Below are 67,999 nucleotides of genomic sequence, written 5' to 3' on the forward strand. Positions count from 1 at the left end.
ACATGAGCAACACATCTCGAAGAACACCAGTTACGGGAAAGGTCACTGTCTTTTCCGCTTCGAGTGCTTGCTCATGTCCTGTCCATATTAGGTGACTCCCAAGCAGTACCCCTGGAGGCTGGTAGGAGTTCATGGACATGCAGATTGCCGCACAGCTCTGCCAAACCCAGCGTCATCCCTGGCCTGCTGAGTGATGGCATAATGAGTGGTAAATGTGTGGACAGAACCCCCACCGGGTCATAACACGTCCTTATGCACAAGATGATCCAATTGGAAATCCTCTGCGAGGACACTGGAAGTCCCTTCATCCCGTCTGCTGTAGCGATGAAGAGCTAAGTTGATTTAACAAAAGGCTTGGTACGTTCTAAGTAGAAAGCCAAGGCCCTCCAGACGTCCAGGGTGTGAAGACACCTCTCTTCAGTGGTCTTGTGTGGTTTGAGATGTCCTGGTTCATATGGAAGGTGGAGACCACCTTCGGCAGGAAGGCCGGGTGGGGCCGCAGCTGAACCTTGTCTTTGTAGAAGATCATGATGGTGGTTCTGAGGTCAAGGCTTTAATTTCCAAGACCCGTCTCTCCGATGTCACCACCAGCAGGAATGCGATCTTCCATGTTAGGTGGGGAAAGGAGCAGGAATCCAGCCAGTGGTGAGCTGGAGCAGGTTCCCACAGGTTCCCAAGAACCGGTTGCTAAAATTAGACCTCCATGGAGAACCGGTTGTTAAAGGGCCAGAGGGTGGGCAAAGAACTCTGGTTCGCGGGCCGGACCATCCTGTTGCTCCCAGGATTCCCAGCTGGGGAGGCTGAGGCTCCCCCGGCCCTTCCCCCCAGCTGCAGTGTGGCCAGCCGCTGGCACCAGCTGGACGGCTCAGCTGAGCTCCGGAGTCGTCCTGCTGCTTTGAGCTGCCGGCAAGGTAAGGGGGGAGGGGGCTGCAAGCTCTAGCGTTGCCGGGGCGGCAAGTGGGGCAATTTGCCCCAGGCCCTGCAGGGGCCCCTGGCCCCACAAGTATGTCTCCCCCCCGCCCCGGCTCCTCCCCCGCTCCCCCCCTTAAATCAGAACTTTTTATAGGGAACCGGTTAAGATTTTGGCAGCTCATCACTGAATCCAGCAGCTCAAAGGGCAGGCCGGTGAGCCTAGGGAGGACCAAGTTAAAATCCCACTGCGGGACAGGAGCCCGTACCTGTGGGAAGAGTCTCATGAGCCCTCTCAAGAATCCAACCATCATGTCATGTCCTTGGATCGGCGGGTGAAAACCGGCGATGGCTGCGAGACGCATTCTAACGGAAGAGTGTGCCAGGCCCTGGTTCCTCAAATGGAGCGGGTAGTCCAGCCTGTATGGAGGAATGCGAGGGAGAGATGCCTGTGCCAAGCAACTCAGATGCCTCCTGACCAGCTTCCTGGCACTGCATTATTTCTGGCCACCCGACGAGTATGAATGACACGTCCCCCTCCATCTCCCAACTCCAATCGCTGCAATGGCTTCACCTCCCTCCAGATCAGGTGGTCCTGGGGAGCTGGGCCTTTAAGGGGTTCAGGTGCCATTTCCCCATCGGCTCCCTTGATCACACGACAGAGCAGGTGACGGAAAGCCGGGCTGCTGGGGATATAAGAGGCAGCAGGATGTGCAGGAGCTAGCAAAGGGTCAGTGCCAAGGTGACCGAAGGCCCTGGGGAGCCAGAGGAGACACCTGCCCAGCAGCAGGCACTGTGCGGGGGGGGGGGGGCCTGGTGGAGCAGGGTGGGCTTGGGGTTAGGGCAGGGCTTCTGCCCATGTTATGGAGCACCAGGGCTGGGGTCCCTCCCACAATGCCATCTGCAGAGGGGATGGCTGCACCAGCGCAGGGAGCTGTGATGGGCATCTTGGCTTTTGTGCGACTCCCTTTTTGCCCCGGACTGTGGGGGCCAATCACCAGCAAGTCCCAACTCCTCTGTCCAGCCAGAGGAGAAATGGAGGCAGCCGGTGCACCCTGCTCCCAGCCCAGGTACGCTACTATTCTGTGCTCATGGGAGGCCAGGCATTGCCCCAGGGCTGCATCTCACCCCAGCTCGGGCCTCCTCGCCCTGCCAGTGCAGCGTGAGCAATTGGAGGGGAGGCAAGAGTTGCAAAGCAGGCACTGAATGGAACCTCCCCTCAGGCTACCTGTGCACCTTTTGTTTGCCTGAGTCAGATAATTAACTTCATTAAGAGGGCTCAATTGACCCAGCTGAGTGTTAGCAGACGGAACAGATCCAGGGCACCCTGCCAGGAGGAAGGCCGATTTCGCTTCTCAAGGACTTGAATGAGCTCCCAACTTTCCCAGCAGTCAGGGCGAGACGGTCCGGCCAGCAGTGCGAGATACAGCAGAGCTGGCAGCATCTGGCTGGCTGGATAGACAGTGTGGGAGAGGGAAGGGGACACAGGGGTGGATCTAGCTGTTCTCCGCTTTGCTAGTGACAAGGGGTTGTTTGACTTCCTTCACTGGGATGTCCCTTCCCCTCCAAGCCAGCCGGACCCCGCCTCCCACTCATCAGTATGGGAAGGGCAAGGTGATGGCTGATGAAAACCTCTCCCCCAAGTTGGAAACCTCTGGCCTAAAGGACCTGGGATCATGAGCTTTGCACAGTCCAAGGCTCTGTGACTCGACTCCAAACCGAGGGTGGCTTAATCTTCATCTCCACTCAGGCCACAGCACCTGGGCTAGGTTCCCCACCAGTGGCGCCTCTTCCTGCTTATGGCTTTGACGTTAGGAATGCCGGTCTTTACTGGAAAACTCTACAGGCACCTGGGGATCCAGCGGGTCTCTTACATCACAAGCACCAAGCAAAGGATTCTTAGCCCGGCTGGTTAAGAAAACGGTGTTAGCCCTTAGGTAACTCAAAGGCCCAACGTACTGTTGGGAGAAAAGGCCTTTCTGTTAAAGACCCAACCATCTGGCTTTGATTGCTCCCAATGCCCACTTCAAAGAGGCTTCAGGAAATAGATGGGGAGGATGAGGCTTGATATGTGTAAACAAACACACACACCCTAATTTAGGAGGGCGAAAAGAAAGCTTTTAGGCCTCTTCTTTAAGAGAAAAGCAGCAGAGAGATTTGCAGGCAGGGTTGCCAGGCGTCCAGTTTTCGTCCGGAACACCCAATAGAAAAGGGACCCTGGTGGGGCTCCGATCGGGACCGCTGAGCAGGCTGTCCAGTCGGCGGCACAGCGGGGACCTGGGGCTAAGGCAGGCGTCCTACCTGCCCTAGCTCAGTGCAGGTCCCGGAAGCAGCCACCAGGTCCTTGCGGCCCCTAGGCTCATGGGTGGCCAGGGCAGCTCCATGCCCTGCCCCTGCTTGCTGGCTCCGCAGCTCCCATTGGCTGGGAACCACGACCAATGGGAGCTGTGGGGCGGTGCCTGCGGACGTGAGAGCAGCGTGTGGAGCCTTCCTGGCTGCCCACGTGTCTAGGGTGGAGGTTCTCAAACTGGGGGTTGGGACCCCCTCATGGGGTCCCAAGGTTATTACATGGGGGGTCGCGAGCTGTCAGCCTCCACCCCAAACCCCACTTTGCCTCCAGCATTTATCACGGTGTTAAATATATAAAAAGGTGTCTAATTGATGGTGGGGGGTCGCACTCAGAGGCTTGCTATGGGAAAGGGGTCACCAGTACATAAGTTTAAGAACCAGTGGACTAGGAGCTGCAGGGACCTGGGAGCCACAGTAAGCGCCACCAGGACCCTGCACCCCAAACTCCCTCCTGCACCTCAACCCCCTGCCCCAACTGAGTCCCCTCCCACACCCAAACTCCCTCCCAGAACCCTTACCACTCACCCCCCCAGAGCCCTCTCCTGCACCCCAAACACCTCATCCCTGGCCCCACCCCAGAGCCCGCAATCCCAGCCAGAGCCCTCACCTCCCCCCACACCCCAACCCCCTACCCCAGCCAGAGCCCTTACCGCCTCCCCATCCCAAACGCCTCATCCCAGGCCCCACCCCAGAGCCCTCACCCCCACCCCACCCCAGCCTGGAGTCCTCTCCCGCACCCTGAACCCCTCATTTCTGGCCCCACCCCAGAGCCTGCAGCCCCAGCCAGAGCCCATACCACCCCCCCATCCCAAATGCCTCATCCCTGGCCCCACCCCGGAGCCTGCACCCCCAGCCAGAGCCCTCACCCCCTCCTGCCCCAGCCCGGTGAAAGTGAGTGCAGGTGGGGGAGAGCGAGCGACGGAAGGAGGGGGGATGGAGCGAGCAGGGGGTGGGGCCTCAGAGAAGGGGCGGGGCAGAGGTGGGGCCTCAGAGAAGGGGCGGGGCAGGACTGGGGCGTTCGGTTTTGTGAGATTAGAAAGTTGGCAGCCCTGTTTGCAGCTCGCTGTGCCACCTGCCTCGCTGGCCCTCACCCCTCGTCAGGGTGCAGAGCCGCTGCCAGGTTTGGGCAGGAGCCGGCGCCCTGCTGGAATTGGCAGCGGGAAGCATGTGAACCCTCGGGTACATTTCAACCTCAACGCCCAGCCCTCGGCTGCCTCCCCCTCCCTCTCCCACTTCCTGTTTTGACTCTGCAGCCTTTTGGTTTGCTTGGTGCCCAGCGCTGGCTGCTCGGTGTAACACGTTCACCAGCCAGCAACACCTGTCAGGAGCAGCTCCAACCCCCCTGCTCTCACTAACCAGTGACCCCCCAGGCGCGTCCCAGCGGGTCGCCTAACCCCATGCTTGGCACCCTGCCCTGGGCGTCCGAAGAAAGGAGGGCTCCTAACAGCTGGCCTGCGGGAAGGGAGTCGCCTCCCTGGCAGAAGTGTAAGGGCCAGCGTCTGATTGGGAGCAATTAGCAGGAGAGTAATTTACTGTCTGCTGGGATTCTTCAGAGCAGCTGCTGCTGCTGACTCAGGGCGGAGCCCTCCCGCACCCCCAGTTCCTGGACAGGCTGGGGCCTGGCCTCAGCGGATCCGGACACCAGCTGTACCAGCCAGTGCAGGGACACGTCCGCTCTCAGCAGCTCCACATCAGCCCATGTTTTATAAGGAAACTGGAGAGTCACATTTGCTGCCTGTGGGGAACGGGCCACGTGGGACGGGCAGGTCCCAGTGGGATGGAGTTATGGCCGGGGTGCAGGCGGGGAAGGCTCTGACCCACACATGAGCCAGCCTCTGAATCAAGGCTGGCCCTTCCCTGCTGGGAAGCAAAGCCTTCAGCCCCTGCCGCCCCGTGGCCATGGTCCCCCCAGGTCTGACTGGGGAGCATGGACTGTGACCCACCCCCGGCTCTATCACTGGGCTTTGGCCCTGCACCTATGTGTCCGTGAGAGGCGCTGTGTGAGCTGCGGCTAGAGCAGGAAGATGCTTCGCTCCACCAAACGCAGGGGGATCTTAGGCAGCAATGCGCTCACCCTTCCCCACTGGTCCCCAAGACCCCGCCCTGCGCCCCTCCCTATGGCCTGGTCTGCTCTGGTTCATGCAGGTCCATGCCTGCTGGCCCATCACACAAGCCACCTGCTATAGATATCTGTATCTGGTGACCCCCAGCAATAACAGACATCTACCAGCGGTGGGGCTCCCTCCCCGCCACCAGCAGCCAGCCCTGCTCTCTGCATGCTGTTCCCCTCGGTCCCTGGATCCACAGACACGGAGGATGGGTTTCCTGTCCCATGTGGCTGGGTCAGATCTGGGTTTCCTGGCCTGCAGAAGGTAGGCTTGCAAAAGGTCCTCAGGGAGAGGTCTCCATTCTGCTGAGCCACCTCAGCCGTGTGGCTTCTTCTAAAACTCACCACGGGAGTTCAGCAGACCCCAGCGTGGAGACGTACCCAGCCCGTAGCACAGAATGCTGAAGCCAGCTGCCAGCAGAGGGTTATAAAAACCCTTCCTGGGCAAGGCAGCAGGGCTTCGCAGAGCATTTAAGTCCTCTCAGGGGGAAGGTGTGGCAATCAAGGCTAGCCACAGCCAGGAGAGGGAAAGCTTATTCATGGCGAGTTGGCCTCACTTGGCATGTGCAGGAAATCCAGCAGCAGAGTCACTTGGACAGCAAGATGGTAGAAAGTGCTTGTGGGTGGGCTTCACAAATCATTGGGAGTTAGGTGCCTAAATACCTTTGTCAATTGCACCCTGTCTGTCTATAGCACCTTCCACCCAAGGATCTCCAAAGCACTTCACAAACATCTCTCTAACATGCTGCCCGAGCACTGTTCTCACTGTGTGGGAACCTGCTCCTAATGCTTCCTTGAAGCCAATCAACAAAGCAAGGGATTTCTTCCCCTTCGTTGCAGCCACGAAGAAATGTCTGCAACCACGTGTCATCCTCAATGTCTCCTGCCAACAGGTACAGGAGAATCTCCGGGTTACGAACACCTCAGGAATGGAGGTTGTTCGTAACTCTGAACAAGACATGATGGTGGTTCTTTCAAAAGTTTACAGCTGAACACTGACGGAACACAGCTTTGAAACTTTACTATGCAGAAGAAAAATGCTGCTTTCCCTTTATTTTTAGTAGTGTACGTTTAACACAGCACTGTACTGTGTTTACCTCTTTTTTTTGTCTCTGCTGCTGCCTGACTGTGTACTTGCCGTTCCAAATGAGGTGTGTGGTCGACTGGTCAGTTCGTAGCTCTGGTGTTCATAACTCTGAGGTTCTACTGTATTTGAATTTAGCCATATAGCATGGCCCGGTCTCAGTCCCTTCAGGAAAGGAGAGATCGAAACAGCCTGGATGAAATCCTGGCCCTCTTGAAGTCATGGGCAAAGCTCCCACTGACTTTAGTGGAGCCAAGAGTTCACACTGTCGGTGGTTGGTTCTGCGGTCCCGTCAGCCCTTTGCTGTGTTCTCACGGCCAATGATGCAAGCTGGCAGCAGGCAGAGCACCACTCAATTCAACAGCAAGAGACCACAATGAGCAAAGGCGGTGGGTGGGGAAACTAACTTGGCCTGGCTTCACCTTTGTCGTGCAGGAGCCTGGTAACCAGAGAACTACAAATCTCTCTCTCGAGCCATCATTGTCTTGTGAGCAGGAGCTGGCCGTGGGAACTGACCAGGACACGCCTGTGCACAGTTATGGCTTCTGCAGGACTGGCTACACAGAGGCTCGTTACTGCAAATGACACTCACCGCAGTTAATCCAAGATGCACCCACAGCCCTGACTTTGCTTGTCTGGCCCTCCCCCTGTCCTCTAGCAGCTCTGCCAATGCACCTGGATCCTGAGCTGCTGCATGCTGTGCTATGCCAGTCCCGGGCCGCCCACAGAGACAGCTCCTCAACGCTGACCCGCACCCGGGAAGAGAAGGGGAGGGCTTCAGTTCTACAGCTGGATCCTGAGCTGACGCACCAGCTGACCGCACCAATGAACTAGACTGGGAGCAGAGCGCATGCTGGGCGGCTCTGCTGTGTTGATTAGGGCTGGGTGAAGATGACCCCCCAGGGAAAGTCCATCCCCAACCCTTCCATCTCTGTCCTCAGGCCGTGTTTGAATCCAGTTGTCCAGCACCTAAAGGCCAAGGAAATTCCCATTACACCGCAGTTAGCTCCGATCTCTGGCCCGCTGAGGCGCTGCCCAGCTCTCCAGAGCTTTTCTTAAAGGCTGTGCTGTCTCTAAGCAGCCCAGTCTGCCCTTTCAGTCGCGTCTCCCCCTGCACTGTTTGTGTGCTGAAGAGGAAGCCAAAACCAGTGGGTTTTGATCAAGGTGCCGCTCATCGTGGGTCCCTCCGATAGTATAAATAGACCCTGTGGTGACAGGTGCTTCGGAAATGCAGCTAGAAGGCGAGATTAAAATCAAAGTGTGACGCTGGGGAAGAGAGCAACGCTGGCAAATGACCCGAAGGGACATACCGGCCAGTGCTGGCCTGTTCGTCCATGCACTGGGGGATGTTCTACACTTCATCCGTCTCTCTACACCTCAGGGCCAAAGGCACTTGAGAGCTGCGATGGGGCTGGTGACGCACCTGCCATCAGGGCCTTGCGGAGCTCGGCTGCTAGCCTCCCACAGGCACAAACTATTCCTGCTCTTGCAGCCCCAGCTCCTTCAGCAGAAAGCGAAGGCTGCAGCACTCAGAGGCCCTGCTCAGGAGGCCTTTGGTCGCAGGCAGCGTGGGGTAGCACTGAGCCAGCCTTTCGCAGCCATTGGTGCTCTTGGGGGATCTAAGACCCCGCCAAGCAACTTAAAACAATGCAGCAGCATCCCTCTAACTGGGGTATGTGTGTGACAGATCAGTTATCCAAGCGTCCCTCACTCACAGCCCTTGGTAAAGAACCAGCAGGTGTCTCGCTCCAGTGGCTCACACCACCCATGTCAAATGCATTCTGACTAGGGCTGTCAAGCGATTAAAAAAATTAATCGCGATTAATCGCACTGTTAAACAGTGATAGAATATCATTTATTTAAATATTTTTGGATGTTTTCTACATTTTCAAATATATTGATTTCAATTACAACACAGAATACAAAGAGTACAGTGCTCACTTTCTATTTTTTATTACAAATATTTGCACTGTACAAAAAAAGAAATAGTATATTTCAATTCACCTCATACAAGTATTGTAGTGCAATCTTTTTATCATGAAAGTTGAACTTACAAATATAGAATTATGTACCAAAAAATGGCATTTGAAAAATAAAACAATGTAAAACCTTAGAACCTACAAGTCCACTCAATCAGCCAGATGCTCAGACAAACAAGTTTGGTTACAATTTGCAGGAGATAATGCTGCCCACGTCTTATTTACAATGACACCTGAAAGTGAGAACAGGCATTCACATGACACTCTTCTAGCTGGCATCGCAAGATATTTATGTGCCAGATGCGCTAAAGATTCATACGTCCCTTCATGCTTCAATCACCATTCTAGAATATATGCGTCCATGCTAATGACGGGTTCTGCTCGATAGCAATACAAAGCAGTGCGGACCGATGCATGTTCATTTTCATCATCTGAGTCAGATGCCACCAGCAGAAGATTGATTTTCTTTTTTGGTGGTTCGGGTTCTGTAGTTTCCGCATCGAAGTGTTGCTCTTTTAAGACATCTGAAAGCATTCTCCTCACCTCGTCCCTCTCAGATTTTGGGAGGCACTTCGGATTCTTAAACCTTGAGTTGAGTGCTTTATCTATCCTTAGAAATCTCACATTGGTACCATCTGCGTTTTGTCAAATCTGCTGTGAAAGTGTTCTTAAAACAAACATATGCTGGGTCATCATCTGAGACTGCTATAACATGAAATATGTGGCAGAATAAGGGTAAAACAGAGAAGGAGACATACAATTCTCCCCCCAAGGAGTTTAGTCACAAATTTAATTAACACATTGTTTTTTTTAACAAGCATCATCAGCATGGAAACATGTGCTCTGGAATAGTGGCCAAAGCATGAAGGGGCATATGAATGTTTAGCATATCTGGCACGTAAATACCTTGCAACACCGGCTACAAAAGTGCCATGCGAATGCCTGTTCTCGCTTTCAGGTGATACTGTAAATAAGCAGACAGCAGTATTTCCCATAAATGTAAACAAACTTGTTTGTCTTAGCAATTGGCTGAACAAGAAGTAGGACTGAGTGGACTTGTAGGCTCTAAAGTTCTACATTGTTTTGTTTTTGAGTGCAGTTATGTAACCAAAAAAATCTATATTTGTAAGTTACACTTTCACGATAAAGAGACTGTACTACAGTACTTGTATGAGGTGAATTGAAAAATACTATTTCTTTTGCTACACCCAAACCACAGTCAAACGCCAGGGGGTGCCAGCCAGATACAGCTGCTGGTGATCATTCCATTGCAGCGCAAGTCACGCTGTGCTCTAGAGATCATGTGGCCTTTTCTTGGTGGATTACAGCATACTGGTATTTGACACACAAAACCCCTGTCTGCTCTGAGGCTTGGAGAGGTTCGCCACCTCCTTCCCACACAGTTCAGTCAAGCGCAAGCCTCATGCCTAGGTTTGTATGGCTCAGGAAAGGGCCATTGAATCCTACTTGCTGCCAGACCTCACACTAGACGTGCTGAAAGGCTCGACTCTTGGCTGGGATTTTTGCAGCTGGGTGAGAGGAGGAGTTTGGTTGGACGCTTTTTTTTTTTTATTGGTCACTGAAAAATATTTGTTAAAAAAACCCAACACCTTGCGGTAAGTGCTCCCAGAAGGCTCACTAGTGAGCACTGTTTACGCAGAATACACAAATGGGGGGTTGCCCTCACTGATCCTTGTTGTACAGAGTACCAGGAAAGAAAGCGCCGTTGTGAGCTATTTTCCATCGTACCACAAGAGGGCAGCAGTAACACACACAGCACAAAAACAGCTGGCTTTCAGTCGGTGCAAAGACACTGGGTTAATTGTCATTTTAATGCCAAGGCCAGACTGAAGGCAGAAGCATCATGGTGTGTGCAATTAAACGAGAATGCATCAGAACGCGGGGAGTGCCAACGCCTGCATTCTCCAGAGAAACCTGGCTCGCAGCCGGCAGGACACCGCTGACCTTGCTGTAGGTGAGGGTGCAGCCATTCCACACTCGACTGGAAAGGTATGAAGAAGATTCCAGGCTGAAGCCTTTTTGAGCTCTGAAAGGGAGGCCCTGGGTGATAATGTGATAGAGCCTCCCCCTAGCCTGGCATGACGTCCAACTCTCTGACCAGGAGGAGTTTAAGACCAGGCTCATGCTTAGTGGCCATTTGGACAGCCCTCCTCATCACATCAACCCTCCAGCACGACTGGCCTGCTTGTGAGCAGTCGCCGACTGCTTTGATTCCAAAGCTGAAGAGCTTACATTGCTCCCATAAGGCAGGGATCTAGCTTCTGTCCGAAGCCAGCATCAAAATTCCTAATGACGCCAGTGGGACCTTTCACTTTAACATGGCCGTGCCCAGCCTAAACCAGGAAGACAGTTTTGCAGTATGAGTCGAAGCTCAAACTCAACCTTTAGTGGACAGAGAGTAGGCGATCTGCTTCCCCGAGAAGTGCTGCCCATGAAACATGGGTAGGCTTGAGGTAGCATGGTATGCAGAAGGCTTGGACCACCACCGCCTGTTGGTAGCTAAAGCACAGGTTTCAATCGGGGGGCTCACAACCTTCCCCTTCCCACGTTGCTAAGTAGGAGGGGTCCTGGCTAGATGGACAGGGGGAAGAGGATGAGAACCCCTGTGCTAGAAGCTTGTCTCCAGGGCTGTCAATAAAGCATCCTTCATCAGCATTACACTCACCTAGAAACTGTACCATGCAGACCGGTGCAAGTGAATTACATTACTCTGGCACCCCGAGTCACCGGCTGAGATTGGGGCCCCATTGTGTGGGGTGCCATCTACCTGCCTAGTCCCTGCCCCAAAGAGCTTCATCGGGATGCGCGGGATAACAGTAGCGTCATCACTGCCTCAGGCAGGCAACAGAGTCACTTGGTTAAGATGGAGAAGCATACATCCTAGGCAAGCTACTCCCAGGCGACTGCACCACACAGCACGCTGTAATGGCGGCAGTGCAGGCATAGAGGGCGCCATGCTTGGCCAGCAGCCCTGTGCTGCTGGAGGCTTGTCTAATCAGCCTCTACTTCACACCTAACGAAACGCACCTGTTACAGAGAAACGAAGTCAAACCGTCAGGCCTACCTCCCCACCCCCTTGTCTTGCTGCATTTCCAGTGCAGGCGTCGCAGAAACCTCAACCACAGGGACAGCTCACATGCAAGAGCATGCTAGCACCTGATGCCAGTCGGATGCTATTTAAAAGCTGCCATCATAGCAACAGGTTGGAACAGGTGCAATTCTCCACGGAGGTAATCACACATAAAGACTGTTTCAATAGGAGCAAGCATAGGCTCAAGAGTGTGAAAACGAATATCCCTGGTATTACAGGCCCCACAAACTGAGAGGTTTTTTTAAAAATCATGTGCATTCCTATTTGATTAATCTGAAAAATGCTCCCTGCTACTAGGTTGTAGCTTGTCTTGTTGACAAGAAGCTGCCTCTGCAGCGTGTCACTGGCTAACTCTGCCTGAACTCCCAGCTGGAGGCAGAGTGGTAAACATCACAATATAGCTCCATGTAAACACTGAAGTGGGCTAAACCTGTTTACAAGGAGGACAGTTGTAAGCAGCAGTGTGCTGTAATTTTACCTGGCATATGCGGGGTATTTGGGGCTTGAAAAGCAGTTTGAAAATGGAAGGCCGTGCTATAAAGCTGGGTAATTTACATGCGACTTACCTAGCGCCTTCAGACCCTGCTGGCTTTGGGGCACGTGTGCCTGAACTCCGACCCTGCACCAGGCTGCGAGCCTGCTTGGCACAGGGTTTACATTTCATTGGTTAAAGTGACTCTCCTTCCAATCTGCAAACTGCTACCAAATGGAGATTCCCACTCCCACCCATGCACATATTCCCAACTCTCCTCTCCCAATCCCCCACTGCATGATTCTCGGGGCTTGTCTACACGGTGATTTCGTGTACAGCAAGCCAAAGTGTGAATCTACAGCACAGAAGCATGTGGGCCATGTGAACCCAACTCTCTCACACTGGGAGTTTCATAGTGTGCTTTGACATACGAGTGTTCCAAACAGTCGTGGTCCCCGCCTCAGGGACGGCCGAGTGGGGGCATGCTGCCAGCAATGCTCTGCCCCATATGTCCAGCAGGCTCAGACACATTTGGAGGAAGCTGCTGCTGGGGATAATGCACTTTCTTCTCTCAGATTAACAATCCAGGAGCTAAAATGATGCATTTCTCTTATTCCCTATCATTTTCTTATGAATCAGTCCCCATTCACAGGATGGTTTGACCTCATAATCCTCCTAGTTAAGTTCATCAATATCCACTAATCATAAAACTGCCAGTGATGTCTGAGAGCAGAATCTGAAGGCAGAGTCTGTACAAGATTTAAGTTTACTAAGGGAATGAACATGGCTAATTATAAGAAATGTAACAGGAGCTGTGAGTGAGGGTATGTTTGGAAAAGACCTTTGCAGCAGAAGCGCCCTGTGGGGCAGTAGATAGGCCCACACTAAGGAGGAAGGAAGGCCCCAGAGAGGCTCAGTGTGTGGGGCAAGCCCTGCCCCTGTCAATCATGTATGGTAGAGAAGAGGCCTTTAAAAAGAAGGAAATGGCCGCAGTCAGCTGTGGGGAAGATCACCCCGAGTAGGAAATGGATGGAGTGATTCCTTAGGCCACAGGTGGAGCTCCCAGCCAGAAGATCTCCACCCAGACTCTACAGGGAATGCAGCAATTCCCCAGGGTAAGCCCCACAGAGAGAGCCCCATTCAGCCACCCAGCCAGGACTCCTTGAAAACTGCTACACAGACAGCCCTGAAGTATGAAAGTACTGTTGGCCTTTTTCCGTTTCAGTTGGCTCTGGGAAGTTATTCTTGGTGTGCTGGGACATTTAACTTCCTTTTGATCCCCATCAGAAGAGACTTAAGAAGGTCCACAAAGGGCAGGGTCCCCCTTGCAAGAAATAAGAAAGTGAGGCCTGTGTGTAAGCCACCTAGTGGAAGTAACTGACTGTGGCCAGGGTCTCCTGTAGCCTGGGAGAAAAGCTTAAGGCCTCTCTCTTACACACCCCCATATACCATCAAAGTTGGGCGCACATTAGCACTTGATGTTAGCCACTGGAGCCCAAACAGAGCCCCCAGTACAGCATTTCAGTCTCTAGTAAACTCAAGAAAGAGGCATCTTTAGTGATCATCGCTAATGCCGCTCTTCCTGGAGTTTGTGAACTTGGTGGACTATGTTAGGTGCTAGTCTATTCCTATTCAGTACAACCCCCATTTTCCAGATGGTTTTGGACACACCCAATGGAGTTTGGATAAACTAACGTCTGTGCATTGCTGCCCAGGGAAATAGTAAGCTTAAGTTAACCTCTGGTTGAATGAACAGGGACAATCGTAGTGTGGAGTGGGGAATCGGAAGGAAGACCTGGTCATCAGCTATAGTTTTCACCTTATTTGGAGGAAGCCTTGAGGAGAAAAGAGTCCAGCAAGAACTTACTATGGAAGTGCTGACAAGACCTTTGTTCTGCTGCCGTTGGCTTACTGACAGTGGGCTTGCAAGCTGCAGTCTGGCACTTGCTCACATTTTTTAAATAAGGGGGGAAAAACACAGCTGAAAGTGTTTCCATTCTTTGGACGGTACGAATGTTTTAATTCAGAAATTTGCTTTAATTACATTATGTAATATCAGACTATTTTACAAGTTTAGGGTATGAGAATGTATAGACCATTACACAGAAATCCAGAGAGAGCATAAAAAGTAAACATGGGAAAGGAAAAGGTTAACTTAATCCAAAACAAAGTGCTGAGAGAAGGTGCAAGTGGAAACGAGTGATTACGTACCAAGATCCAGAGAAGTACAAAGGATGAAACTAACATAATTTACAGTGTTGGTTCTGCACAACCATTTTTTGCCCATTTTTACAGAGTCTTTATTCCCCCCCATCACTGAGCTGATGGTTGCGTCTCTCAGGGTTGGGTTTGGTCGGAGGGGAAAACCAAATAACTGATGGGCAAACGTCACAACCCCCGGTGAGCTGGTCCCCAGGCTCACACCTACAGGAAGTGTCTTCCACTGGATAGGCAAGGGGTTCTGCACCAAGAACTGTACGGAGGAAAACTAAAAACAGCCCCAAAAGCCCCCTTATCTCAAACGTAGAAAAGTCTCACTCTGGAAGTGCTTACAAGGAGGTCATCATCGAAGAACTTGGTTTCTATAATAACGTTACCACTGTGGAGGGAAATTAAAAGGAAAGGAAGGAGATATTAGACAAAAGCAATTACAGAATACTGCTGTGAACCGTGCTCTCGCTGGCTTGAGCAAACCCCCGTCCCCACAATACCTGCTGCCTTTTATTTAAGAATATTTATTGTAAGAATGGAATAATGCAAAGGGAAGCCGCACTGTGACCCGATGACATCAGCAACGGACTAGAATGGAGGGCTGCTCTTTACAAAGTGCTATCAGCCTTATTTTCCCCAGTCAATGAGAGACTTGCCCACTGCATTCCTACAGGGAGCTGCTCCCCCATGTAAAGATGAACAGTTTCTGTTCACTGGGTTGAATGTCACACTGGCTGTGTCACAGGGCAGAGCAGGGGAGGGGATGTATACGATACCCATGAATGGTTAACTTCTGCACGATGTTTTCGAAGCCATGGGTAAAGGAGTAGCGTGGCTGGTCACCTTGTGTTACTCGTTCTCTACTGGGGGACATGAAAAGCAGCACCACACGTCCTACTCTGTTATTCTTCCCAAGGTCCCCATATGCCCTCTAGCGCTGGAGGGACCTACCTCAACCAAGGGTGTCATTCTCCCAAGAAATGCTTAAAAGTGAGTGCCTGTTCATGAGTGTCTTGTCTGAACCGCAGTGGAAAGATCTAGTGTCCCACATGGAATATAGATTTTGGGTATGACTGCACACTGTGCTGGTCCGAGGTGGTTTTATGTGTTCTCTATACTAAAGCAGAGGCATAGTATACTAATGCTGGGTGTGCTGTAGAGCGAGAGGTGCTGCTGCTCATCGGCGTACCCAGTGCAGTGAGGCGGTGGTGGTCGGCAAGAGCTGGGATGCAGCTGCTCTGCCAGCCCCACTGGCAGGAGGAGGTGATAGAGTCTACTCACTCCACCCCAGAGAGGGCTGGGTTGTTTTCAGACCTGACCCGACCTGACACTTGAAGTCGGGTCCAGTTGGGTTTGGCTCAGGTTTCAAGGCTCTAATTTTAGGAGGCCTTTGGAGAGTGGAATGGAGAACTGAGAGGCCTAGTAAGATTGGTGAATTTGGAACCTACAGAGAACTGGGGGGGGGTGGAAAATGCTCATGTACCCTTGCCACCCTCAATAGGGCTCAGTCCTGAAAACTTTCTGCTTCCTGCGGGGGGTGGAGAATTGTGTCTCATCAGATGAACTTTTGTCTTTATTCTGGATTTTGCAGTCTGGCTCCCCTGGTGCTCACTGGGAGCTGGGGTTGCTTGCAGTGCCCTCAAAAAGGGCTCCCATGTAGCACTGCTCTAACCACTTCACTTATTGTTCCCTCTGCAGAGGCTTTCTGAAAAGCGCCATCAAAGACTTTTGTGACATCAAACAAAGATGGCGGCTTCAACCACAGCTCCCTCACTGTATGTCTAGTTTCCATCCGGGCAGGGAGGGAGCGAGGGGAAGTTTGAGAAGCAGGATCTTCCAGGAGCCCACCAGTCTTGGTGTGACCAGCTTCCCGCTATCCGCCTAAACCTGGCAAGAGGATTCTGACATCCTCCTGTCTCTGCTGGCAGACAAAGAGAAATGTTGTGCCAGCACATATCTAGCCTGGGGACAGCTCCTATAGGGATGATGGCCTTTTTCAGGGATTATTGCTTGCTAAGGGTCTGCCTCTAGGCTTCTCTTCCCATTAAACCTCCCATTCAAAGTGACGCCCTGGTACTCACTAGCCTGATCCAAGTCCATGAATTGCTGCTCTCCTGTGATGTCGAAGTGTAAGGAGTCAATTAGAGGGCTTTCATTCACATGCTATTTTGCAAAACTAATCTATTTTATATCCAAAAGAGGATAAAATATTTGAAGCTTGGCAAAAATAGGCAGTGTTAAAACAAGCACCAGAAGCCAACTTCAGGTCACAGAGGTCCCCTGGGTGACACCACCTGAATAATGCCTGCAGAGATCTCAGAGCAAGGGCCAATCAGCAACAGCTGGCTTTATGGGCAAGCACTGAGTCGCTGCTTAGCCTGGATGTTGAGGGCATTAGAACAGAATTTTTAAAACTCCTTCACAGCTCCAGTATTTAACATAGAATCAATTCCAGTTTCTCAAAAGTCTTAGCAGCTCTATTAAAGCAAATTAGCCCTACGGGAAAGAGGAAAATGGGGAAGTCCCTCAGAAGCTGGCAGGATGGAACGTGACAAAGTCAAGGTCAACTCCCCTCCTCTTTCGCATTTTGAACAATCCTCCAATTTTACTCTTCTGCACCCATGGAAATGCCAAGCACTGCTTCCCCCACAGCGCGCTCAGATTCTCTAACCCCAAGCTACTCACGTTAAAACATTAGCTGGCATCATCTGTGATTCTGGCGCTGCCTCTATCAAGGACTGCCAAGTGTTTGTGGAGTTAGGGATCACAAAGCCGAATTCAAAGAACCATTCTGTGAAGTGAAAAAGAGATCCAAAAGCTTTTTAAGAAAACCACATTGGTCCTATTGCTCTTTACCTGACTGCACAGCCACCTCCTAAAGCTGTTAGTAACAAACACACCTCATGCTCTATCAGCAGTTTGTATGTAAATTCAGAAGGGAAATGCTATGTAAAAACTAGCATTGTACAACTCAACCTGCATTCAACATCCTCCCTGCCTCCACTATGCCCTTGAGGAGCAGATCAGAAGAGCAATGGCACAGTCATGCCACTTTTCTTGTGATTAACTCAGAAGAAATTGGGCCAAGTTAGATTTCTTTGGAGTGTTCTAAATCCTCCCCCTCTTCAAAAACTTCCCCACGTAAGGACAGCTTGAAGTAGGGGCATAATTAATAAAACAAGGCAGGGAGGTTTGGTACTCTTATACCCCCTAGATCAAGTGTAATATTACAACAAGGCATACTAGATCATGCTGTTATAAGGTCACATGCACAAGGGTTAATACGCTTATGAAATGGTCACTTTAATGCTCTGGGCCATCAGGTCTGACTAGCACTCCACCTCCACATTACTCTTAAAAATTAAACAAATGTTCAGCCCGTCTCATTGCCCTCAATCCCAGCCATTTTACAAAGCATCACTTCACCACGTTCTAGTACAGCTGTCCATGGAACGGAGCGATACCTTCTAGACACTGCCCTTTGAAATAAACTTTCTGTTCCAGTCGGAATTTTTCCATTTGTTCTGCGGAGGAGAAGTTTAGCTCCCGAGACACAGCTTTGCATTTCAGGATTTTCTTAGGAACTCGAGCTGTGGAAGTAAATCCGACAACCATTACTCTGACAATAGCGCAGGGTTTGTTTTGTTATTTATGCCACCCTCTGAAATGCTAACCCAATGCAGAGGCTCTGAGCACAGTTCAGGCCAAAAAGGCAACTAAAAATATGAGTCCCATTTTACAGACGTGGACCCTAAGGCACAGATAACTTTAACCTAATCCCTTGCCTGGAATCTCACAGCAAGACTGTGGCAGAGCCAGAAAAATACCCAGGTCTCTTGACTCCTCATTCCTGGTAATGTACTACTGAAGCCACGTTACCTCAGGCTAAAATGTGACCTGCAACATTACAAATTACTTTAGAAAATGTGCTAAATGTGGCAAGTAGGCAGAGGGCTATTCTGCACATGAACTAGTACCCTTTCCCCCTTCAGCTCTCCTTTTCAGGCTCTGTATCCTGATCAAACCCCAACCCAGCAAGTGCTATTCTGGTGATTTCACATGGACCCTGGGAGCCATTCTGTAAGTGCACAGGAAGTGTCTGGTTCCCAAAACACCTATCCCAGGACAATAAAACTGTACATTTTTAGAGGCAAAATGGATCTGGCATGCCCACGTGGCTGGGCTCCCATGGTGGGTATGACACTGCCAGCAAATGGCAAACTGTAGCTGATTTTGTAAGATCTTTAGGGGAAGAGGAGGAAGTCTGGGAGCATCAGTTATTGTGCTGAAATGTCACAGTAACGAGGAAAAAGGGCATATTCAGTGCACTGACGTGCTACCAAGCCCTTCGCTCTTAGGTGGTGTGATTCTATAGCCTAACAGTGTACTAGGAAGTGTTTTCATGCAAATTTATATTTTATGAACAGACCTGCTCCTAAACAGAAAGCCTATCAAAATGTCCACGAGCAGACAGCAAGCTGCTGTTTAATAACAGGAAAAGCCCATCATACCCCAGGCAAATCCATCTAATGTACAATAGTTTAATGGCCTGGGACTTTGATACGATGCTGATCTAGAGAGCTACAGGGGATCATGATGTAAGCTATCACTTTGTCCCAGGGAGGAGCACCGATCCCATGATTTAAAAAACACAACCACAATGGAGCTGCTTGAAGTTTTTCCCCCCTAATCCACTAATAGTTTTAAGCTATTTTCATTGCATAACACCAACATTCACCTCTGTTCCTTGCAAGTACACACTGCAGCCTATTGTGAATATGGCCTGCCCATTTAATGATATAGTACCTCATTAAATCATTGTGCATTGTATTTATTTGGGCCTTGAGACGTATGGTGTTTTGCTGTTAATGACTGTAAATGTCTTAAAATTACTCAAATCTGTATTTTGCACAACTGACCTTTGGACTCTTTTGCTATATATCTGACTCTTTATGTTCACAATGACCAGACTGTGACTTGCTATGACAAAACAATAGCTGTAATGATATTAGTACTACACACTTCTGACACAGGATAGTCTGAAAGACATTGGAGACTCTGTTTTAATTAAGTCCCAGTTTACCTGTGAAGTAGGCAAATATTATCGCGGTTTTATACAAGGGGGAAATCTAAATGACAGAGCTGGGAATAGAACTCATGAGTCCCAACCTTCTCTTCTATCCACAAGAAAAAACACTCCACCCTGTAGTCTAGAGAAGCTACAGAGAGCCAGGAAAGTGTAACAGTCTGTCTAGATACAGTGAAGGAAGAAGATTCAGAAGCTACCAGTGCCTCTGGGAAGAAGTTGTAAGAGGAAGTCAGAGAACAATGGGAACAAATGCCTCAGGATTTACATTTTCTGCTTCCTGCAGCCCAGTCTCTTACTCCTCCCTCAGCTGCTATTAGCTACTCTCTCTCTTTCGTGCCCCTTTCTTGCCTTCACACCCAATATTACACAGTGGCTAAAAAGAGGGCAAAGCAGAACTACCCCATAGTTTAAGCAATGAAGCACCAGGCTGCAGAATTACCTTATTTTTTTAAAATCCGTGTCTCAATTATTTTACTACAGTTGTATTTAAAATTGCTGGAACCTTTCCCTTCACAGCAGGCATCTGAATAAACCCTGTTCTACAGAGTTCTGATGTACTGTTAAATATTTCCTTGGTTTCAGAACCAGGCCCGTATGTTCAGTTGTGTTTGTAATGATGGCATTTCCAGTTTTTTGCTAGGCATGCAATACTAGCAGAGTATGTCACTAGGTATGTTAACAGGACTGCAGCTATTTGCTGCTAAAAAGCAGTGGAGTGAGACCAGGAGAGACTTGTCAGGCCCAAGTGGATGAGCTCAGAAGAGGCCAGATTAATGTTTTAACACCGTGCTTCTCTTATCTAACTCTGCATTTCAATTCAGACTCTCAACCTTCCCATTACAGCATCAGGCCTCTCTTGAGCAGAGACTGTCATGCCCATCTGTGCACTGTTTGTGTGAAGTGGAAGAGTGCCCACGGGGAACCTGATTAGGAGTAGCAAGTCCATTTCATTTGTGACCAAGCTAGCTTTGAAACCAAATCTCTGTAGTTGAAAGACAAGAATTAACCCTGTGTCCTACCCAACTCTGTACTGCATTAAACAGCTCCAATTCTCCATCCCCTCTATCCTGACAGGATTACTACTTAAAAAAAAAAATCATTACAAAGGAATAATGTAAGAGCTGGATCCTGCTGCCACTCTCTGGTGCCACGTGCCTGCTGCCCTTGCATGATAGGAGATTTTATAATTCACAGGGAGATGAATGCCCTAGTATCACCAAGCAGGATTCAGCCTTTGTCGTTCAAGCAAAAATTCATAAGTAACGTTAAAATAAATGGATGACCAAGGTCACTCCACTCTTCATAGACCATTAGCATGGTGCTCACATTATCAGAAAAGCCTTTTGAGTGAATTCGCTGAGGCCATGCTGTTCTATACATAGCCAGTGTGACAAACAGTCTATATTGCGGTAAGCTTGCTTTCAATTACTATCCCTTTCCGACACGTTTCCACACTGGCATGGGATATTAGATATCAAAGCAGAGTAATGGACAATGGAATACTTTGCTAGGCCTCTAGGAACAGATACGAAAGGCAGAAAGGGAAGAGAAGCCACAGACAGAAGTGGAGAGCACAGAAGTGTCCCATTTCCACTTCAGCATTAAATTCTCCCAATGCTCTGGAGAAAGTAAGTAATGGTCAAGTTGACAGAGGGCCAACAGTATGCACGTTTCCCCAAATAGCTCTCCCACTGTGCCTCAACCGTGATCAATACAATACTAGCCCAGTCCCAGTCACACTGTGTGGTAAGGCTTATTTTTTTTAATGGATTAAGAGGAAAAGTGTGACAATCAGGTGTGCAGAAGTAAATTAACCCATTGAGCTCCTTGTAGTCAGTCTTAACATCTCTCCTTTGCCTGCAGCTGACCCACCTGCTCCTTGTGCTGTAGAATCAAAGTCCAAGCAAACAGTCTATCCTTCAAAAGCGGTACCATACTGACTGCAGTCAGTCCCCATAGAAACTGTATTGCCCAACCCGACAGGGAGGCTATACCTTACCTTCATGCTCCACTCCAGGTACAGACAGATCTTCTGTTCCTTGCCAGAGGATTTTCCCCGTCTCTGCGTCCCGAAGGTTCATCCAATTTCTGATTGGGAGGTGATTAAGGAAAACAAGCTGTGCTTTTAGACTCTGTGCCCATTAGTCTTTGCCTAGCACTGAAGTAGGCTACCTGGAATTAAGCAGGAGTTATACTAAAACCTTACTTTGACATGCCATGTATTTGGAGCTACGGCACCAAGGAGGGGAGATGTCCCTCTCTTGGTTTACAAACAAACCAACATTAGCCCAGAGTCAACGTAACAAGTGAAGGGCATCCACTCATTAAGTTTTCCCTTAAAACTGATGTTCTTTGGCCTTGTTGACTATATTCTACTTATGTCTAATGGATCAAGGAGACATCACCATATTGCAGGGAAACAAGCAGCATAAGAACATAAGAACATAAGAAAGGCCGTACCGGGTCAGACCAAAGGTCCATCTAGCCCAGTATCTGTCTACTGACAGTGGCCAATGCCAGGTGCCCCCCTGAGGAACCTAACAGGCAAGCAGATGATCTCTCTCTCTCTCTCCATCCATCTCCATCCTCTCTGACGATGAGGAGGCCACACCATACCCATTCCATCCTGGCTGGCTATTAGCCAGACATATTTATCACCATAGTCATTTTCCAGTTATTTAAACATTGTTATAGTCCTCACCTTCTCAACCTCTCAGGAGGGTAAGAAGTGTGTTGACTGTGCGCGTGAGGAAGAAAGAAGAACTTTTTTTTTTTTTTTTTAAACCTGCTGCCTTTTTTTTGTTTTTGGATTTCTTTGATTATGGGGAATAAATAAATAAATTTTCATAACTTTCCTTTCTTCTCATCACTCATGATTTTATATATCTCTATCATGTCCCCCCCCTCTCTCTCCTTCTTTACTTTCCTCTTTCTAGCCTTTTAATCTTTTCCTTGGGACTTCCCCTCTCTAACTCCTAATCATTTTAGTTGCTCTTTTTGCTCTTTTTTTTTTCTTCTATTTTTTCTTTTTTTTGAGAGGAGAGAGACAGTATTCATACAGTATCCGTATGGTGTGATTATATAATTCATATATATATAATATATTATTAGTCTATTTCTCTATCCCCTTTTAATGATTCCTAACCTCATTTTTTTTTTTTTTTTTTCTTTCTCTGCACACTGCGACATCATCTCAGAGAATATCCACCTAACCATCTTTTTCTTTTTTTCCTGACTCAATTAGCTTTATTCATGTGTTTGTATGTATGTTGTATTGTTTTCCATTTTTTATTTTTATTTTTTTTTTACATTAAATTTCATTTTGCCATTTTTTGATTTTTTTGCCCAGTTTTGTTTGATCTTTTAGTTTTTTTCACAATCTTATCTTTCTTTTTTTATCTTCTTTTGTCTGAGTAGTTTCATCTCTTTGCTTTGCCACTTCACTTGCCTTCTCCAGATCATTTTATGAATAAAATAAAATTGAATATCCTAGACTGACTGACCCTCTAACCACTACACCACTTACATCTCTTCCATCCTTTTTTACCATTCCTTCCAACCATTTCTTTCCTACCTTCCCCCTGTTCTCTAACCAGAAAGGAAACCATCTTTTTTCCTTATCCACCTTTGCTTTATAAAAAGTTTATTTGGTGAGGGAAATCTAAGGCTTCTTTTTGGAACTACACACCACCTTTGTCCACCCCCTTGTCACTTGTTTGTTGTGTGACAACCTTCAAAGATTAGTAAGAGATTTTATTTTTTTTAGAAATGATTTACAGAAAATTGTTTGACTTTTGCTCAAGAGTTTATGTTTTTCTATTTTTTATTTGTTTCTTATGTTTTCTATTTTTATTTTCTTACTTAACTAGATTGTCTTTGTAGACGGGTAATCACCTGTCTGTAATTTTTAGGATTTGTTACCATAGCTTCTTTTAAATATTCATTGGATTTGTTGTTGGGTATTTTGGGTACCGGGTTTATTTAGTTGTCAGTCTTAAACTTGTTCTTTGATTTCTTTTCTTTCAGAACTTCTGAATTCACTCTTGGATGTTGACTTGTTGAGTTTAATTGTTAATTTAAGAACCTCCTCTAGTGACACTTCAATCTGTGACAGTTCCTCAGATTCACAATCATCAGCCCAACAAGGTCACTCAGCTCAGGTCTGGGAATCCAGGTCTGCATCCTCAGCTGATCATTTCAATCCATTAGAGCCCTTTTTATGACTTTATTTTCTTTATCATCATTTTTTTTATCTTTTTTCGTCAATGTTTTTTATCGGCTTGTTTATTCTGTGTGTTTTTAAAAACTGTTTATTTTTTATTTTGTTTTTACTTTTGTTTTTCTTTGGAGTTTTCTTCTATGGCTTTTTTATTCTTTTTTTTTTCTTTTTTTTTTTTTTGTTTGCAGTCTTTGCTATTTTGGTTTTTTGCTTTTCTTTTTGTTTTTTTTACTTTTATTTTTTTTTTTCTTTTTATCTTTTTTTTAATGGTTGTTTTTTTTTCTTTTTGTTTTACTGTTTTTTTTTTTTTTTTTTTTTTTTTTTTTTTTTAATCTGGGTATGTATTGTCTTGGGGTTATGGTATCTTGTCTTTAAAAAGGGCCCATTTACTTGCAGGGATTTCCCTTTTTAACTTTAACTTTTTTTTTTTTTGTTTGAATTTTTTTTCCTTTTTACCTTTTTTTTTGTTTACAGTTCACAGTGTTGCAGTTGCACCATGTGTGTTCCCACTATGGCTCATATTTTGGATATGTATTGTCCTATGGCCTCGCTCCTCAGCTCCTGCCGGGTCCTGCTTCTCAGCCTCTCCTGCTCCCCTACTCTCTCCTCAGATTAAATCTAGAGTCGCTGTCCCCCTCAGTACTTCATTATGCAGTTATGAATTTTTATCTTAAATTTTAAAGTCGTTATGATTTCAATTCCATGAATCTAAAGTTCAATTGAAATATTATTATAATTGAAATGATTTTTTTTATAATTTTTCTTATTTTTATTATTTCACTCATCATCACTATTATTTCATCATCATCACTACTATTACTGTACTCCTACTTTTATATTTTACTAGAGAGCTATATAGCTATCCAGAGACTCTATGGAACCTGTGGATTAAGAAGATTTTTATTAAGTTATATTCTACACTTTTTTTAATTCATGCCACTCTTTACCTCTATTATATTATGTACCTTCCTTCTGATATTTGTCCTTCCAAATTTTTTTGTCCCACCAATTTGTGTCAGTTTTGCATTGGTCTGTCCACTTGATTGGTATCTATATCTATATTTATATCTATTCTTTCTATTATATTCCATCTTTATATTGTTTATTCTTTTTGGTTAGACTTTTTTATTTTTTAAAACTTTGTTTTTAAATTAGCCTGCCTTTTTATTTAAGTGGATTTTTTTCTGTGCCTGATTTATCTTCTGATGATCCTTATATTCTTCTCCGACCTCTGCATTCCATCCTTTCTCTTCCAGATTCTCTCCTCTCATCTGATCCTGATTAGAACCTGAGACTTCTCCCCCAGACGTCTGCTCCAGTCATCTCCCCCCATCTCCTCTCCAGCAAACTTCTCTTATCTCCTTTTTTAAGTTTTAGTGCCAGCAGTTTAGACTTTTTAGTTTGGTTCTGGGAGCAGTCTCCTCTTATCCCACCCATCCCTCCCATCTCTCCCATTTCCTCCTCCTCCTCGTTCCCCTCCTCCTCCTTCCTCCCATCTCCTCCCCTCCTCTCCTACCCTCTCCCTCATCTGCTCCCTGACCTGGACTGGCTCTGGCCTGGCCTGGGCCATGGAAATGCTGCAGCATTTCTGCCTTTCTGATTTCCACATATAGCAGCTCCTCAGCTTCCTAGGCCCTAGCCCTACCCTTCCCCTATTCCCTACGTACCTATGTCCCTCCCAGCTACACACACCTCCCCCACACTATGCACACCACCCCCACATATCACACCACCACGGCAAGTCCACAAGGCAGGCTCCTGGTCATCCAGTCACCCAGGCAGGCCAGGCAGGCAAGTGACCAGTTCTCCCGCAATAATATCTACATTACTAACACCTGCCTCTTCCCCCTATCAGGAGTCACTCCCTCCCGGAGGCTCCTCCTCCCTGGAGAGAGGTCCCAGCCGAGGAGACAGGTCTGGGCTGCCCCATTGACCATTCTGCCTCCTCTGGGCTCTCCCTCCCTCTCTCCCCACTCCTCTCCACCCTGGCTGCCTCCCTCTCCTTCCAGCACCTGAGCTCCCTCATCAACAGCGGAGGTCTCATCTCTCTCAGCTCACCCTCTCCAGCTCCCCTGGCCTCCTCTCTCTCTCTCTCCTCTCCTCACCTCCTCTGGCCTCAACACCGCCCACCTCGCACACACGCCACTGGGTCTCCCCACAGCATTAGTATCTATAGCAGATAATTCTATAATACAATTCCTCATCACCATTCCCTCACTTCTCAAGAGGAATGAGAAAAGGAGAAACATAAGAGAAACACACCTGCGTGTCACTAGAGAAAGAATGTTGGATCAATTTTCCTGATGTGCAGAGTATGGTAAAGAGTGTTGTTCTAACATTTTTGGCACAAGTAACTCTCATATTAACTGAAATTCTCTAAGAACAGCACACCCTTGGTGGAGTTTCCCCAAGGAACAAGAGCTAAACACACCTAGTAAGAGTGAGTAGGGAGTAAGTTTGTAAGTGTTATGTACCAGACTTCTAATGGTATGGATTGATGTAGTACTCATCAAAGTTAAATAGGAGTGTGGAATACAGACTTTCAAAGGCACAAATAGCAATTAGCCTAAGTGTCATTTGTGCGGTTGAAAAGCTTTCCCATAGTGTATACTGTGCACACACCCACACTCTGGAATTGGGAATCTGCAAAGCCATTTTGGATAGTCAATATTGTATATCCTGATGAATAGGGTTATAGCCTTCAAAAAGGCTGAAGCAGACTTGCCATATTCCCAAAACCACAGTCCCTGCTGCCACAGCTGATCACAGGGGCACTCATGAAGTCACCAGCATTTACATGCTGAAGTACTGGTGCATAGCAGGACCTCTGCCCTTTATAAGATAGCTGCGGCGTGAACCTGTGGAAAAACAGGAGAAAATGCCATTAAGACTTTTGCAGCATTCTCTCTAGGTACTGGTTAGTTTATGTCAGTGTCCACAATGTACTTGGCACTTTCCAGGCATTCAAGAAGGGACATCCCCTGCCATGCAAAGCTTGCATTCTAGGACAGCGGTTTAGGGGGAAGAATAATAATTAATCAGGTTATTTATACAAGTCAAAGCTATTCACTGTAGCAGCACAGCAGAGCTGGGTCTTTAGGAGCGAGCCAGAGGGGGCCTTGTGGATGAACTCAGAGGTTATACTATGTACAAAGGGCTTCCTGGAAGAAGGCGATTGTGCGAGGAGCTGACAAACTGGCAGATGAGGGTGGGAAAAATGGGAGGAGAGTTGGGCTGGGGTGCAAAAAGGGAGGATAAGTAGAGTCGGGCAGAGTTATATGCATGTACACCTCTACCCCGTTATAACGTGACCCGATATAACACGGGTTTGCGTACAGCGCGGTAGCAGCGGGGCTCCGGCGGCGCTTTAAAGGGTCCGGGGCTCTGGCTGCTGCGGGGAGCCCCAGGCCCTTTCAATCACCGCTGGAGCCCTGCCGCTGCTACCCCGGGGCTGCGAGAGTGGGACTCGCCGGCGATTTAAAGGGCCTGGGGCTTCCTGCAGCAGCTGGAGCCCAGAGTTCTTTAAATCACCACCGGAGCCCTGCCGCCCTTACCCTGATATAATGGGGTTTCAGCTATAACATGGCAGGGATTTTTGGCTCCCCATGACCGCGTTATAGCAGGGTAGAGGTGTATATATTTTAATTTGTAATGTACTTAATCTCTGGGCAGACTCACAAAACTCTTAATCTCTACATTGCTCAGTGACAGTACTGAAAGTACTCAAGGTATTTCTGGAGCCTGGGGGAGAAAACACATGCTTTAGCAGCTTTTATTTTACTTAGTGATGTTTGTTTGTTTGAAAATTGTGTATGTGGAGGAGGAGGAAGTTGAGTTAAAATTTCTAATGATTTTTAAATATAAAATTTCCAACAGACAACCATAAACAGAGCTAGAGAAGAGAGATTTGCTTAGATACTTGTGTGCAATCCAGACACCTATAAACCAGAGGATCACCATGAATGACACCATACTTCTCTATTTTAAGGTATTTCTGTGACCCAATTACCACGGTATCTGAGCATCTCACAAGCTTTAACGTAGTTATCTTTACAACACACCTGTGAGGTAGGGAGTGCAGATTTTTAAAGGTATTTAGCTGTTGCTCCACTCAGCATTGCAAAGTCTACGTGACTTAGGAGCCTAATTTTATTTTCAAAACAGGGTTACGCACTTGAAAGAAAATCCTGAGTGGAACAACTATAGCTTCATAACTCAATTACTGGCACGAACACAACAGATGGATGAATGTGACATTATTACTCTAAGCACAGGGTTATGGGGCTGTACTGACCTCCTATTTCTGGTCAGTAAAAATACACTGTAGGCATAACGGACAGAGGTTGACAGTCTAAAAATGATTTCTCTCTAGTTGAAATCCAAACTAACTGGTAATTTAAATTATGCCTGCATATTGGACACTGCAATCTATTTTGACATTGAAGGTGTTAGACTTCCAGGCAGTGTCCTTGTCAAATTTTGTTCTATATTGATGTTCTAGTGTCATGGTAAAGCTGTGTGTGATTGTCTCCTCTGTGCTTTGTATTCTGTCAACTTAAAGATCAATTAGAAGTAAAAAGCTTAACACTAGATCCGGGCTGTCCTGAGTTTGTAGGTCAGCAATTCATGAAATAATTCCTAGCAGATACCTTGTATTTCAAAAATCTAGGCTTAAATTGCAGTACCAAATAAAGGCGGCTAAAGAACTCCTAGCCATGATGGATTTGTGTGTAAACTCAGCACAAGCTCTTGTAAGACTTTTATGAATGAAAAAATAAATTTAAAAATCAACCTGGCCATAGTTACAAATGCAAAACAGGGTTTTAAAAAAAACCCTAAACAAACGAATGGCACCAGCTACCCTTTATACACTCAAGCATATTTTAACAGACCATAATACACTAGTCATTTTACAATTTTTTTCCCCCAAGAAGCTAAGCATTATTAAAAAGGAAAAATAATCTCTCTTCACATACATACAAAAGAGCATCTTGAACTGGACAAAGTCCCTCACATTCAGATTTTTAATTAAAATTTTGTATTTTTCTTGAACAATCACCAGAGAAATGGGAAAACTATTTCCTAATTCAAAATTTTAGTTCATTTCCAGAGATTACTATAATGGGCTAAAAAGCACTGGTTAGGGAATACCTAGCAAAGCAGCAGCTACACTGCTGACCTAGTTAGGAGCTTATCGTACTATTTCTGTCATCTTGCATGGAAAGCTTGGTACTAGGACATGCCCCATAGTGAAGAAAATGGAGGCCTTGAACCAAACCCACATGTGCTGTTATCTCCTAATGTGTTTAATTGGTTTAAGATTCTTTCATCCCAGCAGGAGAGATATTGTTACTAAAAATAAAAACGCTCCATCTTCTGAACAGCAGTGGGGACTTGCAGGCAGGATCAGGAGGGCATATGAAGTATCATTAAGTAGAAAAAGTACATTAATATGGGCTTAACACAATCATTCTTATTGAAGAAAGCCTGTCTCAGAAGTTTGAGAAGGAAACTTGAAGGTGCAAGTTAAAGAGAAGATACAGCCCAGTGAATTGTGGCATCATGAAGCTTAGACAACAAGGAGTAACAATAGTGTATCTGTAATCTGGTTTCTACAAGCAACATCAAAAAGCATAAGATCCTTTACCAACACTGAGTTTTCATGCTTCTGTTATTTCCTATGGGATTTAAGACTCAATATGTCAAATCACCTTCAATCCTGGAGGCATGGAACGATTAGGCAGAACAGCAGACGGGAGAACTGTTGATCTATTTATATTCCACCACCTACCAGGTCAGCAAAGTCTTGTATAAAAGCTGGAATTTAACTTGCTTTATAGACACTTGACAAATTAGCTTCCTCACAGACATACTTTGCTCAGCCTGATAAAGAGAAATAAGATGTGCATTTCCAAACGCAAGTTATGTTGTCTTGACCATCTCTGATCTATGAAGAGGAATGTTTCTTTTTATTTTCGTATCTGTCAAAGACACCATTTTTCTTCACAAAGTCAGGATGTACTGATTCCTATTTAGACTTGGCATGGCAAAAGGCTGCTAATTAAGGATGGAGTTGAAGGAGGAGGAATTCCGGAGGAATGATTCATTTATAGTAGGATGTGGCGAAAGAAACCATGCCTTTATCTACCTTGCTACTGTTTGTACCCTATGATATTTTCTTCCAGTGCACCTCTAACTCTATTTTGACTACCTCAAAGGCTGTGGCAGCCAAACTGCTGTCATGTCGTCCATGAAAGCCTAGGTCTTTTAGTTTCAGTCTATGCCATCTTGACTGTTCTTCACCCTATAGGAAGTTTTGTACCCTTCATTATCTTTCCTAATGAAAGAGCCTAGTTTTTGTAACCAGCTAGTCTTCCATCCTCTTCCCCAGCTTCTCATTATCAATACGATATAGCATTCAAAAGCTGTGCACAACACATCAGGTGTGATCAGGTTGTCAACAAGCACACAGGAATAAGGAGTATCCTAGAGAATAATTGACGAAATAGAGTGTGAAGCCAAAAAGCTTCTACATTAGATTTGTGTAAGCAACCCCCTTTCCCAAGACAAGCTTGTGTTCTAAACCACCCAACTCGATTTTATCATGTTGCCTACAGTGGAAAGTATAAACAACCAGGTAATCATGGCATGGATCAGCATATTAGTTTAGAGGGCAACAGTTCAGTTGAGTAGTAAATAGGAATGTTTAGTAGCCTATTTATATCAGATATAGATTTACCAGGTAGAGCATTTTTATACTAGATTTTTCCTTTACAGCATTTGATTTTGAAGTAGGTAGCCCTTTGGGACTTAGAAACACGGGAGATGGTCAGAAGCTATTGGATTACAGATTAGTGCACCCAAATGGCCTAAGGCTTTCCCTCTGTTCCAGTCACTCACCCTGTAACCTCTCCAGTGCATCTGCTGTTACAGCCTCTAGGACGCAGCTCAGCAAAGTACTTAAGGTACATCCTGCACTGCAACAGGAGACATGACTGCAGCATGTCTAGATATACCCACGGTATTTGTGATCTAACTAGCCATGAAGAAGGTCATGTTCCAGACACAGGCTGCCAGAGCCCATAGCTACTGCTTATAAAACCTTCAAGACATCTGTGTTCTTTTATGTACAAGCAGAGTGGACTTTACAGCCGTGATACGACTTGAGGGTACGTCGGCAGTGCAGTTGGAGGCGTGACCGCAGCATGTGCGGCGATGCCCGAATTGGCTTTAATTTAGCTAGCTCCAACGGCAATGACAGTGAAGCCATGGCAGCACAGGCGCCGACATGGGCTAGCCACTAGAGTACATAACCAGGGCCCTGGACGGGCTTGTACACCCATGCTGCTGTGGCTTCACTGCTGTTGTTATTAATAAGTGATTGCCGTTGGAGCTAGCTAAATTAAAGCCAATTCGGGCATCGCCGCACATGCTGCGGTCACACCTCCAACTGCACTGCCGACGTACCCTTAAGTCGTATCACGGCTGTAAAGTCCACTCTGCTTGTACATAAAAGAACACAGATGTCTTGAAGGTTTTATAAGCAGTAGCTATAGGCTCTGGCAGCCTGTGTCTGGAACATGACCTTCTTCATAGTCAAAGACTAAAATTCAGTGTAAAACCTTATTTGAAGGAACTGGAAGAATGTGAATTCTTTTGTCCACACAGTTTGTCTGGTAATAAGTGCTGCAATAGATACACAAACTGATAGCTATTGCTCACGTGTTATCATAACCTTTGGGTATTTTAAGGAATCCACAGAACACTGTCACCTCCACTTACTACCAGGCAACATCATGCTCTCTGGGCTCCAGATTAACAAAAAAGAATGTCTGTATGTACATTACAAGTGTACATAGCTGTTTAAACTCCGCTGTTATAAAGCCAGTTTTTGTAGGGGGTGAAGGACAAGGAGTAAGTCTTTCAGACAACAATCACTGCACTCATCCAAGAATAACTCAAGGTACTACGAACAATTGAGGTGATCTATTAAATCCCTAAATGGGAAGAAGCCAATTAGGCCTTCACAGCACCTCTGACGTACTCTAGTACTAGCTGTGAAGGAAGCTGCTCTTAAGCTTCCTGTACGGAACAAATCAATTGTGCAACTGCAGTCAGAGACCCAAATATTAACATGAACCATAAGATAGGATATAGCAGAAATCCTCCCCCAACCAACAGTCATTTCACAGTAACTAGGTAATCAGGCGGATATATTTAACAGCTCACGGCAATGAAAAAAAATCCTAGAGTGCTTGTCACATTTTAACCAATACCAACTGCTTAGTATCCTTCCTACTATTTTTCTTGTCTTTGTTTTTACATTTCCCCTTATATCATTACCAATAGTTGCTACCTATATGATCCCATGTTCGCTACAACATGCTTTCATCTTATGTCATACAATCCTCAATTCAGCTGGAGAGTTCTTGGACTGCACTTGGTAAAACACCAACTGATATCACTGAAATAAGTCAACACTACATAGGTTCATTTTAATAGAATACCGTTAACAGTAACCACTTAAAAGCAATATAGAAGTTAATATAGCTGCTTTATCTCTACTGTAAAGTAAAATCCAGGTCTCAGATTTTACCACCTCTACTATGCAGGAAGTCTGATCTTGTGGTTAAAGCACAGGACTAGGACACAGGTGCTGTAAATTATATTCATGGCTCTGTTGCACATTTCCTGTGTGAACTCAGACAAGTCACTTACACCTTGTGTCAGATCAACATCTGTAGAGCCTCAATGAGCTACTTCCCTACCAAGGGAATGTTGCAAGGATAAATCCATTAATATTTCCGTGGTGGTTGGGTATTACAGAGACCACAGAAAACTGTAATACCTAAAAGCCAACAGAGGGTAACTTGTAATCAGTTCAGTTGCAAAGTGCTGCTTACCACACAAGCCGTAAAAAAATACAGAAGCCATCTACTTGGCATATTTTCTTAATGCAGTAAAATCATGTCTAGCTTCTGCCGGTAAGGAATTAAGAGTGCAAGGGCTTAACTGGTGTAACAGCTGTGTCCAACATATAACCTAGGATTCCAGCAAAGGATTCCAACTATCATTCACCATTTTTACTGCTTAGTAGTGACTAAAATGACAACATCAACAGGATTGCTGATTCTAACTAATGGAATTTGGGCATGTAGCCTACTTTTAATTTCCCCTAATTTTCCTTCTAGTCGGTTCTACTGTCTGAAAAAATTCATAGTTAAATCTTTCCAAGTTACTGGGAACTAGTAAATATTTAATATTTGGTCAGAATTTGGGACACCTGCAATACCACATTTATACTGCAGACTAAGAACTCTTAAGCCATGAAAAGGGGATGGGTGTTTAAAGGCTGTGGGGAAGACCACTTTTAAGCCACTTCCAGATATACTGTAAAATAGGCCAAGCTTCAGTTTCACTAGCTTTTTCTCTCCTCCACAAGCTTAATGGGGAACAACTGGAAGGATTGGGCTTTTGAGGCAAGAGTTACATACCAAATGAGAAGCTAAAGGTCATCAAGTTAGTGTGTTCTATGGGGCACTAGGCAAAGAGAATAAATTCTGTGGCTCAGTATCACAGCTTGAAAAACTTAGGTAAAGGAGAAACAAGATGACACTTTTAATATATTTACTTACCTGTCTAAATGAAACTAAGTTGGCACCTCAGAGGCTAACCCTCTTGCATTTTTATTATTTTGTGGAAAGTTTTAAACAAATTCCAGGCCTCAGCAATTTTAGTCACTACTAAGCAGTAGAAAATAATCTTGGCCTCTACAAACGGCCTTTGATTTCTTCAGACAAAAGCAAAAATGTGTGACATCCCCTGGTAGTTCTCTGCAGTCGATGAGAAGGCTTTCTTATCAGTATGTACCAGCAAAAGTTCAGCCGACTAACAGTCCCAACAAAGCAAGAGATGCTGTGCACTTCTGCTATAAACGCTTCTAAGCCCAATCTAAAAAGACTCCAAAGTTGAGCTTTTGAGTTGCCATGCAAGGAAAACGGAAATGAAAAATACAGCATATGTGGTTTATGGTTATAACTATTGTTTAAAGGGAGAATAAATTATCATACCAAACTCCCACAAAAATCTTTAGCTTACAGCAGGTGCTAGTGACAGATGGAGCCAGTTGCCTTGTATAGCAGCTCTGAGAAAATGGTTTGTTCGCTACTGTTAGGAATTTTTTTTGTTCCCATGAGAAACAGACATAGTAAAAGTGGTTCATTGAACCAGACTACAGTGCCAGGGAATAAAAACAAGATGAAACAATACAGTGCTTTTATGTTGGCTTTCCGGTGCCTGTGCTTGTTCGGTTTCTTTCTTTGGCTCTTGTGAACTGATGTGCCAGAATTTTTTTGTGCCAGTCCCCCAGCAGGAAAAGTTGCAAGTGATCACATCCGGACATCACTGTACTCTAGCCAGTAAAACAATTATTAGTTTAGAAAAACCCAACGTTGTTTACAGGACCATTACAGAAGCATAAATAGCATGAACAAAATGACCTTCTCTTTTTAATTTGACAATATGCAATTCCTGCCCATCCTGCCTACATTTAAATTGATCTTTATAATTAGCATGCCAGAAAAGCTTCAACTCATGCTAAGAAACCTTTGAATATTACCATAATTAATGTTGTTAATAATGCTCTGAAGTTTGCAGAAGCAGCAGGGGAGTCAATGGGAGTGATGTGTGCATCCACGGGAAGAACTTGGCCTTTAAAATCCAGAGGACTTTATCAGAACATAATTTTAAAGTGTAAGAACAGCTATAGGAACAGAAGTGAATGCCGCTACAGAGGAAACTAATGGATAAGAAATATACATGAGTAATTGAAAAGCCAATTGAAGCATAAAACACTGGGATTGCCTGAGAATAAAACGACAAATGGAAGCTCTTCCTTCACATGAAAAAGATTCCAGAGACCCTCCCCACAGATTTAGTGGATGAGCCCTATCTATATGTGCCAGAGTATTTTGAGAAATCATTCCCATTCCAACAGATATCATGGTGAAGGGCTTGATGTAAGAACCCCATCTGAAGAGAGAACCCCTGGCAAGTCAAATCACGTTCAGATGGAAAATTATTTTAAATAGATGTTTAAAAGTCCCAAGAAGTTCTGAGACAAATTGTGTGTTAGATTCTGCACCTCTGCTCCTTCATTTAAGTACACCTATCTGTCTCCTGAAATCTAGCACAACGTTTGGTGCAGTAGCACTGATTGCTGCCAGTGGCTTTCTTCACGTCATATTTTTCTTGCTTTTGGTGGTTTCCATTCACTAATTTTTTTAAAGGGGGCGGGGGGTTGGATTTTTGATTCATTGCCAAGCATCACTACTAAAAGAGTGGAGAGCACAAAGGGAAAGGAATAGGATGACTGGTTTCCAGAATGTGACATTATCAGATTAAAATATGACCATGCAAATCTTTGTTGCTACCACTGTTATATAATTGCAACAAATCTTACACAAAGTGGTCAAGTAAGGGGTCAATAGAAAGGGTTAAGCAGCTTCCAGACTAATTGAACCACATTCAACCTTTAGGGACAAAATGATAGATAATGTTTGTTTACATATATATTGTTAGAGATTAACAATGTAAAGGAACCGTCCCTGTCTATGATGTATTCTGTTAATTCAGAGTGTGACGTTATTGACATGAACTGTGACAGTATAGATCATTGTTGCAATCAGGGTGTGACATTATTGACGTAAACTGTGATTGTCTAGATCATTGTTGCAACCAGGGTCCTATGGTTGCACCAGTTCTTATACTGAGGAGGCCAAGTGGGGTGTCTAAGGAAAGGTTGTAGTTTGCTGGTTATGATTATGCTGTCTGTATCATTTTTGTATCTGAAGTTATGAATATTGGCTATGTACTTGTTTGATTCCAAGTAGCTTCAGTGCAGCATTTGGTCAGCTTCTTGAGAATGGGCACTTACTGAGAATAGTCCTATCAAGAAACACTTAACTGACAATGGACTTTGGGAGACGCTAATCCACATCTGAGCTTTCCTGAGAACGTTTAAACTAACATATAAACAATGGCATTGGCCTGCAAAAAGCTGAATCAACATACACATGTGACTTGCCCAGGTGGCTACAGACTCCATCTTGTTGTTGTGATTTTGCACAGGAGAACAAAGGGGTTTCCGCACACAAGAGAGAAAATAAGAAGCCCTCGAAACTCCTCCATTTTGTCTTCAGCTGGCTCAAAAGATACCCTCTCCACCCCAAAGAGATGCCTGAAAGAAACTGGAAAAAAGGACAGTAACTACGGGGATGTGAGTGATTGCTGGACCTCGACTAGGAAGGAGTCTAGTCTGTCAAAGAAGCTTATTGGAGCATCTCTGAGGGTGAGATTTACCTGCATTTAGTCTCCTACTGTATTAGGCTTAGACTTGCATGTTTTCGTTTTATTTTGCTTGGTAATTTACTTTGTTCTGTCTGTTATTACTTGAAACCACTTAAATCCTACTTTTTATACTTAATAAAATCACTTTTTGCTTATTAATTGACCCAGAGTAAGTAATTAATTCCTGGGGGAGCAAACAGCTGTGCATATCTCTCCATTAGTGTTATAAAGGATGGACAATTTTATGAGTTTACCCTGTATAAGCTTTATACAGAGCAAAATGGATTTATTTGGGGTTTGGATCCCATTGGGAACTGGGTATCTGGGTGCTAGAGACAGGAGCACTTCTCAAGCTGTTTTCAGTTAATCCTGCAACTTTTGGAGGATGTGGCTCAGACCTGGGTCTGTGTTTGCAGCAGGCTAGTGTGTCTGGCTCAACAAGACAGAGAACTGAAGTCCCAAGCTGCCAGAGAAAACGGGCTCAGAGGTAGTCTCAGCACATCAGGTAGCAGTCCCCAGGGGGTTTCTGTGACCCAGCCTGTCACACAGAGATCAAAAGGAAATATTAACATTTAAATGAACCGTAAACAGTGAAATCACTGTATTCATCTCGCTTTGAAATGTATAGCAAATCACCTGCGAATGGTGGAAAACAGGCAATTGCCTTATGTTAATCCTTGTAGCTAATTACCAGTGATGCTTAGGAAATAGGTCTACTTCAGAGTCTCCATGATTGCCTATTGTTCATTTAAGGACTCCGAGCTATCAAAAGAAGTCCTGGAATTGTATAAAAGCCCTGGGGTCCTGATCCTTTTTGTCTCAGATCTGCTTGATGCTTCATGCAGGGGAAACTTAAGTCCTAAGAGTGAGATCTCCAGCCCTATGTGAATCACCCTGAATATGAACGCTGGACTATAACCTAGGGACTAATTCTGAAAGAACTCTTTGCAACTATAAAGCTCACCATCTCTACTATGAATCTGATCTCAGAACTGTATTCATGTCTGTATGTATACTGATCTTTTAACCAATACTCTCTCTTTTCTAATAAATTTTAGTTTAGTTGTTAAGAATTGGCTGCAAGCGTGTATTTGGGTAAGATCTGGAATATCCATTAACCTGGGAGGTATTGTGTTCTATCCTTTGGGATTGGTAGAACTTTCTTATATGATAAGATTTTCAGCAACCCTCATCGTATTTGACTGTGTGTCTGGGTGGAGGCCTAAGGCTGGGTTGCTTTAAGGGAACTAGGGAACTGTGTTGTTGGCTTCTGGGTAACCAGTAAGGTATTATAGAAGCTTTTTTGTGCTGGTTTGGTAAATCTAAGTATTGGAATATCCACCAGCTTTGGAGATTTTCTGCCCCATTCTTTGCAGTTCACCCTAATTGAGTAACTACAGCCTGGCTCCCTGGGACCCCAATCACACACAATAAGAATTATTTTTCACTTGGTCTAAAGTGGCACATAAGCAGAACAAAATCAGCGCCAACAGTAGCAAAATGTTTCTAACTAGAAAAGTGAACAAACCCTACCACGCACATCCATAACCTAGTATCCCTGTATTCACACAGCCCTTACCTAAAAAGTCATACAAAAACATGACATAGTTTGTTCCTCAACTCAGTTTGTTAATCAAAATGGGGTTGTCATACTAAAAAGTGTTTAGTTTCTCTTTTAAGAGTTTTTCTATTTAAAGTTTGTGATACACAAACATTTTACTAAACCCAGATTTAGTCAGACTCTTCAATAAAATCTATAAATTGGCCATGTTTCACATCATTTTTAGGGTTTTTTGTTTATTTGTAACAAGTGTCCGCAGGCAAATGGAAATAGGTTTCCCCAGTCTAAGAAAAAAAGGAGATGCCCTTGGAGCTCAGCTATCAATATATAAATTTAAAAAACACACAATGGCTTCCTTCCACATAAGGCATACATCATAAGTGGTAAAAGGGAATTGCATTCTGAATGAGTGAGGTCACGCCACTTGTCCAAATATACTCCTTAGACTAGCTGGCCTCAACACTGTCAGCTCCAGGAACAGTAGTACTAGCTTTGCAATTGTGGTTAGCTGTTAGTCTTTCTCCTTCTAAATTTAGGATAGATAACTATGACAGATCACTTACTGAATGATCTTGCAGAGACCCACCCAGAGTCCATTCAGTACAGAATAACTGAAGCCCATTTTAGAGATTAAACTTCTAAAAAGGTCTCTTAAGAGCTGAACCAACATAAATATCATCCATATAAATATGTCCAAATAGTCTCATATTATCTTCACTTCCTCAGCGCTTGCAAACATATGAATCTTTCAGCTCTGGGGATACAGATTTATACCACCATCTTGACACTAAACACCAGTGCTGCAGCACTATTAGTCTATGATAGTATTAGTGAATATGCCAACTCCTGAATGTATTTGGTTAAAATACTAAAAATAGTTCATTTCTTCTAACCACGATGATGCTTCCAAGATGAATGCCAAATGACCAAAACAAGGTCTTCACAAATGGAGCTGTAACACAGCGACATTCCATTACAGAATTAACACTTCAGGAGTAGGTGCTTCCTGACTTCTGGGGTCAGAGTGTCAATAGGCAGAGAGCAAGAACTTGGAGAGAAACCAGGCTCCATTTCCTTTTTACTGCCGTCATCCAAGTTTATGCCTTACCCCTTATTTCGTTGAGCTGTACTTTACAGTCAGAACCTATTGATATCAGTCTAGAACAGACAAATGCTCTGATTTAGCACTGCTTTGGGACACTGTATGTCCATTGCTGGAGAAAGAGGAAGTAGTCCCTCTAGCAAACAGTTTCTGTGAGGGGGTTACATCTGCAAAGAATTACTGGACATATAGTTGTAGGAAGTTACAAAGGTTTAGAAGAGAATACAAAGTGACTGACAGATACATCACACCATCTAACTCTAGACACCCTTGCAGTAAAAACCTGCCATTCCTTCTTCCTGTACAACAAACAAAACATATCAAGGAAAGCTAATTTATATCCAGAGCATTTTAGTGTAACCAATGTAGACCTCTTGGCTTCCACCAGTAACTTGTTCTTTTTAATTTTCCAGTTTTATAGTCTCAATGGGACCTCTTTAATGAAGAAACCAGGTCTCCGACACCAGTGTTCTCTAACTGGACAGGAAGAAAAACAAACAAACAAACAAACACACACACACACACACACCAAGTGTCTTTAAAGTCTAATTCTAAATCCAAGTCTCCTGGCAGAAGAATTCCAATGATGTACAATTAAGACTTCTAATAAGAAATTCAACTGAATTAATAATTTAAACCCTTCCCTGATATTACTATTGTAACAACTACACACAATGGGATCATGAACAAACTTTGTTTCTTTGCTTAAAAACAAAACAACATACAAAATCCTTGATTTCCTTAGGATATTTTATGTTAGACCATGCACAGAAGCATGTACACCACAGAAGTGCTCTTTGTGAACAGTTTTTGTAGATTTCAATAAATATTGCCCTCTGATAGAATGATGAAATTGACACATAAGTAATCCAGAGTTAGGTCTATTTTTAAACATACTGTTACCAGATTTGATGGTATCCCAGTAAAAAATACATTGATAAAGTCTGAGAAATAGGATGACAAGAATATATTTGATGTCAATAACCTCTCACTTTCATATTTGTGGGGGTGCCATGAGTGCAGAGGACTGGACTAGATGACCTCTCGAGGTCCCTTCCAATCCTATGATTCTGTAGTGGGTACAAAGGGGAAAGCTTACTTCTGGCCAACAATCCTGCATGCTCAGTTTCCACACTGCAGAGCAACTTTATGAAGCAGGTATAAACCATTTTTTTTAAATAGAAAAAACAACACTCAATTAGAACTGTATGACTGAAATGCTGTGACAGAGTCCAGACAGAACCAGAACAACCCTATGTTTATTACTATGTTTTAATTGCTTATTTTCTATCAACTCCCATTATAGGACAAACAAGGACGCCACAGAGGATTCAACTCCCCTGATAATGCCTTCAGAACATGACCATGCAATGACAACAATACTTTAAATAATGCCTTCCTTTATGTTTGATTTATAAATCCGAAAGAGCTATAATCTTCACAAGTACTATTTTAGTATGCTGCCATACTCGGGGCAAGAACTCCTCTTGATTCTCTGCATTTGTAATCAAAACTTCTAAGCAATTACCATACCTTTAGAGGAAAGCTAGTAATTCTACTCCCAGGAGAAAAAACAATAGCAATATGGTGCCATCTCAGAATGCCTACGGCTCAACAGCATTAGGTTCTTCATACTACCCTTTCTTTTGATTGTCCCCCATGCCAAAGATCAGCTCAAAGTAGATCACCTATCAGGTACATGTACTATACAGACATCCATGTTTACGAAGCACCATGTAGATTTGTGGTGGTTTATAAATAATTAACATTAAAGAAGTTATTAGAGTAGAAAACAGTCCAACCGCCCAGGTTACCACTTTCAACTGGATACTGAATGTTTAATAATGTTCCTGTATCCTATCAGTTAACAAAAGACTACACATTCTAATCCTTGGCACAGAGACACATATTCCCTCTTTCAGCAGTGCCACAGAGTGGTTTTTTTATTATATATCTGGCAAAATATCATAGCAACAGTCAGCAATGTGATGCAGTTGCCAAAAAGGCTAATATTGTCTGGGGTGTTCTAACTGGAGTGGTGCGTGTTAGACACAGGAGGTACCTGTCTTACTCTGCTCAGCACTCGTGAGGCCTCAGCTGAAGTACTGTGTTCAATTCTGGGCTCCACAATTAAGGAAAGATGGGGACAAATTGGAGAGAGTCCAGAGAGAGTCTGCACTGCTAATAAAAGGTTTAGAAAGCCTGACCTGTGAGGAAAGGTAAAAAAAACTGGGCGTGATAAGTCATCAACTATGTTAAGGGCTGTTATAAAGAGAATGGGGGATCAACTGTTCTCCCTATTCACTGAAGGTAGGACAAGACATAATGGGTCTAATCTGAGATCTGGATTAGATATTAGGAAAAACTAATTCTAAGGGAAATTAAGCTCTGCAATAGATTTCCAGCGGAAGTCGTGGAATCCCCATCATTGGAGGTTTTTAAGAACAGGTTGGATAAACACCTGTCATGGATGGTCTAGGTTTACTTGGTCCTGCCTCTGTACAGGGGCTGGATTTGATGACCTCTCAATCTCCCTTCCAACCTGACATTTCTATGATTCTACAACCTACATGCACCATAAAAAGCATGAAGAGGCACATACAAGTAGCCTTTCTAGAAGGCTGTAGTGTAAGCCCCTTAAATATCCCTCAGAGAGATGCTGTTAAGAAAGATTCCCTCCATGACAATGCTCCCATAGCAATGAGTATACTGAGGGACTAGAGAAGAGGAAGGGAAACGGTTATTCACTATAGCAACAGTCTCTTTTCCCTTGATGAAAATCCCCCCTAGCGACACACAATACGTAGAGGAAGATATTACTGTGTCAGTGAGACAGTGGAAATCCAGGCAAGAAGATCAGTAGTTCTCTGCAGATGCTTGGTCCCAATATTGTTCACTACTGAACAAAACAAGTTTCTTGGCCATCCAGATTCTAAACCTCTAAATGTCAGCTTCAAAACCTAATCTCTTTGCAATCTTGCTTTAGTGCAATGATAAAATCAGGTTGCAAGTGTGACAAATGAGGTGAAATAATTCATGCTCCTTCACTCTACTTTTTGCTATTACTTACACACTGAACATGTTCTAAGGGGGCTGATCTTGAAACTAGACCATTTATTTTTTATCCTAGCAGATCTTAATATTACTAAGATTAATTTCCTCTTAATTTCCAGGGTTCTTGTCATCCTATGTTACCTATAAGTTTTTGATGGAGAATTTTATACTTAACCTTTACCTGAGAAATCAGTCTGATAGTCTGAAACCTCCAGAAGGGGAAATTAATATGGTAATGTGATTCATCTACTTAAACAAATGATTCTACATGTGAGGCATTGATCAAAGTGCTAAAGCCTTAACACATAGCAGTGCTTCCATCAGAGGATATTTTGATTATTATTATTATTACTAACACAGTCTAAAAGTTTTCCTCTGGGTTTCCAACTGTAAGTTCTCCATAGTTCCTTAACACAGAAACAGACGATGGAATGTTCAATAGTTTGTATGGAAAGCCTGTTCGTTACAGTGGTTGACCTGGACTACAATGAAAGCACCTGCACTGAACTACAAGAAATATTAGCTTGTGTGTGCCTATGTACAAACTCATATTCTTGGTTTTAGTTTCTGAAGTGCGCCAACCTCTATAGCTTAGTTTGTGGAGTAATGTTTGTTCATTTGAGTAAAGTACCATACATAAGCTATTACTAATTCACAAAACAATCTCAATCACTCTTGCTGAATATTAATTTCTCCATTCGTAGCAAGCAGCACATCCACAACTTGCCTTCTACCTTCATGTTATGTATAGGACTCCATTAAAAAGAGAGGTTATTTGTTCAAGAGTCACCTCTGTGTCTACCACAAGTGTGAAGATGGCATCCCTGGCTGAGCAGCATAACTGCTTTGAAAAGCCGTGTCTGTTGGGGTGTGCATGAGAAATCTTGTGCAAAGGTGACATCATTGTGCAATGGAGTCCACCCTGCCCCAATCCACCTCAGCTCCTTCTCCCTAAGGAAAGTCCTGATGTTACACAGAACTCGGAGGAAGAGGGGAGAGTGAATGTGACTGCACAGAAGCAACTCTTGAAGAACAACTACTGGAAAGTAACCTCTCCTTCGAGGGCCTCTATGCATTCCCACTTGTGAGAGATTGGCAAGCAGCGCTCCATCAGGATGGTGGGTGCACATTTCTTAGCTAAATCTGGATTGTCGCATGGCTATCTCAAACTGGGCAACAGAACATGATGTTAAATCCAGAGAGTAGTGACTGGTGAAAGTGTGCACCGAACTCCAAGATGCTGCTTTGCATGGCTCCACCAGGGGAACCTGTCTAAAGCATGCCACTGATGCTGTGGTGGCTGTTGTGGAATGGGCCTTTAAAACCAGAAGATACTGGTTTCCTAGACAAGATGTACACATGTTCTATATATCTCATAAGCCAGTGAGACTCCATTTGGTAATGGATTTACCTTGGCATCTCTCCCCATACACTATAAATAACCTATTGTTTTTTTCTAAAAGGCTTGATCTTTTCCAAGTAAAACACACTCTCTTTACATACAGGGTATGGAGAAGAGTTTTCCCTAGGTGGGAATGGGGTCTGGGGAAGAACACAGGGAGGGAAGTTCAGACAGGTAAAAATCTAAGTCCACTTTAGGCATGAAGCTGGATTGATATCTCATAGTGACCTTCTCCTTATGGACACAGTATAGGGTGGAATGGCCATCAACAATTTAAGCTCACTCACCTTCCTAGCAGATACAAGTGCTATGAAGAAAGTTGTTTTGATCAATAAAGTCATGAGAGGCTTGTGCCAGAAGCTCATATGGATAAGATTTAGGTCCCTACGGCTCCCTGAGGGGGGTCAGAGGAACATATTTTCCATGCCTTTAAGGAATATGGAGACTGTAGGTTGAGAGAAGATGAGTTTGTCCTTAATGTAATTGTCATGAGCAGATATTGCAGCTATGTGGACCTTTAAGGAGGTTAAGACTTAAGCCCCAAGACCTAAGGTGTAGAAAGTATTCTAGGACTCCAAATACCCCCCAGCTCAAAATGTAATGAGTCCTTTACCAGTGGCCCAGATAGTAAACAATTTCCATTTTTATTTATAACATTTAAGGGTGGATCCCTTCCTGGAGTGTAAGAAGATGGCTTGAGTCCTTTGAGAACAGAACAGTCCACTTTAGTCAGCAGATTATCTTCCACTATGTAAGGTGGAATGTCTGCGCACAGGGATGCAGAATCCTCCCTTGCTGTTGAGACAGGAGGTCTGAGAATAAAGACAATGGATACAGTGGCTACCTGGCCAGCTGCAGGAGTTCCGGGTACCATTGCTGACAAGACCACACTGGGGCTACTGGAATGTTTGTTCTGTACAACCTGATCTTCCTTACGACTATCAGGGGAATGGCATTAAAGACAGTAACTCCAGTCCAAAGGAACTGTATCAGAGAGAGCTTTTGTCTTTCTGTGATCTTGTGCAACGATATGCTTGCCACTTACGGTTTCATTTGGATGTGAAGAGATCTACTACTGGGTGGCCTCATCTCTGAAACAGTGTGCTGGCCATGCTGATTTCAAGGACCACCTGTGTGATGATCCTGAGCCCTTCTGCTAAGTGAATCTGTCCCAGTAAGGTAATGAACTACTGGGTGGATTTGTTTTCAGATGCATCACACACAGTTTTCTTGCCTCCACTCATAAGAACTGGGAACGTGCTTCTCCCAGTTTGTTGATGTAGTTCATGGCCATGGTATGGCCATAATCTCCTGTACTACATGAGGCTGCAAGGATGGGTAAAAGGTCTTGAGGGCTCACTGCACTGCCCTGAGATCCAGCATGCTGATATGGTGTCTGGAATCCCAGGTGTTCCATAGGCCATGTACTTGGAGGTCTAGACAACCCGCATCCCAGGCCTAGACTGCCACAACAGGTGGCAACTGTGATGGGAAGGGAGAGCACAGGGTACCCCCTAGAGGACATTGTCTCAAATGCTTCCACCAGCAAAACTAGGGAAGCAGTCGAGGGGGGATGGTCAGTCTCCTTCGAAGGTTGTGTACATTAAAAAGCAAGATGATCTATGCAACCTCTAAAGATAGCATTAAAAAATGTACAGGTATTAAAAAGTGATGGTTTGGATTATTAAGGAGGCAATGTGGCAGTTTTGAAAATCCTTATAAAAAGACTAACAAGTGCCAGCTGGATCTAAGGATCTTCCATTTCTGCAGTTCATTCCAACTGAACAGCATTAGTCTTCCCTACCACTCTCACCCCCCATCTTCCTCTCTCTACACAGCTGAAGGAGATGTCATTAAGTTAAGCAGTCTAGCAGTGACTGCCATTAAAATATCTAATCCTGGCAGTTTTATGTAGAACCAAGAAATGCCTTTATGTCATACTTACTCATAACTGACATGGATGTATTCCTTGCAACATATACAATGAATGAGATACTTAGTGTGAATAGTCTAGCAAACATCAAAGGCTAAACTGAAGGCTTGAAAGTACTGTGCACTGGTCAGATGGTCGACTCTTTTTTCAGTATTTACAGTTGCACTTGACTGCAGTTCCATGAGACTCTTGTACATTCATACACCTCACCTGCCTTGACAAGCCCATTTTTTGTGAAATGGCAGACAGAGAGATAAGCATCTCCTTAAGATACATTACTTCCTGTCTAAAAGGAATGGGTCTGATGTATGTCACCTCTTGGTGACCTGCTTAACTCCCAGATCTTGAGAACATGCTGTTTAATATAAATACATAATTCCTTATATCTTATCTTTTACTGACCCTGGCTCAGGACCTGTCCCACAGGGTCCTAACCCTCTCCCTTTGGATCCTCCTACCAGGCTTCTTGCCTGTTTAAGCCCTATCCAGGGCTCTCCATGGAGGATCTGCTCCCTATAGGTTTCTCTTCTTATCCCCCTGCACTCTCTTCCCTACTGAGTTCCCTCCAATTCTGTATAAGACCCATGTGCCTAATGATGCTTACCTAGCTCTGCCCCCTCTAGCCAGGAGGCAATCAATCACAGGTGCACTAATTGGCACTTACTCCCATCACCTGTTGGACAAGGAGTCAAGCCCCTTCACATAGCTGTTCTGAGGCCTTTCATGTCCCACTGAATATATGCTACTGAACAGGAGTAGGAGTTACCTGACATCCCCCTCCAAAGGACATGGCAGCTCTGCAGTTCAATACCAGTGGCACCAAGTCCCACAAATATGAATACACAGATGCCCTCAAAAAAGAATAAAATTATTTGTGGAAAGTAATACAGTGACTCAGATGGATTTTCACTTGGCTATGGAACCTTCCAATCCAGACCAGGTCAGTAATAATCTAAAGTCACTGCCATCGGAGGACCACTGGCTTGAAAGAAATGAGTTGCCAAGTCTTAATCCGGTTCTTAGTAGACAGGTGTTCACATCACAGACGTCACCTCTAAACCTGGCATTAACTGCAATCTTTGTTATCCATCCCAGCAGAAAAAGGAATGAAAGATCAAAGACTGAACTCCTCTTGCATACTCTGATTCAATAACATGGTCTATATTCTCCCTGTTCTGTGGATTGAGGACTTCAGTCTCCCAGAACTTCTTATCAGCACTGCATTCACTTTTAAGAACATTTTCCCCTCAATAACTGAATTAAGTAAGGGCTTATGTACATTAGGGATTTTTGCACTGGTGTAGTTACTGGTTGTTTGAACTTTGGATAAAATGCACCAATGGAAGCCCCACTTTACATCAGTGCAGAACATCTACATTGGAGCTCTGCAGCAGTATGGCTATATCTGTGCAAAAATCCCTAATGTAGACAAGCCCAACACCCCAGTGGCAGGATTACAATTCTACATGCTAGTTGGGAAAGTATGCCAAATGATCAGAGCCACATTTTTCCAGGCATGTGTGTTTTCTACAGTAAGTAATATGAACAAGTTACAGATTGAAATGAAATGCTGAAAAATACTCTAAGAACTCAGGATCTCTGTTGCTTTCACAGCAAATGCCAGTTGCAGCCTTCAAGGAAAGGGTGTTGCTGCATACAGTTGTTAATTAGTCCATAAGGACTTTTGTTTATAACAGGAGTGAAATCTAACTAGTCCATGAGAAATCATATTGGCTAAGCAAAGCTCTACTGTCTTTTTCAAGACTACAGCAATGGTGAAATATCTATTTTACTATATTTGTAATCAACGGTTACCATGCCAGCAGATATTTGGTTTTGCTAAGGACAGTTTACTACAGGACTTCTAGCTTCCTTGAATTTATGCACCTTTGTTTGCCCACCCATTCACCTTGAACTTCACCACACCCAGCATGTCCCCCACTGTTTCAATCAGAGACGTTATTCTGTGAACAGGAACAAGACTAGGGAATGCAGGAGGTTCTGGAGAATGGGACTCAGTATCCTTGAAATATAATTAAAGAGTCACAAGTGGATTTAATCTTATTGAGATTTTACAGTAAAAGTACTTAGCCCTGGCAGTAACATTGTGCATCTAATAAACAAAATAAAAATTCAAATAAACCAGAGAAACTGCTGAGGAAAGCACTTTTATAAAGTCTACATTGACCAACAGTCATACGCTTGCTGATACAGCACAGCAGAGAAACAAACCACCCTTTTTTGGCATTATGAATTATTCCTCTGATGTACTATCCATACGGACAGTATTGGCCTGATTTTCACTGCAGCTGTGGATGCTCAGCATCTCTAAAAGTTAGGCCAGGTGTATAGGAGGGAGAAGTGTACCTCAGACATACAGAGAACAACCATAAGAACCCTTGTGACTAAACATGTAAGCCAACAGCATCTTCATTTCAACTACCATGTTTAGTACTGATAAGCCTATTCTTCACAAAGAGTGCTACCGCCAACCTAGACTCCTTCTGACTAAGGATACAACAACGTATGCTAGAGCTGGAGGCCCCCTTAACTCAAAGAGCCACCCTCCAATTTAGAGTTTGAGGTTCTTAATGTGACAGTATCCAGAATGTTCGGCTCCAGATTTGAACTTCTTTTAAAAAAAAAAAGAAGGCCCTGAAAGCACTATTACTTTTGTGGGATCTACAAAAAACATGACATTTTCTTATGCTTCCTCTGCTGACATGGCACAATTAGTTAATTCTCAAAGTTATGAGCAATTCTACTGGCATTATATGATGATGCTACACGAACAAGAAGTAAAAGTCACTCTGGTATCTGTGGTATGAGAAAAAACAGGAAATAAAATCAGCTGCTGGAAAATGAGAGACAGATAAGTTATTTAACATTAAAGCAATAGGGGTAGCCTAATGAAAAGAGTCCACACTACAATACAAACGACTGATTCAATTCTCAATCTCTCACTGGCCAGCCTGACAAGCCTTAGAGCATCAAGGAAAGCCAGGACATCATTCTGCCTGTGGTGGGGAGGTGAAGAAGAGTACAGGGGCCTAGTCTACACTTAAGTCTTAGGTTGATATAGCTATGGGACTCAATGGTGTGAAAAATGCATACCTTGGAGAACCATAGCTATGCTGACCTAACCCCTGGTGTAGACACAGCTACGTCGATGGAAGAATGTATCAGTTGACTTAGCTACCAAGCAGGAGGTGGAGTTTTTACAGCTACAGAAAAAACCCTTCCATCGCCACAGCTATGCCACTATAGTGCCTGTAGTGTAAACACAGCCTTGTTGTACAAGGTCTACGCGAGGAATAAAGGCAGATTTGGCAATATACTAGGGAGGGATATGACTGGCAATTGCATGAAGAAACTAACAATGCACATGGGAAGGGGACAACCAGAGAGTTCAAAGGACAAGAGGTCCATTTTACATTTATTGTACTTTTAGAATTAAAGTGATAAAGTACAAGAAAGAAACACCTACATTTGCAGCTTTGTACTAGTAACTTTACAAGTTAATCACAATAAGATTTTATTGTCTATTATATATGGGGAAGGTGGTTGAAGAACAGAGTAAGTAGTTAGGGAAACAGCTTCAGCAAAACATTGAAATTGTGAGTAAACCTTTCAGGTTGACTGTTTTAAGGTGTGCCAACAAGGATTTGCATTTGGTTCCTGCCTGATGTTATAAATTAACATCTAAGGCCCCAATGCCACAGTGAGCTCTGTACAGGTGGACCCATGCACCTATATGAAGCCCTGTTGACTTTAATAAGGATCTGCCTGTGATGAGGTCATTGCAGGATCAGGGCCCAAATGAATACCACCTATTGGGAATTCACACTCAAAAATTTAGCCTTAGGCGCCACTAGCTTCCAAGCCAAAATAAGTAAGCCAGGGGCACGGAAAAGCTGAAATGCACAAAAGGCATTCAAAAGTTTATTTACAAGCAGTAATTACAGCTTTCCCTGTTAAAGAAATCTGCAGTTAAGATTGTATTAATGTTTACATTATAGCTCCTTCCTTTCACATGCCTGTAACCTGTAAAATTCTCTTATCTGGCTGAAGTTCTACATGCTAGATAGTAACCTAGCATGCGGTATGAAATTCCAACTAAAATGAATTAAAATACTATTTGAGACAACAAAACAATTAAAATACTTTTAAAAAATTGATGTTACAACATCATGGTTGTAAGGTCAAGGACTCAAAAGTTAGGAAACATCAGAATGAAGGTTGCCCATGCAAACAATTCAGCCTCCTTTTGCATATGCATGAAGGTACTATCTTTAATTATGGGATCACATACTATTTTTTCTATAGGATGCCTGACTCATTCAATGTATTACTTGTATCAGAGGGCAAAATTGAGTCCTGTGTGTGCAATAATGTTGTCAAGTAATGGTTAGCAGGAGTGTGATGGGATGTGAATAGCCCACATTGCATCAGGGAAATCAGAGGTAATTCCCGGCAAGGGAAGCCAGGCAATTACTTTCCACTTAGGGGAAGAATCACCTGGCCAGAGGCAGGCAGGTATTTCAAAGAGGAAGAGGAAGTTGATAAGAGCTCTCTTTTGGAATGTGGCTGGGAGTGTGCCAGGAAAACCTGAAGGAGGACTGGACTAACCTGCCTGCTAGAGGACTGCATCTAGGCCTGCAGATAAGACTATTTAATTCCTTGGTTTTGCTTTGTTTATGGTAAAGACTGAAAGGATCCTGATAGGGGACTTGCTGCAATAATGGGGGTGCTTGAACCTCTTTCCTGAGAAATGGGCCCAGAACCTTAAAGAGATGGGGCTTCAGTTTTCCTCTTGGGTTTTTTGTTTTATTTTGGGGACTAATACTACAGCCATAGGCCTAGCTTGCACAATGAGACTCTTGCATTTCCTTACCTGAATGTTTCAAAACTAGTGCTGGAGCTAGTGCATCATATGGGTACACTGATATATACTCAATAACTGTGAGCTAGTTCCTCTTTCACTTCTGAGAAAACCAATCAAGGTTCAGTGTTTCTTCTATAAAGCTTAGTTTAAAGTCATTAAAATAATGCAACAGAGCTCAATGGAAAAGTGTTTAATGAATTAGTAAAAGTCTGTATGGAAGAAGGAAAGCAGATAAAATCATTCCTTTCTGGGGATGTTAAATGACTATTTCCTCCCTTGAATTAGCAATGTAAGTAACACTTTGCATGTGTCCAATGAGAATAGTACACTATAGCTGGGGGTGCTTTCGTACAGTTAGCATAAACTAGAGACAGGGACTGTTTTTCTTAAAAAAGAAAATCTGCCCCTCTTCTAGAATGAAGGAAACTCGTTCTTCAAAAGGCCACAGACAACTTGCAGATAGTAAAAAAGGCTAAAAATATTGGAACACTACGAGAGAGAGTTGTGAGAGAACCAGGTCTTTCGCTTTAAGAGTTCACCAGTGCCTGCTGCTAATTCCCCCATATGGTGTCAGAATCCTGTTTGACATCACAACTGATTGCTGTGCCCGCAGAGGATTATAATTTCATGTGGGAAATAAACAGATGAGCACTTAAATATTTCTTGGAGACCTTGGTAACTATGAAAAACCACATGACCACCAGTTTAGAGATTTAACAGTAGCACGGTAACCTGCCATACAGGGAACCCCCGTTCTCCTAGTCCAGGAGGAAAGGAACACACTTGACCAGAACTGCAGAGGCAAACAAACTCATTTCTGGGAGGAGAAAACTTTCAGGTGACCAGACAGCAAGTGTAAAAGATTGGGACAGAGGGTGGGAGGTAAAAGGTGCCTATATAAGAAAAAGCCCTGAAAATCAGGACTGTCCCTATAAAATCGGGACATCTGGTCACCCTAAGAGAACTCCTCCAGGGGAGCCACCAGTACTGTTGTTAGGTTCCAGAAGAAGCTGCCTATCGCATGATGGTTAAGAACGTCAGCCTGACATGAGATGTGTCAAGAAGAAAACTAGGGCAATCTTATTCAGGGCCGGTGCAACCTATTAGGCGACCTAGGCAGTCCCCTAGGGGTGCTAGGATTTGGGGGACGGCATTTTCTTCAGCGGCGACCACGGCAGCTGAATCTTTGGCCGCCCCGGTCGCCGCCAGCATTTAGGCGGAGGGAGCTGGGGCAGGGGGACGCGGAGAGGGCTGCCTGCAGCAAGTAAGCGGGGGGTGGCATGCAGGGGAACTCCCTGCCCCAGCTCACCCCTGCTCCGCCTCCCCGCTTGCGGCAGCTCCCCCTCCTCCACCCTGAGGCTCTCCCCTCCCCGGCCTGGGGAGCCATGTGGCAGCTGCCCACCCCAGCTCACCCCTGCTCCGCCTCCCCGCTTGCGGCAGCTCCCCCCCTCCACCCTGAGGCTCTCCCCTCCCCGGCCCGGGTGGCAGCTGCCCACCCCAGCTCACCCCCTGCTCCGCCTCCTCCCTGAGCACGCCGTAGCTGCTTCACTTCTCCCGCCTCCCAGGCTTGCGGCGCCAATCAGCTTAGGCACCACAAGCCTGGGAGGCATGAGAAGTGAAGCAGCCACGGCGTGCTCAGGGAGGAGGTGGAGCAGGGGTGAGCTGGGGCAGGGAGTTCCCCTGTGTGCCACCCCCTGCTTACTTGCTGCAGGCAGCCCTTCCTGCGCCCCCCTGCCCCAGCTCCCTCCACCTAAATGCTGGCGACGACCGGGGCAGCCAAAGATTCAGCCGCCGTGGTTGCCGCCGAAGAAAATGCCACCCCCCAAATCCTAGCACCCCTAGGGGACTGCCTAGGTCACCTAAAAGGTTGCACCAGCCCTGGATAAGATGAAGTTTAATCATTTACTCATTCAGTCAGACAAGTAACTTGTATGCCACTATGAAACGTTCCACGTTTTTGTTTTTTACAAATTTGCAGCATCAGGGATTATCATCTTTTATAAAAGATCTCAGCTCTGCTGGATGTGACTCATTATATCAATACAGAGGTGTATGTACACTGAAATAATGCTGCTAGAACTAGATTACCTAAAGTAGAAATAGTAATTATTCTTCAAACATGCGCCTCCTAGGAAAACAAAACAGCAGTTCATTAAAACGATAAGCAAAACTTCAGGTTTATCTTAAAACAAGTGTGGACTGCTAAGTCAAACATTATGTGACAAGTGGCAGTCCTTCCATAGTTAAGGATGCAACCAGGTTCCTTTATTTTACTATTGTATTACCATAGTATCTAGGAGTTCTACTCATGGACCCAGGGCCCCACTATGCTTAGCTCTATACAAAAACAGGACAAAAAGATGGTCCCTACCATAAATCCCTCACCTAATGCTCTAATTTTTTGGCTTTGAAAGTTTATTTAATCTGAAATCTTGAATTTAATTTGAAATCCAGGCTTTTGCAAAGTTTGAAGAAAATTCACTCTTAGCTTTTAAGTTACAGGTCACTAGCTTGAAATTTTAACTAACTCCTTCCATATCCCTCTAGCCCTGAAACAGCTTGTTACTAACCCTACTCTGAAACCTACTAACCCTTTGTTTCCCATGTAGTTAAGCATTCTTGATCTCAAGCATCAGCTATGTGAAGAAAACAGGTTGTAGTTAAAGTTATGAGCTATTCTTGTCTTGGGCACTTCAGTGGGAGAAGAAACCGGTATTATGTAGGCTGAGTGCATCATAAACAATTTCTATAACAGGATCTCTCTTGCAGATGAAAGAATTAGGGTTTCCTGTCATATGTTTCCTATTATGGAAGGGTAGTAGCCATTATAGTTATGGTTGCAACCAATTGCTTGTAATGCTCTCCCCACCCACCATCTCAAAACCCTCTCAAGTTCCAGTGTTTAGGGTTACTGCCATTAACTAGATCTTTTCTGAACACCTTAAACAGAGTACTTTGACTGCTTAAGTTTCAAAAGGAAACTTTACTGTCCATCAAATGAAACTGCATCATCAAATTTGAAATAGACCACAACTGGCCCATTCAAGAGGCCATTTCCAAGGGGCAAAATGGTAAAAGTTAATGCAATTGCTATTAGATGGACACTAGACAACACTGTGACAATTACACTTTCGGGGGAGGGCGCTGTTTCCTCTGAGCTAACCAGGGCTAGCTTTCAAAAGTGAAAGGATGCCCTAGAATCTAGTAAAATTGCTGTTCCTGCATTCCTCATCAATATGCCTCTTGACCTATAATTGTGCAAAACATGGACAGGTCTGTTTTCTGAGTGAGCTAACTGAGTAACAGATTATTGACAAACATTGCACAAGAAGCTTTATATGAGTCTTCTAGTTCCAGCTCTGCCTAAAGTGGTAGATTTTGTACCTTATCCATCACAGAGCTTGTATAAATTGACTAAAATTTCTGGGTCAAATCCTGGCCTCTTTGAAATCTATAGGAGTTTTGCCATTGACTCAAATGAAGCAGGATGTGGTCCTCCGCATTTAGTTAGGCAAAACATACAGGTGAGCAAGTTATACTCATTATACAAAGTACTTTGAGACTTGCACAACACTTTGTCATCTGTAAGTGCAAAAGCAGCACTACTGTCCAAAAGTTTCAGTTGGAATAAACAAGACAGAAGATCTGTAAGCAGGGTGGGGTACTGTGGCCTGGTGGGTCAGGCATCCATGGTGGAACCATGATACCTGCTACTCGAGAAGCACACACTCTACTTTGCTATGGGTTTTAGCACTTTTTTTAAATTAATGTATGTAGTAAAGTGAGTGGTGTGGGGCAGAGCACCACGGAAGCCATAATTAGCTTGGCCAGCAGCCCCCTCTTTCCTTTAACTAGTGACCCATCTCTTTAAACTTTAGAAATTGTCTTCACTTGTCTACTCAAGGTGTTTTTTATACCACTAGGAAATTCCAAACCACAATCTACTTTCAAAACTCAGTTAAGGTTGAACTGTCACTTATCACCTCCACTTACAAAGTGCAAGCAAGCGCTTAAAAGCAAGCAAACATAGTTAAAGACTTCTGAGCCATTGTCATACACCCAAACATAGAAATGCCATCCAGCTGACTGTAACAACTTTTGAATACTGCATGAGATTAATTCTAAAACTTCAGGAAATGTTCTAGGCATCAGGGGACAGATCCCTATTAACTTTGGTGAAAATCTGAAAACCAGACGGGGGAAATGGAGGTCTGTAATTGTCTACAGATCAAAGAACCCATTAATACCTTTTAGTATAACCCCTCCACCTTATCTCTGCCCATCCTCCCAATACAGTTGAACATGCTGATACCCTGAATGACTCCCCCCCCCCCCCCCCCAAGAAAGAAGAAATAATGATGAGAAGCATAGGGTCTCTCTGTCTCCACTTCCCCTGACATGGGGTGAGAATAGGGAACAATAATATAGTGGGAACACACAGTCCCTGGCATGGGGGAGGAGAGAATGGGCAAGCCTTGATATTTGGAATGGAGGCACACACAACCCAGGGCATGGGAAAAATGGGCACCCAGGAATAGGGAGAAGGGGGACACATGGGGGACAGAGCCTCCAAGCATGTGGTGGAGGGAAGAATGGGGAGAGGGGGCATGCAAAGCCCTTGCATGAGGGAGGGGTTACAGAGTCCCTGAAATCAAATCGAACAAGCATTGGTTCCATAAGTCTTGTGGAGTGTCTACATGCTAAAATATGGAACAGCCTCAAATGCAAACCCCCATATGTAACTTTACCCTACCCTGATAACTGTTTGTACAGCACAGGGGTCGGCAACCTTTCAGAAGTGGTTTCGCGTGCCAGTAATACATTTTAACGTTTTTAGAAGGTCTCTTTGTATAAGTCTATAATATATAACTAAACTATTGTTGTATGTAAAGTAAATAAGGCTTTAAAAATGTTTAAGAAGCTTCATTTAAAATTAAATTAAAATGCAGAGCCCCCCGGACCGGTGGCCAGGACCCAGGCAGTGTGAGTGCCACTGAAAATCAGCTTGCGCGCCGCCTTCGGCACCCGTGCCATAGGTTGCCTACCCCGGTATAGAACTTGGCACATGTAAATTTTTTAAGTACTGCTACATGTGGACACTAAGGTTTAGCGTATCTTTGGCAGTATTTGCTTGCTATTAAGTGTCTTGGGAAGTTACATTTAGGAACCTTACCTAGGCTATGAAACAAAGGTAGGGTTTTTACTGTTTTGGATTAAGACATTACTAAGAGCAGTTTCTTACGAGCTGAACTGTGATCCCTTAAGACAGTGGTTACCAAACTCCTCACTAAGGCAACACACCAACTGCCTTTTTTCTCTTTGTGATGGGGTGCCTGCCCCACACTGGGCTCTAAAGGGTTAATAGAGCCCTTGGGAGGCTGTGCAGGAGACAGCCAATCAGGGCTGGGCTGGCCCATATAAGAAGGGCTGCAGAGCAGCTTCAGTCACTCCTTGGAGCTTGAGGAGGACTAGCTGCCTTGCAGGCTGAAGACCACAAGCACCCTAGACAGAGTGGTGCTGCAGACAGAGACCCAGGGAGCTAAAGGCAGCTCTTGGTGGGCTGCAGGGATCTGCAGGCTGAGGCTCTGAGGCAAGGGCAAAGAGGGTGCTAGAATCATGAGGAAGTGGCCCAGGGTGACCTACAGAGGAGTTGGAGGGGATGCAACAAGTGGTGGCCATCTACAGGGTTCCTGGGCTGTGACCTGGAGTAGTGGGTGGGCCCACATGCCCCCTACCCCCACTTGCTCCTGAGGAAGTGGCTGGACCAAGAGACTGTGACATTCCCCTGGAAGCGGGGACAACAGGGTGCGGCACAGTGGGAGGGCTGTCATTGAAGAGGATGTGGGTTCCAGAGCAGTAGTGATGGCAGTGAGGCACTACCAAAAGAGGGCACACTGGCAAGAAGAGCTAATTCCCATGACAGCTGGCAGAAGGTGCCAGAGTGGTGAGTTCCACCCCATCACAGGGACCTACCACTATCTCATCTCTTCCCCCAGCACTTCCTCTGCTGCTGCTGCCTGGATCCTGCACACTGCTGCCCAGGAGAAGTGAGAGCATAGGCAGGAGGTAGGTAGCTCATCTGGGGAATGTGGGACCCATTAGTGGGCCGTAATCCACCATTTGAGAAATGCTGCCTTAAGAGTCAAACATATCAACCACTACAACCTATGACCAAACACATCTGATTAACTATACAGATGCTGCCACTAAATGGAAGGATAAACAAAAATAGGTCTACTGGACTTAAAACAGAATTTGGCTATAATCAACCTGTTCTTAGTTTCCCCATGCAATTCTTTATTACTTGGGTATCTTACACTCTACAGAAGAGATGTAGAGGGAACCCAATAGAGTGATTCCAAATTACCAAGGGGTTTGATGAAAGCCAATTTACAGAAACTGTTCAATCACCAGGACATAAGTCACAGAAAACTGAGTCTTCCTTCAGCTCTCTACTCTTATATGGGAAAGGTTGCTAAATAAAGACATTGAAATGAAGAGTATAAACTATTTCCAAAGATAAGATGGCAGAACAAATATTGAAGGATATTCAGTGACAAAGGTAAATGAGGTTCAGATAACCAGTAAGGGAGCACTCAAGTTGGCCCATAAGGCTCTTTCCTCTCCAGAAATCCTAGTGCCTTCAGAATCTGTTCTGTAGATTGATAAAATATTAGGCACTGATCCTGCAAATACTTAAGCAGTCTTAACTTTATGCATGTGAGTCAACAAAACTACTTGTGCATACACACTTGCAGAACTAAGGTCTTGGCTAGTATTGCCAAAAGGAATGTATCCTCAGTTACCTATAGAACTAATGACTTGTTTAGCGTGAGGCAACTAAATTGCTTTCCAAAGCAAGGACTAGCTTGTAGATACGCTTTATAAGTGTAACAGGATTGCTGCCTACAGCAAAGTGCCATCACAGAATTTATAAACAGACTAAGCCGTTCAGCAGTCTAGTTTAATTTATAAGAGACAACAAGCTATCAAATTGCTTGCTGGTTATAGGTTTTTCCATCTGTTTCTAGGTACCAAACCCATAAGTGATACAAGACATACCCTGATAATGTGGATGGGTGCCATATAAATACCTAAGACACACAGGTGAGATTACCCATGTCTATCCTCCATTTACCTGAAAGCCTTAAATACTCAATGTTTAAAAAAAAAAAAAAAAAAGCCTTGAAAACAACCAGAATGGCAAATATAGGGCTGCAAGAGAGTGGAGCAGATGCTTCTGGCTTGAGTTTTTACCAACTCTACCCACAGCATGTTTCTGTGCTACCATCATACAGGAAGGAAATCATGCCTCAGCCACGCAAGTAAGTAGATTTCTATAACAATTTAACTTACACAGAATCCTCTTATAATCAGCTGGAAAACTTGCATTTGGCTTTTCTGAAGAACCACAGATAAACAGTATCTGAGGAAACTTTAACTATCCAGCGTGAACTAGACTTCTAGTTAACATGTCTGTTCTATGTTACAGTAAGCAATTTAACAAGCCTGCTTTACCAATGAAATTCTCTACTCTATAAACTCATCTCATGAGATAAGGAAACTGGCATGATGAAGCCTAAGACATGAATATTCTAGTTATCTTCAAGTTAGACTTGCTTTTGGCAAAACAAGTTATTTAAGGTTCCTTTAAGTTGAAGGAATTGAACATTTCCCTCCCCACTGCTAATACGGGAGATGCTGCCATCTCTCCTAGCGCGCACACTTTCAGGACTCTCTTCCTATTAAGGAAACTAGAGTCCCATAAATAGCTTCAGAGTCAGCAACAACTTAGTATTTCGTTTAAATGTTTTCTAGAATATGACCACTTTTTGAAGAGGAAATCCTAAATTTTAGCTGATCAAATGTCTCTACAGAATGTCATCACATTCTGTGCATGAGTAGCTTCCTGTGTGAAGGATGCAATGACCCAATGTCTTCCTGAGGGACAAACAACACCTGTTCATCCACATGCATTTTTTGATGACTCGGCAAGACAGGTCTTCAATTAATGATTAAAATAATTGCTTTAACTCTCCCTTTTTATAAAAAGTTCCACTTGTGAAATCTTTGCAGAAGGTCCTCCTTTTTCCTCTGGCCTAATGATCTTTATTCCTTGCTATCTAGATATTAGGTCAGATAGCAGCCTTTCAAATGAAGACTAAATAGAGCTTCTTTAAGTACCTAAATACTGTTTTCTGATATGCCAAATTGATCACTTTCCATGTGATACTTGCTTTTTGTCTATTCATCCATCAGGGCTGAACTTCTATAATGCTCCAAGACCCTGTCACTTCCAGGGAGCAAATAAAAAATTCATGCATCCGACGAAGTGGGTATTCACCCACGAAAGCTCATGCTCCAATACGTCTGTTAGTCTATAAGGTGCCACAGGACTCTTTGCTGCTTTTACAGATCCAGACTAACAGGGCTACCCCTCTGATACATAAAAAAATTCAATTTGTGTTGCTCCTACATGACCATGCTGAGCACCATCATTGGGCTACTAGGCTGGGCCATAATCTATGTTAAAATTAATTACTTTAGTCCTACGCTGTCTAGGGGAGACAATTTAACTTTATTTGCATATGCAGTGGTGGTGTAGCCGTGTCAGTCCCAGGAAATTACAGAGAAGGTAGGTGGAGTAGTATCTTATTGGACCAACTTCTGTTGGTGAGAGAGAAGTTGGTCCACTAAAAGATATTACCTCACCCACCTTGTCTCTTATATTTGCACGGCATCTTCCTGTCCTAAAACTGAAAAAAGCTTGTTACTATTTTAATCAACTCTACGCAGAGATTTATTTCATCCATCACTGAAATACAGCTGCTTAAATTTCCTAGCCTGCAGAAGCTGGAAGTTCTAATAAAAACTGGAGGCTAGAGTTATGCCCTGGGCACTTCATAGGTCTCAAACAGTGGGACATAACCAAGAGTCTAACTTCTTAGTCTGAACTTGTCAAAAGTTTAACCTTCTCTAATAGCCTTCTGTTAACAATCTTCTTGACAACTGAAACATCACAGCTAAACATACAAGGAAGAATTTCCAATGCTGGAAAGAATTTTTTTAAAAAGCCTGATTGGGCATAGGGAATCACTACTTAGAAGAGGGGGAAAAATACCATAGTTCCCCAGGGAGAAACATCTGCTTGCACTCTAACAGTAGCTATTTGACTAAATCCCACATATAGCAGCTCAGAACATCATGCCACAGCTGTTGGAGATTATACACAAATTGATGCAGAAAAAGTCTGAACAAGCAAAGTGTCCAAAAATACTACAGTATCATATAAGATGCTGCTTCCACTTTTGCACTCTTGAATTTGAGCAGTAACTAGGGTTTCCCCAGGGCCCAAAGGTGGGGCAAGACTAGCCCACTTCTGCTTTACATTAATTATACTGAAAAATGGAAAGGTTAGTTTTTTAAATAAACTTACCCTATTTCTCCTACACCTTTCACACGCATACATCCCCCCCTTTTTGATGGCATCTATCTACCCTTTTACTGAAATGCTGGGTAGGTGAGGAATCCAGGATCTTATTTCTCCTTCTTGCCCAGGTTTACTCAACAATGTGTTCAGAGTTAGATAACGCAAAGACAAATTTAAGATGCTACAGTGAGTCCCATAGAAGGGCAACATATACCATATTAGTAATGACACACAACTAGCCCCCTAGAAATAGCAAGACATGCTAGATCCCACTACCAGTTAGGCACCAGAAAATAAGGAAGCTTTTTGGTCAATAAAAGGAACAAGGTACTTATCTATATTGCTGTGGGACTTTGAAATTAGGTGTTTCCTTTCCAAGCAGACCTGGATCCTTAAGTCACAGCCGCTATTTAGAACTTAAGGCTGGGAAAGAAGGGATCTGACAGAGGGAAATGACTGTTAAGAGCCAGTGCTCACCGTATTCTCAAGACTCCGCCCACACGAACACACCAGCCTACACTTCTTTTCCTCTTCCAGGGTCTGCTTTCCCAGCAAGAGCCAAAACTAAAATCACAAGGCTGGAGCACAGCGAGGCCTCCACAGTAGCCACTGCTGCCCTAACTGCTATCCAGCAGCCCCCCGTGGACAGCTCCAGACAGCTGCTCACCTCGCCCGGGAAATCAGGGGCAGGGGGAGCGTGACAAGGGGACCTGCGATCACAGACCCCTTGACCCCCTCGCCCGCCGGCGCAGCACCGAAGGCATAACCCAGCCCAGCTCACGGACCAGGCGGGCAAACCCAGGCTGGGGGTCACACACCCCGGAGCCCTGCAATGGCTCCGAGGGGCTCCCCCCGTACAGGGCTCCTGGGGGGCGGCGGGGCAGCAGGATCCGCCACCAGCTCCTGGGTCCTTCCCGGGCGCTGCAGCGGGGGGCGGGCGCGGTGCCAGCCCGGGCGAGGGGCGCTCAGCGCGCGGTGACAGCACCTGGGGGGGCCCTGCTCCCCGCACGCGAGGGGCTCCCGGAACCGCCCCCCCCAGCCGGGCCGCCCCCCACCCAGGCCCGTCCCGTCCCCTCCCCGGCGGATACAGCTTGAATCCCCTCAGAATCTCCTTGGCCCGCTCGTCCTTGGCCGACATGGTCCCGCTGCGGCTCCGCTCCGCGCCCCGGAGCCGGGGGGTGGGGGAGGGGCTGGGCTCGCTCACGGGGCTCGCCGGGACAGCGACAGCGGAGGAGGGGACAGCGGCGCTCCGGACGCTGCACCCGCCACTGTCCGGCACAACCAACCCCAGCGGACCGGAGCCGCCCCGCCCGTGGCAGCGCCGGCCAATCGCCGCGGCCCGCGCCACCTCTGACCCGCCTCCTCTCTCCCGAGCGACAGCATCTTCAGCCAATCAGACAGCGCTCTCGCTGGCACCCAGCAAGGGAGGCTGCGCGGCGGTCGCTAAGGTGTACGCCCTAGCCAACTGACGTCGCCGGGCCGGGAGCGGAGGTGCAGGTGCGGGCATCGGCCACAAGGGGCGCTGCCGTGCAACGCCCCATGCGCCGCTGAGGGTGCTTCACTGCGCCCCCTGCCGGCTGCAGCATTGGCCGCAGCACCAGTGGTGGGGGGTGACCCCGGGCAAGCCCCCCTGCAGCCACGGGGTAACATATCTGGCTGTGGAACCCCCGCACCCTGCGCCCCTTACTCTGCCCCCCCTGCTGCAATGGCCCAGCGCCTCCCACCTAGGCATGCTCCAGCCGACGGCTGGCCATCCCCCACCCCGACATGAGCCAGAGCAGAGGGCAGCTTGCATGTCCTGGAGAGCCTGTAATGTTCCCTACAAGGGTGGTGGCAGCCCCTGCCCAGTCAGGCCCTGTGCCCGGCCGGGGAGGAACATGCCTCTGACTGCTCCCTTGCTGCTACACTACATGGGAACAGGGCTGCCCCAGGGGGGCGGCAAGTGGGGCAATTTGCCCCAGGCCCCGCAGGGGACCCCACAAGAATACAGTATTCTATAGTATTGCAACTGTTTTTATGGAAGGGGCACCCGCAATTGCTTTGCCCCAGGCCCCCTGAATCCTCTGGGCAGCCCTGCATGGGAATGGCCAGACTGCATCCAGCTAGTCCAGTAGCCTGTCACCAATAGTGACCAGTATCAGATGCGGCAAAGGAAGGTGGCAGAATCCAGCAGCGGGTAGCTTGGCGTAACCTGCCTCCATGGAAAGATTTGTCCGAACCACCACAAGCTGGGAGATTGGATCATGGAAGCCTGAGGGTTTATAGTCCTTCCAAACCTGTGTCCACTCAGGAAAAGGACTTGGGCTTCGTCTGCAGATCAGTGAGGACCGCTGCTCAATATGCAGCTGGGGTCAGAAAAACAAACAAGATATTAGGATGCAAAAGGAATGGGATGGAGAATAATATGGAAAATATGCAGAAGCCATTATATAGATCGGTGGGGCAGCCTCAGCTGGACACTGTGTGATGGGTCACCCCATCTCCAGAAACATTTTGGAGGATCAGAAGGGTTCAGAGAAGGAAAGTGAAAATGATCAAGGGGCTGAGAAAATTCTCATCTGAAGAGATGTGGAAAAATCTGGGATTGTTTACCATAAGAGGGATTTGTGATAAAAGTATATCAAATCATGACTGGTTAAGAGATGGTGGATTGGGAGCAAATTCAAAACAAAATAATACTTCTCCATTCAATGTATAATTAGACTGCGGAGTTCACTGCTGCATGATGTTGTTGAAGCTTAGATTCAAAGAGGGACTGGATGCTTACATGGATAATAAGAATAGCCAGAGTTATAATCGCTAATGCAAACAAAGAATTTTGGAATGGCTAAAAACTTCATTTTTCAGGGTCTAAACCAATCTCTAATAGAGATTAGGATGAAACTTTCCTGAGGTCAGACTCTCCCACATCTGCCTACTGTGTGGTTCTTGCAATCTTCCTCTGAGGCATCTAGTACTGGCCACTGTCAGAGACAAGCTAGAGGAGTAGATGGGCCATGGGTCTGATCCAGTCAGGCTCTTTTTTAATTTTTTTTTTTTGCATTTACTGTTAACATTGGATATTCTTGTTAGCTATATACATGTCTAATCCTGTTTTGAATCCTAATAAGCATTTGTCCTAAATAGTATCTTGTGACAATGAGTTCCACTGGCTAATTGTACATTGTGTGGAAAATGTATTTCCTTTTATCAGTTTTGAATTTGCCACCTTTCCATTTTCCCAATGATTATCCCCTTATTCATGTATGTGAGAGAGGATTAATAGAAAAAGGTCATGACGCAGAGTCCCACATCGCCTATGTAGCCCGTGTGAGTGCTCAGATGTGATATGCTGGGACCTTGGTCCCTCACTGTCCAGTTCCCTACTGGGAGACTTTCCCAGCTGCTCTGACGCCACTCAAATCCACTGAGGTCTGTTATAATTTCCTCTGGTAACGTGTGCGGCCCTTAGGCCAAATTCATCTCTTGGATAGCTGGGATTGAACTCAAGTGATGAATTTGGTCTTTGGTGTTGTGGGGCTAGCTTGCTTTCCAAGCTGGTTTACTTTGTGCATGCAGGTTAATGTCTGTGCTGCATGTACCCTTGCTAGGCTTGAAAGGGCCAGGAAAAGCTTTAAATTAACCATTCATTTTCTCTGGAACGAAAGCAGCCTGATCTGCACTAGAGAAATTTGGCCTCTGTGTTTGTGTAATAAAGTAGATTCTGGTGAAAAGTCTCTGTGTAATTTGCACATTCCATGAGCCAGACTGCTTTTTAAGTACAACAATTAACTCTTTTCATTAACACCCTCGACATAACTAATACAAATCATTAATAAATCAGGAGAAAAATAAATCCATCAGAGGACGGAAAGCAGAATCCAGCCCTTGTCAAAGTGCCTCATAACAGCAATGGCTAGTAATCACTGACTCATCAACACATACACAGCTCTGCTCTCCATAAAATCATTCCTCTTCCAAATGAAAAGAATGGGATAATTAACAAAGGTCATATTTAATACATAAGGACAAGCCCACCATCAGCACAACCTAGGGTGACCAGATGTCCAATTTTATAGGAACAGTCTCGATATTTGAGGCTTTGTCTTATATAGGCGCCTATTACCCCCCACCCTCGTCCCAATTTTTCACACTTGCTCTCTGGTCACCCTAGCACAACCCATAAACTTAGGTTAGATATTAAGAAAAAATTTCTAACTAGAAGGGTAGTTAAGCTCTGGAATAGGCTTCCAAGGAGGTTGTGGAGTCACCATCACTGAACGCTTTTAAAAACAAGTTGGACAAACACCTATCAGGGATAGTCTAGGTCAGGGGTCGGCAACCTTTCAGAAGTGGTGTGCTGAGTCTTCATTTATTCACTCTGATTTAAGGTTTCGCGTGTCAGTCATACATTTTAACATTTTTATAAAGTATCTTTCTATAAGTCTATAATATATAACTAAACTATTGTTGTATGTAAAGTAAATAAGGTTTTTAAAATGTTTAAGAAGCTTCATTTAAAATTTAATTAAAATTTAGAGCCCCCCGGACTAGTGGCCAGGACCTGGGCAGTGTGAGTGCCAGTGAAAATCAGCTCATGTGCCACCTTTGGCACGTGTGCCGTAGGTTGCCTACCCCTGGTCTAGGTTTACTTGGTCCTGCCAGAGCCCAAGGGGCTGAACTGGATGACTTCTCGAGGTCCCTTCCAGCCCAACATTTTCTATGATTCTATGATAAACAATCTCATAATCTTTAATAATAAAAATATATAACATTTATTTCACTAATATGTATGATCCATGCCCAATTCTACACCGTGGGTTTGAAAGTGTCTGAACCGACCATTTGGAATCTGGGCAGCAAGCCAAGTGCAGGCTGTGGTAATATACATATATTTGTTGAGCTTTTATTACATTTTAGGTAGCATATAATTACGCAATCAATCCAAGGAAGAGGGGATGCAGCTTGCCAGAAGGAAAGAACTGATAGTGAGAAAAGAGGAGAAGGAAAGAAATGCAAAAGTGAAGGAGAAGATGAAGGTCCAGCCCATGTGTGTTCAGTGAATGAAGATCATGTCAAGTGGAAGAGCGATACAGAGGTTTACAGTGTACACAGATGAATTATAAATGTCGAAGGATAAGACCCTGGCCTTGATTCTTGGCTGCATCCAGGCTCCTGTGTGATAGAGTGACCATAAAACAGCTGGATCCCCAGAGCTGGGAATTCCTCTAGGGTAGGAGAGGTTCCCCAAGCTTTATAAGTCTGGCAGAGCAACTCTACGCTTCCCTCCCTTACAGCCCTGGCATAGGGATGTGCTGGGGGGAGGCTTAGGGGAAAGAAGGGGCATGTTGGGAGCAGGAGGGGTATGACCAGAGCTCAGAATTGGGGCCCATATATTTTCCAGCCAACTCCCAAAGTTCACAAGTCGAGTCCTTTATTTGCAGCGATGCTGAGGTTGTCCTAGCCTTTTAGCCACAATGGAAGCACAAAAGAGTCGTTGTCCTTGATAGTGAAGTCTAGAGACCTTGTGGTCACTTCTGGCATAAAGAGTTGTGGCATGCATGGGGCCATCACTTGGAGAATAAAAGATATCCTACGGCACCTCTCTTCTCAAAAATCCCTTGGCTGCACTAGCATAAACAACAGCCTTGGGTGCAACAGCTTGTCTGTCCAGCTGCATACAGGTTGTTGCAAGCCCCACAGTCTTCTCAATCTACTTTGCATTGAAAGACTTCATCTTTGCTTTTGTGTATATTAAGCAAAATGCACATTATTGCTACACAGTCACCGAACTGTCATGGCAGGTCAGCAGAGGGCTCCAGCTTCCTTTCAGTCTCCCAAAAGCACACTCTACCGTGATCCTGCACCTCTTGAGGGTATAGCTGAATTGGTGTTTCTCCAGGTTTGTGTAATCAGGGAATAGTTACATGAGTCATGGAAAAAGTGGGTGTGCAGGGGGTCACCCCGCAATGCAGTGGAGATGGAAACACCATTAATGGCCATTTTGCTTGGTGGGAAAAGAGTCCCCCCAGGGACTGCTCTTGGAAAGTCCAGAGTTCTGGTAAATACTTGGCTGGGGCACTCTATATGGATATCCAGGGACTTGCATCACTGCTGAGTAATACATCTTTCTGTGAATGAATTGCTGGGCTTACCGGAGTGCGAACAGAGAATGGGCACACGAGTTCCACTGAAACCTGCTGGAATCTCAATTGTCTAATCACTCAATTATCTCTGGCACACGAGTACTGGTTGGAGTAAAAACACCCCTGAATCCTCCACAACATCAACATCCACCATGTGCTTCCCAAACGCAGACTGGCACCCAACTGACCAGAAATTACTTGCGGTAGCCAGCTTCCACTGGGCAATTGCTATTCTCTGTTCTATGGTGACTGAAGCTCTTATGATCCTGGTTTAGTGCTGCCAGTGTTGGGGCTAGCCTGCCACAACAGAAAAGCCTCTTTCTTCATTCTGAAGCAATACAGTCACTGCTGCTCATCCCAACCGCGGAGAGCAACTTAGTCCCACTAGTGTCTGGTCATTGTCTTCACCCAGAAGTGTTGTGCCACGGGTAGAAAATGATCTGCAAATACTACATGAATCTGGCTACTCCAGGATGGGTCGATGGATGACCATTGTTGCAATAACTGTGAACCCCTAGTCAGGGTCTCTGGATCTCCTCGAGTAATGCTGGAGCACCCTCAAGTGCCTCACCACATCTGCCTCAGCCACCTCTTGACTACTCTTTGAAAGTGCCATCAGAAACCCTTCTTTCCACACAAGAAGTGAGAGCTGCGTGTCCCACCTAGCTGCCATTTTTAAAAAAAGGATTGGAATTGGGTTTCAGCCCTGGGAAATTATGGAAGCTTCCCAAGAAATTTTGGGAGTCTCCACAATGCTATGAGGCTCCCAGAGGGCCATTAAAAATCTCCAATATGGCACTGTGTCAAGGAGGCATGCTGGGAACTATGGGATAAGTACCTTCAATGGAGAGCCCTGCAGTGGGACTAGGATCCTATGGGTCCTACAGGACCCACTGCCATAAAAGCCGGAACGGGTTCAATGTACTTTGTAGTGGGAGGGATTGGGTAGGCAAAAAAAAACAAACTGTGGGAAAACACTAAGTCTCTCGTCTGTTTTGTCATGAACAGAATTTCAGCAATGTAAAGCAAGTTTGTCTCTTTTTTTAATAAAGGTTTTAATACTTAAATTTAAGTGCGGGATAGAAAGAGATTTCATGTCTATTTTAACAGGAGTTAAAGTATTTGTACATGGTTTAAGCAAGATTTGTTTTATTCTTTTAGTGATAAAAATTGTGTCTGAATTCTGTTTATATAGATAATATATTAACCGACTGGTTCTGTGCTGGGAGGGGTTAGAAGCATGGGGGAATCTGTCTCTCATGGGATTTGTAGGATCTACGGTTTCTGCGGGTGGGAGCGGGATACAAATGCAAGAAACAATGCAGGAGTGGGAGCTGGTATTGCAGGGCGGGACAAGAGCAGGATTAAAAAAAATAGTCCCACACAGGGCTCTACCTCAGAGCAGTGCAAGTGTCGACGTAGAACAAAACTGCAACCAAAACAGCATGATGAGTGTGGCCACAATGCACTGTTAGTACTTACATTGATGCTATCTGCCTGGTTCAGTTACCAACCATTCAGTTCTTTAGAGCAGACATAGTCCAAAGCCCCAACTACACTACAGAAATAACCATGTTGAAACAATTGAAAAAACAGTTGGCCCCAGCGTGTCACAACCATTTTTTTTTCTTGCCTTTATGGACTGCAAAAACCTGTTACAGCCATGTTAGGGAATCACGTTTTCACCCTCGTGGATTTACCAAGCCTAAAACATGATTCCATATGATATTAATTATTATTTGGACGATCGTAGCGGCCCACTATGTTCTAGGCACTTTCCACACATTTCATACGTCACAGTTCCTGACCCAAGAGCTCTCAATCTAAGAAGTTGAGCAACTTACAAAAGGTGGAGGAGAGGGATACAACATACAAAAAGATCCATTTTCCTCACAGGCCATTACTTGTTGGCAATGTCTTGTAGGCATCATAGTAGAAATAGGCCTTAAGGAGGAAAAGGGACCAGCTCAATAAGTGTGTTCCATGTATAAAGGGGAAGCAGGGAATAAGAGGCAAAGGTGGTGGCAGGAGAAGCATACAAATGAGAGGCTGAAGCTGGCTTCATTGGCCTAGCAGAGGGGATGAGGGCATGACACAACCAGAGACAAGGACAGATGAGCAGCAAAAGGCAGTGTGGTGAAGATCCTTGAAGGTGAGGCCTAGAAGCTTGAACTCGATGCAGTGGAAACTGGGCAGCCAGTGGAGAGGTTCAAAGAGAAGGGTGTCTTGTCATTGATTTCAATAGGCTTTCGATCAGGTCCTCACACAGCTTGGTGTGATGGCTCCATGACCTGGCTAACGGGCTCCTGACTGAGCGACTGTCCAACTGCCATACACGTTCTAGAACTTTCACCCCAGGTCTCTGTGGCCCCACGGCCCAACTGACTGGTGACGTTACTACAGATTTACAAGCAGGCTCTTTGCCAGGCACTGATGGGAAACAAGGTGAATTATCCAGTGTCTAAAGAGGACCCCGGCTGCAGTGCTGTGAGGGGAGGAGATGATGTGAGTTAAAGGATAATGCCGACATTAAAAGATAAAATGGGGATTAAAAGAGTAAACCTGTGATTTGCTGGATGCAGACAGCAGCGTGGGCGGAGGCAAAGGGCTGTAATAGCAGAGTCAGTT

General features: G+C 45.0%; 2 protein-coding genes and 1 long non-coding RNA gene across 3 annotated transcripts in view; 2 read left to right on the forward strand and 1 right to left on the reverse strand.

Annotated features, from left to right (window-relative positions):
• Nucleotides 1–14,008: 14,008 nt before the first annotated feature.
• On the reverse strand, nucleotides 14,009–60,548 carry PDE6D (phosphodiesterase 6D). Its single transcript, XM_039488877.1, has 5 exons — nucleotides 60,335–60,548; nucleotides 21,312–21,400; nucleotides 17,688–17,813; nucleotides 16,909–17,014; nucleotides 14,009–14,611 (listed from the first exon to the last, which is right to left on the reverse strand). Exons 1-5 carry the CDS (start codon nucleotides 60,382–60,384, stop codon nucleotides 14,530–14,532), a joined length of 453 nt encoding a protein of 150 aa, XP_039344811.1. The 5' UTR covers nucleotides 60,385–60,548; the 3' UTR covers nucleotides 14,009–14,529.
• LOC120372120 lies at nucleotides 49,515–60,130 on the forward strand. The gene is made up of 4 exons (XR_005584740.1): nucleotides 49,515–49,631; nucleotides 55,813–55,882; nucleotides 56,848–56,923; nucleotides 59,784–60,130. It is a non-coding gene; the product is annotated as an uncharacterized LOC120372120 (long non-coding RNA).
• Nucleotides 60,549–67,741: 7,193 nt separating the features above from the next.
• Nucleotides 67,742–67,999, forward strand: part of COPS7B (COP9 signalosome subunit 7B) — a 25,194-nt gene continuing 24,936 nt past the window's right edge. Inside the window, exon 1 of the mRNA XM_039489943.1 lies at nucleotides 67,742–67,876. Coding sequence (XP_039345877.1) covers nucleotides 67,805–67,876 — 72 coding nt within the window. The 5' untranslated portion in view covers nucleotides 67,742–67,804. The remainder of the gene's footprint in view (nucleotides 67,877–67,999) is intronic.

Source organism: Mauremys reevesii, linkage group 9, assembly GCF_016161935.1.
Source record: "Mauremys reevesii isolate NIE-2019 linkage group 9, ASM1616193v1, whole genome shotgun sequence".
NCBI classification, from domain to species: Eukaryota; Metazoa; Chordata; order Testudines; family Geoemydidae; genus Mauremys; species Mauremys reevesii.

Excerpts from the sequence above, each read along its gene's own strand:
- PDE6D (XM_039488877.1), bottom strand. The coding sequence starts at position 60,384 with ATGTCGGCCAAGGACGAGCGGGCCAAGGAGATTCTGAGGGGATTCAAG. Across the intron at positions 21,401-60,334 it reads ATTCTGAGGGGATTCAAGCT|AAATTGGATGAACCTTCGGG; the intron begins GTATCCGCCGGG and ends CCTCCCAATCAG. Across the intron at positions 17,814-21,311 it reads ACCTGGAGTGGAGCATGAAG|CTCGAGTTCCTAAGAAAATC; the intron begins GTAAGGTATAGC and ends TTACTTCCACAG.